Here is a 72,089-nt window from a genome sequence, read left to right on the forward strand (position 1 = left end):
TTAAATTATCCAGCTTTGGAAAGGTAACGTCTGCACTGGGAAAATAAATAATGTTAGAAAGGAGGTGCCATTATACACCATTTTCGGATCTAAAGAATATAGAGAATCTGTTCACATAGAAGAGATGTGAATCCTGAATGAAGTGTCAGATGCGGTCTGATTAGGACTGAAAAACATCCCCTCCCTGTAGTCTCTCTGCTGAACTTGGGATTTCCTGCAGTCAGAATGTGACCAACAGTTTTTCTACATAGGTAGTGACTAGGACTACAGGACTAGGTATTTAGAAAATGTAAAGATATTCTTATCAGATCAGAGCTACATGAAGGAGAATTTAATATTTGTAATGTTTATATAGAGATTTATCTCAGAGCCACTTCTCTCATATATATTATTTCCTGGTCTAATCTAATATTTGCTTGGAATCTTCCTTGTGTTCAATACTTTTTAGAACCGTAATAAATAATCCAATTCAATTTAGAAAATAATAATGTTTTCCTCCAAATTCTAATAATCCTGTGATACAATCTGTCCCAGTTATAGTAACATGTAGTAATTTCCTTTCCTTTTCAATTTCTTTCCCCAGTTCTTTTTTCTTTTCAATTATTTTTTTTTTCATAAGAGGTTTCTTTGTTCAAAGGGTTTGGAACGGGTTGGCAGGGCTTTTTTGAATTCATGGTTTCATCATATCTTTTTCAATTTCTTCCTTTAATGTACTAGATATTACTCCTGAAAAATTATGCATAATCACTAATGGATATTAAGTGCTGCCCAGCACAAACTTTTCATTCATACATTTAAAAATATATGTAATAGATGTCCTGGTTGTTTCTTCTGTTCAGTTATCTTGTGCAGTGCATACAAAAGAGGGCTGTGTGTCTTCCTGCACCCTCTCAGGTACCTAGAGTAGGAGTTGTGCACTTTTTATTAACACATGGACCATAGCAGACCCCCAGTAAAATGGACTCCTTTCATCTTTTTGTGTTTCTTTGCAAGACTAATGTTAGTACAAGATATTTCTCTATGATCCTCGGTTGTTCTTACTGTTGTACAGGTTACTTTTTGTCCTAGATACTTGTGAAACCCCTGGGGCTCAGGTTTAAAGGTGTTGGTCCAACCACCATGTGGTTGTTTTTAAGGTTGCATTTACTTTTCATGCAAGCTAAAAATCTTTATTTTTCAACATAAATTACCAGATTCATGAAGAATGAGTACTGATTTCTAGAAATAGCTTGGTATTTTTACAAGCTGTTGTTTAATGGCCTCAGGGTTGTGGAGAGAATGAAAGAAAATAAGTTGTGGTAGTTAACATGAAGATTCATAAAGTGTGCTGTACTAGCTGTGTTTTCATCTGGGGCAATGGTTAACCTCCCAAGCCATGGATGGGATGAGAACTGCCTTCTTGGACCTGAACATTGAGGAGAGGGATTTGTCTTTGGGACAGTATCAGCATAGTTGGTAGGGCCTAGAGCTTTCTCAGGATTAGGTCTTACTATGTTCCATCTTCAGAGAAGGTGTTAAATTACTTAACCAATGGGGAATGTCACTTAGATGTTTTTCCAAGCAAGGCAGGCTGTATTCTAGCAGTGATGGCTCATGCAAGTAGCTCTTTTACAGACATATGTTATAGTTATTTTAGCTATAAACAAACCTCCCTTTCTATGTGTTTGGCTTTCCAAAATTCCCTTGTAATGCTACACAGAATGCATGTTTGCTTCTCAGTTGGATTTGGACCTTGGCTGACTTTCTGGTGTTGCATATCAAGAATGCCAAGCCGCATGCTCCCAATTTAGCAGGTCTTCTGGAGGTGTTCTCCATTGGTACCTCGTCCACCCTGTCCTTCTTTATCTCCTGTGGGCATAGGTATCAAACTAGCTTTTTCACAGCATCCACACGTTAGGGATTTGATTTAGGCGTGTGTGGTGCTTAGAAATTTTAACCCAGTTTCTCCAGTTTAAATCTTCAGGTCCTGTTGAAAAAAATTGTTACTTCTGTAACACATATTCCCTTCTCAGCACAATGTGAGCATCAGGTAAACATTGACACAGTTTTAACTAAAGTTGCTTAAGGGAACCTTTTTACTGGAGTAATTATTATAAGAGTACTACAGATGCTTTAAAGAGAAAAAAAAGCAAAAATTTCAGCATAAATTGTAAAAAATGTAATACTACAGGTATGTGTAGACCTACACATTATGTGTGCAGATGGGATCGGATCTTTTCTGACATCATTTATGACTAGTTAACATGTTTGGACGCCAAATGATTTTCTGGAAAAAAACTGTCTTTGCTATGGCTCTGAAATTTACAAAGAGTAAGCTCAGAGAAACTGCTTCCTGGGATGGTCGGTCACAGCTTCACTCCTTGGCACGATCTTATTCTATAAAGTCAAATAACATTTTTCTTTTCTAAAATAAAGTCAATGTTACTTAATATTTCTTTTTGCTGTTGGGAGATAATTAGGAGATCAGCGAACCGTTCTGCTGAGAAGTTCTTATTCTGTTTTGCTAGAGTTTTATGTACTTCTGCTAGTAGGCTCAGTACTGAACTGTAAAATGGCTATTGTGCGAAGGACGCTATTGTTAATGAATCATTGGATTATTATTGCATCATTATTAAATCTGGTTTGCAAAAACAATCAAGTAGCAAGATGAGAAAGCACATCTGTTATAATGTCGTAGGAGTGTATCCATTTAGGCCATGTACCTCTGTCCATTAGGCTGGGGAATGGTTGATTGTCACCCTCAAATATTAAGTATGCTTATGTCACTCATCAGGGAACAAAGACAACATTCAGGATGTGGTCATGACACCTTGATAGTTAGTGCAATAATTAGATTAGACTTGCGATTTGTTTTGTATAGTATGGAAATATATATAGTATGGAAGTATTGGAAATTTCCAATATATATGGAAATATATGGAAATATGAGTGGTTGTGTCAGAACTGCTTGAAGTTTAAACATTTTTCCCAAATCTGTCCTCTTCCACTGTAATAATAACTAATAGTAACATATTCTTTGCTTATTATTCTTGGTGCATTAGTGATGCATTCATGTGTGCATCAAAGCTGAAGTGACAAAAAAGATAATAGACTAAATTTCCAAAGCACCTAAAAGCCTCAGACCTGTAGACTTTGAATGCAACGTCGTACTTGGAGTGCTTGTTGCTGCTTCTGTTGATGACGCTAAGAGCATGATTGCAGCACCCAGAAAACGCCAAAGAAAAAATCCCTGAGCTAGCAAAACTCTAAGTGAGGGAGTGAGGGATCCACATAGGTGAGGAACGCACACCTGCTTAGGTTTGGAACCAAGTGGGTGTATTTACATTGCCTTATGCCTAAGAAAAACAAAACAAAACAAAACAAAAACAAAACACAAAAAATGAAAAACCAACAAAAGAATCCACCCAAAAAGAAACCATGACAGAAGTCTCTAGCCTGTACATATTTAATGGTCTGTGAGTTATCCATTAAACTCATGTAAACATTTCCAGAATTGAGTTTGTGCTTTCAGGAGACTATTTGTAGAACTAATCTAAAAAAATATAAATGCATCTTTAACACAATTATGAAGAATTTGTCTAAAAACTAGTGAGTCAATCAGGCTTCTATTTGATAGCTCTAATGACAAGATAAGAAAGCATGGATCAAAAAACAGCTGTCAATAATTTATCTTCCTTTTCCCTGAAATATTCAAGTTATGATCCATATTCCTGTGGCGAAAAATTAAAAGGTCCACTCTTTTTAAGACTTCTCAGTCTTTTTGCTCCGCAATAATGAACTGCACAGTCTATGGAGGTTATTTGGGCCCACCCACATGAATATTGTCTTTAGAGGAACTTTACTACCACAACGCAGTAACACGAGTGTTGCTGCTTTCCTTTCCCTTCCTTCCACCCTTGCTTTCGAAACATAATTCTTAATTCTATCAGAATTATCCACTGCTGCGTATGGGCATTGTTGATGTTTCTACACTAGATGTGCATACACAGCAAAAAATGAGTCTCTTTATGCTTACTTTCATTGGCATATTTAGAGAAGATTGTAGGTTCACTTAGAGTGGCCAATACAACATTATCAAAGAATAAATGTAAGTAGACGTCTAGACATGAGGACAAGTTGCTGAAGAACATGTACTTAGAAGTAGCTGCTCTGCTTCTCAAAAGAGAAAAAATTATGGTCCAAAGACTGTCTTAATGTACTGTTGTCCTGAAAAGTTGTAGACTTTTTTACCGTAGCTTTTGCAGACCAGCCCAGGTGGTAGAAATCTCAGTGAGGAATATGGAGGCCTGCCCATGGCATAGATCTGTCATGTCACCCTACATTGTGCATGATATGAAGGCTGAGCAGGAAATCATGTCTGCAGATCCATATGGCCACAATCTGATAACTGTAAGGGTTGATGAAGCTAACTAGAGGTTGTTAAAAAGGTGACTGTCTCAAAAGTCTGTTGTTGACCGATCCTTCTGTGCAGTTTGAATTGTAACAAAAGCATACATGTACACCCACGGCATTAAAACTAGCATCCTTCATGGAAGGAGTGGGAGTAGGTCAGGCATAAGGTTTTCTTCTTACATAGACACTACTCTGGGTATACATTTGACATATTCATGAATACCATATGAATTAAAATCAGTAATTTTACACAGAACAAAACAGTAATTCATAATGATTGACAGGATACTTAAAATGAAGTGGTAACCTTTTCCTGAGGTGTCTAGCTAACCTGATATCCACTTCATTAGCAATATTCCCTGTACTGTATTTATGTAGATGAATAAAAAAACATTTGGATATTTCATGCTGTATTTTTATGCACAAGGCTAGACTTCGCTGGGTGCTATAGTATGAAAACAGAGCGCTGTTTTAATTTAGGATTCTATAATGCTCAATTTCAATATTGGAAAGATGTAGTATGCTAACCAGTCATGATAAAAAATATACCATCACTGAACACAAAAATATTTAAAGAAGGACTCCCTATGTTTCTTTTGTTGTCAGAAAAAGTTGTTGAATTTTGCTTTAGGACTCAGCTGTGGGCTTTGATGAAAAGATTCAGACAGAGCTGTAGTTACAAACAGAAGAACAAAACCCCAACACTTAACACACTGCAAATGGCCATTTAGAATAAGAGTGTCCTTTTCAAAGAACAGACCAAACTGAGTTATTTGAATATTTAGAAACTATGGAGAAGGAAAAAGGGACCTTCTACATTGTTACCTACTTGGTTATTTAAGCACGCAGAGTGTTTGACTTTTCTGCCACTCTTTCTTCTGAGCGCTGTTTTGAGACCACTGTTCTCAGTGGAATTCTGCCCAATGCTTTTCATATAAGCCTATACTGAGTGATAAAAAGTTTTGGATACATTCACCACACATCAAATTCTACTCTGATTCTTTCCATTCCTTTAAAAAATTCTTCTGGTTTCTGATTCCATTACAGTAGTCTTTCATACTATGTACAGACAGTCAAGTTTTGCTGGGAGTTCTCCTTTCGGCTTACACATGTCATGTTGCAGTGGAGATCTGATCTCATAGAAATGCAGAGAGCATGCTAACGATGAACCGTGGCATTATATAGCTATCTTAAACGGTGGGGCATGGGGACACATGACTTCCTGTTTTAGGTTCACGAAGATATTAGCTAGGGAAGGAGGAGGCTGGAGGAATGAAAGTTGTGTGCTGTTAACTAAGTACAAACATAATTTACATTTCGCGGGATACTGCATGACAGCAGACGATTTTGGAGATTTACATCAGAAGTATAGGAATTACATCAAACTTCTCTGGTCTGCAAACAGAGGTGAAAACTGAACACAACTGGCATGTGTATAAACACCGCTCTTACTTCCCGAGCTGAACTGACCTCAAATGACTTGAGAATTCCTTGTTTTCTGTTATTTTATTTTAGAATCTTCCTGAAAGAGGAAAAGCAGTATAACTTCTTTCATCTTTTAAGATGAAGAAGTTTTTTTGGTTTTTTTTTTTTTCCATTTTCCATTTTTTTCCATTTTGAAATGAAAAAATGGAAGAAGAGTCCTTCTGCTCTGACATATTTGCAGTCCACTGATGCCAACAAGACAAGTGGGGAAAACTATGTTCTGAAGCCAAGTTCCAAGATAACGAGCCCAAACAGTTTATTGGATTCTGCCTTGCTGGTATGACGGCTATCTGGATAGAAACTTGATAATATTTTGTAGGTGCATGGGTTTGTATAAAGTTGTTGTTCCTTAAATAAACTATTAGAAAAACATACAGATTTTCACTACAATATGATTACTATGGGCAGCAAAATACATTTTTTGTTGTTCGTTATGGAAAGCAAATTATTTAGGATTCAACTTTCTCAGGAAAGAAGGCCTAATGTGAGTAATTACTGCCTGGTCAACTTGAATACTAAGAAATGACTGAAACATCTATGATCCCTGATGCACTCATGTGGTTGAGTATTTCTCATTGTTTTATAGCTTGCAGCCCTGTACTGCCATTTCCCAGTTTCACTGAGCTACCGCTCTTTATACTCTTCACCATTCAAGAATCATCTTTGCAAAACCAACTGGAAATCTCTATTAATTAGAAAAAAAAGTAAGCAAATGCTTAACTAATCAGCTGTTAACAATCAGTACCAGATTACACTAACATGCTTTGAAAATCAAACTGGGGGAGGGGAAGGGAAAATCCTTAACAATTCATGAAGTAGGTAGTAAATCTAGCTGACAGAAGATAAACTTCTCCAGCATTGAGGCAATGAAAGTGGTGTTGATCTATAGAGCTGCAGATGTGGCTCCAGGGTGCAATCTGTCCAGCTGCTCAATATCAGTGCTGCCACATGGGCACTGCAACAGGGAAGATAAATAATAAACCTCTTAGTCAAAGAGATAAATACAATCGGCAGCTGCTAATTTTCACACCAAAAGCCTGCTGGTTTCTATTGTTAGGGAAAAAGAGTACTTCTGCGAGGTATCTGATGAACACAAATAGAGGAAGAATGAAGACTTCCCACATTAAGTCTCTTATGTTAGGCAAGCGAGGAAGGATTTTGGAATGTCATCTTCTAGCTTACAATTGGTTATGCCAAAGAATACCCTAAAAATTAATTTAGATAGGAGTCCAACATTTAACTCCACTGAACCCAAACTTAATGAAAGCAGTTTATCCTGCCAGTGAGGTTTCTGCTTTATGACTGTGGCAGAACCTCATCTGCTGGTCCACCAAATCCAGGATGCCAAAGGAGATGAGCCATCTGTCTGTCCTCCATGGTTAACCTAGAGGAAGTCAGTGCAGTGGTTTTGATTACAAACCTGAAGCATGTGAGAAAAGAATCAGGTGCAAGCAGTTCGTTTGGTAGATATGTACTTATTAAAGAATAAATGAGTAATTATGCAAGCCATGACAGGGTAACCATGGAGTGTCTTAAAAATATATATGGCTGAAATGGTTTCAAGACGTCATGTGCGTTTCTGCAGACTATAGCTCCACATAGCTTCTCTGCAGAAGCGTAAAAATCTTAAATCCAGTCATTAAATCCTGGATTCATTAACGTAAATTTTTTACCCCCAGAAACCAATTACTAAAATATTTTTTCATTTTTCCCATTATAGGTCTTAATGAAAAAAAAAAAAAGCTTTCATATTTTGAAAGAATTCCTTGTGTTTGAAAAATCTTTGCTTCCTGTGATCCATAACACATCACTGACATTCTTGCTTTGCTGGTTAATAGGAAATCGCATTTGATGGATTACTGAGGTTCAGCTAAATAATATTACAATGTTTCCCCCTTAATTTTGTCTTGGAGCAAGAGATTGAAAAGCTACCAGTGTAAACTTATCAAGAAGTCTGAGTGTGGGCTTTAAAAATCGAATAATAAAATGAAATCCTCTGGCAGGCAGGTGTAAGGATACTGCCTGCAGGACTGTGTTTTCTGATGCCATCCAGTGAGATAATGAATCTATGTCTATGGAAATTGATTCATTAATATTTCATTGAGTCGGCTTCAGTACAATTCATGAACTGCCCCTAGAAATTCAATAAGTGAATTCAATGAGTTGCAGAGCTTAACAAATCTGGAGCAAAAAGTAAAAATACTACGAGTTGGTAATTACCAGTGGAATTTGCTGTGTGAGGCGAGCCTTGGAAACACTATTTTGTGGGTGTATTTTATCTTCAGAAAAGCCTAAACAAAACAGCTGCAAACCTGCATACACATGTGGACCCAGAGAGTGACGCTAAAGTAAAGAAACTTTGAACTGGATAGGGTACTGAAACAAAAACTTACCTCTTAATGCTTTGGGTTGTTTGAAATTAGAGCCTGAGCTGGATTTGCATTTTTCAGTGGTAGTTATCTTTATAATGGGCTTTTGCTACATAATACCTAAGCCTTGGCAGGTGCAATTGCAGAACCCAAAGCACGCGTTGTGACACAAGCTTCACTATTCTATCTCCATTAGAGAGTCTGTGGGAAAGAAAAGTTTTACCCAGCAGCACACAATGCAGCTTGTTATTTTGCTACATTTTGTGCAATCAAAGGATGTTGGACAGATGTGAACATTTAAGCCACCTTGGAAGAAAGGATAACCGTTGAATATGCTACATAGCTGAGGTTTTGGGTCAGAAACGCATGCATGCCAGTAGCTCAATTCACCGTGCAGAATTGGCATCAAAGGGACTGATTAGGAAAAGAGATTCAAATTACCCTGTTGACTAAGTAATTGGTCTTTGAGTGTCCCTAAAAAGGAACCGATAAATAATTTTATTTTCATTCTGTATCAGTGTCTCCAAGACCATGTCTAACTAACCTGTATTGATGTCTTTTAATTAAACCATGCTTGATATGCTTATGCTGCAGTGGTGCATACTGAGTGTGCATGCTAGACATTCCAGATAAAGTAATTATGCTATTTGTCACTGTCATGATTAATGTGTGACAGCTGTTATGACAGCTGTGCCACTGTTTTGTCACAACAGTATGTTCATCCATAACAAAATTAGGTGTCTCACTCGAAGGTACACAGTTGCTGCTATTTTCCTAAGAAGTCAACAATGAAGAAAACTGAGAAGGAATATTACATGAACTCTGTGACAAATAAGAGAAATGACATCTTTATTTTTTCTTTAAATGATGATATGGCTTGCCTGCATTGGAAATGCAGATAGCTCACCTTTAGCAAACAAGCTGTCACACAGAGCCAATCCACCACTAATCTAACTAACAAGCTCTTTCTGTGTGAAGGGATTGCTTCATAATTTGAACTTACCTTGTCAGGCAAGGCTTTAGATGTTATCTAAATTAGCATTGGCTGTAACTTTCCCATCTGTCAGTGCGTAGGGGAGGGGGAAAATCAGGAGAAAAAGCAAAGGCTGTACATAACAGAGCTGGGGAGGTGCATCTTCCTCTCCCTTTGTAATCAGTCAAGCAAAGCAAAATAAATAACCTTCTCTGCATTTGCTCCCACCCTTCTCTCTGACACATGCATACTTCCACTTGTTTTAAGCTAATTGAAATCTAACTCCAAACTGGATCTTAGATCATCTAATTAAATAGTTATTAATGTTACCTAATATTATTTCTTATGAAGCCCTGAAACAGGATTGTAACTATAATTAAAAAAGTGATGTGAAGAGACAGATAGCTAAAAGAAAGCATTATTTCTTTATCTGATAAGTTTTGGTGGCATGCCTATTGTGCCTATTGTTTAAGTACAGAAGAATGCTTCTGCTCACTACCAAAAATAAGCCGTGAAACATGAACCTTAGAGTAGGAAAGAACATACCCTGACAAACATGCAGATTTATATGAAAAAGAACACATATATTTAAAAGTAGGAAAGACCACTTTTTTTCTCATAAACTCATTTGGAAATTGTATATATCTGTTTATTTGTATCGCATTTTCTCTATAATTTAGTTTAGGTGAGATATACGTGGTGTATTTTACTGCTGTAACCTGCTCTTCGATGCAGAGGAAGAGTATCCATGGTGCTAATTCTATTTTACCCCATATGTGGGATAAAAGAAACTAGCTCAATTACTGTTGCTACTAGACATTTTATGTCAAATAGCACTGTGTACTGCTTTTTGTAGCTTAGTACTTACATCTGAGCCAAAGTGGACTGTTTGGAATTACCTTTAAAAACGCATCTTTATTCCTCATTGGTGAAAGAAGATTCATCAGGGAATTTCAATTCAGTGAAAGAAAATAATCGGTACAGAGCCACTTATTTTCTTTCCAACAATCATTTCAAGACTATGAAAAGAATCAGGTTTTGTATTTGTTGGAAATAAATAGCATCATCAGTGGATGTGTATATTGATGCATTGAATGAACTGACTGATATAACTGCATAAATCTAAGTCAGATGAGAAAATGATCAAGTTAAAATCTCTGAATTTTTAAATACTATATTTGCATACATTATATCCTAGTCTTTTTTTAAGGCTACATCAAAACTCACATGAGGAAAAAAGTCCTAATTTTTAATACAGAGTCATTACAGCATTCGCATAAAAACTATCTAACAGGTGTGTGCAGTTTTTGTATGAAGACGAGACTCCGGATATTGCAGAGATAGGACTTGTCTTACAGTTTTTCCTCATATCACTCCAGCTCCAAGGGAAAATACAAAAATTCCTCTGTTCATCTTCTCAGCAGTAGTTTTGGTTATGGTAAGGAGAAAACTGTTCTGATGAGTGTCGGTCTGAAAAATCCAAAATTTTAGTTTAACATAATTTAAAACTAAAACTCACCCTTCTGTGCTTTTGCCTATAAATGCTGAACCTTTACAGTGGCAAAGAAAACTTTCAAAGCTGTTCAGTGACATTTAAAAATAAAGTAGAATCCTCCTTGCCAGAAAACATTTTTCTCAATGAAAAAGTCCAGCTTTAAGTAGAAACGTACTCTGAAGTGAAGCCAGGCCAAGCACCATTTTTATTGAGGGTATCAACTACTTTTTATTTTAATTTACTTAGTGAACAGATTATTTTTGAATTTTTCTTCCTGTAACTCTTTAAATACTTTTTCCTTTTATTTTCCTTTAACTCTTTTCCTTTTATTTCCCTCCAAGTCTGTCTTGGAAATTCATTTTTTACCTGAGAATTGTCAATTCTATTTTGATGGAAAAGAGTGTTTTTGCACCATTTGAAAAAAAGAATTCAAGAGTTTTCTGAATTATTCTCTATTGAAATCTCAGTGCTCTTGCATGACTGTGTCCCAATCTAGTTCAAAAGCGACATGGCAAACTGTCCTTTTTCTGAAACTTTCCGTATAATTCTGTCTTTTTCAGAGTTTATGTGAAGTCTACGTGCGAAGAAACTAGACTATATGTAAGAGACAGAAAATATTTTTGTGTGCGTAGTGTTGAGTGCCATAGAACTTCCTCTGATTCAGTAATGGTTTTTAGAGCGTACTTCAGTGGCAGTAAGATTTGCACATGGAACCTCTTTGTTAGTATTTCCCCATCTATTGGCTGCCTTTCCTTTATGAAGTATGTAGGCAGCATGCATGTAGCCTCTCCAGAAAGATCTACTGGAAAGATGATCTTGATCAACCTCTTCCAGAAATGCATTCAAATCATGCAGGTTGCATGTAGGAACATCTATAAAGATGTGCACAGGCACATATATAGGAACAAATAAACTGAATCTTAATTACTGACTGTTGTGGAGCTCTCTACTCATATGAAGTGACTTTGAAAGCTTCACTGCTAATTGCTGATTACATTCAACTTACCGGTGTGATCCTGTCACAAAGGCAGCAGGATAAACATGGATATAGTGTGTTTCAGGGAGGTAATGTATTTGCATAAGATGAGTTAACCTTTGAAGTACAGGGCCCATTTCTAGGGACATTTTAAAGTAATGTTTGTCTTTTATATTTAATCAACGATGTCAGAAGTATGTGCTACAAAAGGTTTGCAGATCCAGGCTTATGCTGACATTTGTGACTGATCCATTTCAAATGTTTGATTGTCTTCTGAATTATACTGTTATTATTATTATGTGTGTGGAATGCGTCCTACTTATTCTTTGGGTGAAACGAAGCAGAAGGTGCAGTGTTAGCAGACAGAGCTCTGCAAACACCCAGCCTGGCAGTGTCAGGATTGCTGTCTGGGTCTGACAAGGTGGAATCAGATTTTACGTGCTGGAGGACCAATGTATTGATTCCCGTGAGCATTGGTAAGACTGTATGACTGTTGAGGATGAGGTAAGGGGTGTGGTGCGATTATTTTCTAACTTTCAGTGTTGTCTGCATTCCCTGTATATTGTGTACCCCAAAAAGGAAATGAAAAGGTACCCCCTTCCTCAGAGGAGCCCAACTCTGTCACTCTTCACCCTTTTGCTTGTCATCTTCAGGCAGTGCAGAACAAGGGCACCTGAGCATATTAGAGTGAGTTGATTTTCTGAAGGATGGCATGCAGCAAATGTACCCGCCCTTTTGGGAGACAAAACTGGTCAAAAAAAAATATGGATGTGGTTTGCTTGGGAACACAGCACCAACTGTCAGAAAGCATTTTAGCAACAGCTGAGGTTACACAACATGGCAGAACTGACCCAAATTATCTTCTTGTATACTAAACCTCTAGTGCTGTGCTTGAAATCTCTACTAGCAGTTTGCATCTAATCTATGGAAGTGACTAGAGAAATTCTAAAAAATTACAAGCATGTGATAAAAATTAAGAGCTTATGCTTATGTCATGAGTACTGAATGAAGCATAGTATCAATCCCGAAAGTAAAAGCTTTTACTGGTACCGAACATCTACCAGTAAAACCGTGAGGTTTGATAATCACATGTCTGCTAATGACAGGGGAATTAGAGTCAACAAACTGAAAACATCAGGGACATTAAAAAATACTTGTGGCTGACTTTACAGATATTAAAAAAGCAATGATGCGTCCCATTTGGGGTCAGCTTTATGGCGCAAGAGAGTAGAATTTGAAGGCATTTTAAAGGAGAATGATATGAATAGACTATATTTAACTAGTGACATGCTAAGCCTAGAGAGGAAGTACATAGGAATGTGAAATTCAGACAATGATTGGAAACAGCTTCTAAACATCTCTGAGTTTAGCAATTTACAGTGCAATAAAGCAAACAAACAAAAAATCAGAAAACAACAGCCAAAAATACTTTGATCATTTAGTAAACCACAAATGGAGAAACACCAAACCAAAAGAATGAATTTTTTACTCTTCCTTGCTTCAGTTTGCAGATAGTCCTAGACAGCAGGAAGACCAATAACAAGCAGTGTCTGTCTGTTGATCAGGCAAACTTAGAAAAACATCCATAAATCAAACTAGAAAGACTCTGCATCTTGGGTGACCAGGTAGAGTAGTTTCTGTGAATTCATTTGCTCTGGGCTGCAAATGGATTTTAGCATGCAAACACCATCTCTGATTATTGGATGAAGACTACTAGCCTTTCTCAAATGTTATAGGTTACTCTGATCTCTGAGACTAGACTGTAACTGGTAAATTACATTTTACTGTCTGGTTAAATGTAAATAAAGTAATAAGATCTAGTTATTTACTGGTAGGTCAGGCAGCTAGCTTTCATACAAAAAACATCATCCAAAGCGAAAAATTGTCTTGTATATTTGCAGGCTATAACAAAGCCACTAATAAAAATACATTTTATTTCGTCAGGTGAGTCTATAGCTTAAGTATTACTTTTGTGAGTTCAGACGGGATAAATTTGTATCTCAGACTGCATGCCCTTCATGTTGCAGAACATCAGTGTTTTAGGTTGGCTGGAAGGGGAAATGAGACCATAAGTGGTTGGCACTTACTCAGTGCAACAAGTTCTAAACAGACCAAAGAGCTGGAGCAGGCACCACATATTGTTTTCCTGGAGGTCATGGGAAATGGCAGAAGCGGAGAGAGGCCCTTAGCAAGCATGTCACAGCACATTGATCATGCAGAGGAGGAAACACATCCTCATGGCTGGGGCTGTTAATGAGGAAATTACTGTTTGCTGACCTTGCACCTGCTTGAAGCGTTGCTATATGGAAGTACTGAAGATTCAAAATATCTCGTTAAGATCAGAGAAAGGGTGTGTGGGTGTGAGTGCATCTTCTTTTGCTTCTAATGGGAATATTTTTCCTTTGAACTTCAGCCAAACTTGGGTTAGTTTTCTAGACTATGATAAAGTCTGAGGATTCAAATACAGAGTGACCTTCGCCGTGATTGTATTGACTGCCTGTTCCTGATCTGGTGATTAAACGTAGAGACTTCTTGTCAATGTTGTCCTTGCCCGCGTATTACTGCAGACAGAAATGCTAATTCTCATCTAGTTCTCTTGTGAAGAGGCAGACTTACATTGTTACCTTGAGATTTTAACTCTAAGAAGCAAGGTCACAGATAATGCCGTTGAGTATGCCTAGTCCATTCCCAAGGTTGATGAACATGTACTAGAAGCAAATCTAAATATTTTCCAGTAGTAGATATGTCTCCTCTTTGAAGACTGCAAATCTACTGTTTTATTCTGTTCAAGCCTTTTGTCTCTCCTTTCACTTTTTAAAAAATATAGTAGCTGAAATCATGTTAACTTTGTATAATATGTTCACATTTTCTCACTTTCATCAGGGTGTTATATAAATTAGGCTCTGATCTTGTGAATAAGCATATGCTAGTCTTTTATGTTATACTTAATTCTGAAAAGCAAGGCATATTTTACCTAGACAAAATGCTTGCTTAATGCACCAGCTTTCTAGTACCTCATCTAGATCTACTTCCATGACGTGGTATTACGCTGTGTAAATGCACCCTGTGTGACTGGAAAAGAAAGTGAAAAGAAGGGGGTGAACCAGAAAAGGTAAGGAATTTGATTATTTTAATTAATTATTTTCCTATTTTCCAAAAAATTCTCAATATTTGAATAGGTCAGGATTCTGCCTCTGATTTTTTATTGCTTTCATCCTCTGCCCCTAATTTCACTTAAGTACAGGTGGAAATTATGTACCTGAAAAAATATTAGCCATCTTCTTTTTATTGCATTAGTAGAAAATGCGGCATGACCAATGTCTTTATCTTTTCTCATATTGAACAGACATTTGGTAAGCAATGTCTGTGAGATGACCTGACATATCTTAGCTGAAAAGAACACAAATAACTTTCTCCAAGGACAGAACACATGGCAGCCTTGCTGGCCTTTCCCTGGGAACCAGGTTTTGAAAGACAAAGCTAAGTGAAACTCAGAGCATGCATAGCAATATCTAGGATTTACTATTCCTGTAAAACCATGACAGTAAGTTCCTTTGAAGAATAGCTCTCTGCTTTGAAGAAATAGTGTGTATATACATATATACGTAAATGTATGTATATGTGTATATACATGCGCTTTTCTATGTATATACATATGCATCTTCATCTGTGTCTGTATCTACTTCTATCTATCCATCTTATACATATAAGGATAATACATTTACAGGATAATTTAAAATAATGTGGTTGCTAAATGAGTAGAGACTACAAAAGGACTGTTAATCCGGTAAGCAATATAACAATTTCTTTATTTCTTAGAGCCAGTCATATTTGTCTGTTCTGTACTCATTCCATGTTCTTTGTGCAAAGCCAAAGGAGCACAAGAGGCAGCTATTAAAGTGCGTCTGGAGTTCCACAAACCACAGATCTTGTCTTAGGGCAGGAGGTGGTAAAAGTGATAGAGTATCTTAGGTTGTTAACTCCTAATCTGTTTTATATATATTAAAGACTACAGAGAGTGCAAGATCAAACATACAGCCTCTGAATGGTTTGGAACACATATGCTAATATTTAAGCCCCTCTAAGTTTGCGTGTGATTCCCAAAATAATAACTGAAGCTTAAGTACCATTGCTATTAATTTTGTTCCAAATTCAAAAGCAGCTCTGTTACTGCTATTAATACATCAATCATTCTCTACTAGATTCCTGATTGTGATATGCTGTGATATCCCAATGAACAGGAATGAAGAACAAGTGTAACACTCTTACATGACCGTTGCTTTCACGTCCAATTTACGATACCCAAACATTTTCGTGCCTATTAATCTAACATTTTTTTTCCTAAACACCATGGTGTAATATATCCGGCTGTAAACATCCTCAATTTTTGTAAAAGTGAACAAAGAAAATTTTGTTACATTTTGCAATCCCTTTACCCTCTCCACCAAAACCGTGAAGAATATTACTTCCCGTGAAAAAACCTTTGTGCAACAGGAGTGGGTTTTGTCAAAATGGACTTTTTTTCTCTTCCTTCCAGTGGCCAAGCTCTGTGGTATCATCCCAGGCTTCTGGGGTGCTTTGTCAAAGGCTGCCAGTTAGAAACTAGTGTCAGTCAAACCTAAGGCAATGTCAGGACTGTTATGCAACAGTTGCTTCCAAGTTTTGCTTTAATACCTGGGGTTTGTGTTACTGATATTAAATAAAAATTCTTTGCAATGAATTTTAAATGAAGCAAAAGCTCTCACCAGAGATTTGTTAAAAGCAGGCTAACAGTTGTTCTCTTTTTTTCCCCCTCCTTTTTAGTAGAAGGCATTTAAATTATATATTAACCAAAAAGGTAAACAGAATAAAATGGGCAATTAAATATTAATGGAAGATGTAGTGGAATTGTCCTGTGCAGCACTTAAAATGGCCTGAATGATTGAGCTGTGAATTGCTCTCCCTTAGGTATTGAAAAATTCATCAGCACTATTTAATAAATGTTCGTATTCGTAGCCACTCATGTTTACACTACAGCACTTCCAGGAGAGTGCTTACTAAAGAAAACATTTTAATGGAAGGTGAACTTCCCTGTACAGTGAGTCACCTTAAATTATACAGGCTATGTGGCAGAGGAGACAGAGAAATCTCTGAACTGACAAATGAGAAGTCCGCATAAATTAAGAGCATCTTTCCTTAAAGAGAACTGCCCATGGATTGTAAAGAGCTTTCTGAATCCAAAGCTATTTTGAAGCTTTTAAAAATTCATTTTGTTTGCATTTTAAAAATATTTAACCTTCACTGCCCGTGTGAAATTGTCTTCTGTGATGACTCGGGCTAAGGATGTGATTATTACTGGAAAGCCGCCTGCCTGATCTAGAGGAAGGGAAAGAGTGGCAAAACAAAACTTGCATCACAAATCAATCAAACGTTGAAGTAGCTCTTCTCCAGGTGACACTCTGTAGACTCAATTTACATATGCAACACATTAAAACTATTAAAATATTCATTAGCAAATTTACTGGGTTAATTAATGAATTCACACCAAAACCTTAGAACATCAACAAAAAAAAAAATCCTGAGTGCTTAGTGTATTAATATGGAAACTACTGAGGTCATGAGAATGTCGGTACTTTATATGAGGATTTTTTGCCTAGGTGTGATTCAGTGGCTACCCCAGGCTGGAGGCCGCATGCTGCTGGTAGCAACTCCCTCGAATTCTCCCATTGCTCCTGCGTGCCAGGTACGGTGAAGAAGAAAGCAACATGCTTTCTGTTTTCTGGAGGGTCGTGTTGGATATGCTCTTCGCAATCCAGTGACTGCGGTGTAGCCTGCCTTTGTGTCCCTGTTCTGCTCCAGGGGGTGGGTTTTTGAACTTTTGTTGTACATGTTATTTCTCTCATTAGTGTGTTCGAGTCTGCAGCTTCTGGAATGGTAGGACTGCTCATAGCTAGTCTTCAGATGAAGCATTAGCTGCAGAGCAGTGTGATCTTTGTCTTTTAGGTTATTAATCCAGCAGAGGTCCCTTCTGACCTTCGTGACTCTACGATTCTGCTCATTAATTCTCCCCACAAAAAGCATGATATCCCACAACAGTTCAGTTTGGTGCACTCTAGCTGCACTAGAGAAGTTTTGACTGAAATATTTGGCTCTAAATGAAGTTTTCTTGGTTTGCTGTGCAGGTTCGCACAGTAATTAAGGACTTGTGTTGGCTTGGCAAATGGATGAAGTTTAGAATAAAGTAGTGGTTTCCTTTAGGAGAATTTAGATTGCTTCTACTGAACTCACTTGGTGGCAAGTTGACTATACTTCTAACAAAAGATGTATCGGACAACATGGGTCTGCTGAATATTTTCTGAAGACAGCTTCTTCACTGAAGGTTAGTATGGCTGGAGGCGAGATTTGACTCAATTGCTATGCTGTGAGGGAACTAAAGTAGATTTCAGAAAATAATTTTCTCCCACTTTCTCTAGTATGTGCTTCTCTCTGGAAGCTAAGTAAAATTCAGCCCTTTCAAAATTCAGATTTTGTTTCCATGAAGTGTTTCTCAGAGGCAAAGTCGCCATTTGTAAAGCTGCAGTAGCAACACTTGCCACAAGACAAGGATACGCTAATTACGTTGTAGTCCTGAAAGGATAAACTTCTCAGCTCAAAGAGCTACCCAGTGGAGCTGTGTCAGACAAACTGAGTCTAAGAAATCCCATCCCTCTCTGTCGCTGTCATAGGGATTGATGCATGCACAAGCAAAGACGCAGATGATGGTTTCCACCATAGCATGAAATGACAATAGAAGCTGAAAATGTTTCCAAACTCGAGCAAATCTTATTTGTTATTTGCCCTTCTCATAACTGACTTCCTAAAATGGAATGTTTAAAAACTGTACGCATAGAAACTTTTCAAATAATCAAGATTATTGTATAACTGCTTTAAAAAACTCTTCCACAAAACATCTTGTCAGAAAGGAGTAAGGTAAGCACATCATTAATACTATGGTCTGGAAAAAAATCAAAGCTAATTAGGCTTTATTCCTCAGTGATAGCTCAGAGCCCTACCTGGGAACAGATCACAATAAAATATTTCTCATGGGATTAAAACTCATGTTTTTATATTTCTTTTGGTGCGTTTGCGGAGCCGTTAAGGGAAGTGTAGATTCTGTTATTGTAGTGCAGCATGTAACCGTGATGTGGGAGACAGGGATGCTGTATTATGACACAGAAGCTCCCAGGCAGTGTGGCTGCATTACTGCTGACTGCCTTCACCAAAAGTAAAAGAAAAAAAAAATGCCCCTAACTTGGATCAGGTTAGTACAGGAGTGAAGAAAATACAAACTTGTCTTGGTAGCCCAGGCTTAAATTCATTCTTTGTTTCACAGTGATAAGGTTTAACATTATGGAATAAGCTGAGTTACGCTGTCTGCACTGCTGGCTGACATGATTTAGCTAATTTCAGTTAGACAACCCTGGTAAGGAGCATAGCTCATCTTGTGTTGAAGGCATGCACTCACTCAGAGAAGATTTAGGTGAAAAAGACTTTGTGCTCAAGCTTCAACAAAAACTACAGCACAGGTGATAAGAAGCTTTGCTTGCAGAGCAAAATGTTAAATTTCCAGATAAACAGAAAAATAAGGCTATGTACAGTACTGCTGTCTGGTTTCCCCGATCAGTGGCTATAAGTTGTAGTTAAGACATGTCTCTGATTTCTTTAATTACAAGGCAGGCTCAGTAAGTTTGGCATCTAGTTGTGTTGATAGAGAGGACAGGACTTCCCAGAGCTTTTTAGTTAGTAGAGGGTCCTCTCACAAATATAAACTATGGGACACAGGCTACCCAGCAGCTAGGTAAGTACCAAGTAATCGGAGAGTCTCGGTACCAAGCAATCTGAATGTCTTCAACTCTGGAGACACTCAAAACCCACCTGGACACGTTCCTGTGCAACCTGCTCTGGGTGACCCTGCTCTGGCAGGGGGGTTGGACTAGATGATCTCCAGAGGTCCCTTCCAACCCTGTGGTTCTATGATTCTATGAGAGCTGACCACAGTAAGAAAAACAGTGTGTGTGACCTGGGCTGATCCCTACCCCAGAAGCAAGGAGTAATGGAAGAATAAAGGTAGTGGTGGTTCTGACTCTTCATAGAACAAAGCTATAGATGAAGGATTTCAGGGCCCTTATCACTTCATGTATTTATTTAGTTGCATGAGTTTACTACACTTCAGAGTATAGCTTCTTCACAGAAGAACGAGTGTTCTTGACTCCCATTAGGTAATTTTTGCTATAGATATGCTAGGGTTTTCCTGCTTTCTTATTTTCATCAATACTCATTTCCTAACTGGTCATCATGTGTGTCTGTATAGATGTTTACAGATTGGTTTAAACTAGGCTTGGTTTAGGCAATGCCAATTCAATCCTTAACTGAAGTGATCTTGATTTAAAGTAAAATAAGAGTGCCTAAGCGTACAAAGTTAAACAATTTGGTTTTTACTTTAATGTAATTAGCCTGATACAACATATTTATATGAGATAGATATGTATCACCTATATAGTTATAGAGAAACATTAAAACTGCAAGTCGTTAAAAACTTCAGAATTAAACCTCCTCTTCAGCAGGAAACACAACATTCAAAATCTTGTAAATACTAGCAAGCACTTCCTTACCATTCCCTCTGCCTCACAAAACTATATAAAATGTTTGCTTTTTATGTAACTTGGTTAAGTTGAACTATCTGAGACAAAGCTTATTTTCCAAGCTAGCCAGCTGGCACATCAAGTAAGTAATTTCATGTCGTGTCATGACTTCACATGTGGCACGGTATGATCAATACCTTGGGTAATGAGGGAGAGAGGGTAAAAGGCCTAAATTTGAAACAAAAATTCCTACACAAAGAACCCTTGTTGAAGATATTTAGCATTTTTAGTTTTCTTCATGTGTGCATAGAAAAACAGAGATCTCTAATAAGGATGTATGGCAAATCATGTTATTGCTGCATACACTTTATTTTTAACTAACAAGAATGATACAGATTATCACTGGCTTTCATTTGCTGAGGCTGGGAATGATTCTTGTTCCTATTTTGTTTGGAGGTAGTTTAAACCAAACATTTGATAAACATCCTGCTTTTTTTTTTTTTAACCCACTTGCTGTACTAAAAAAATAAATGCTGCTATCTCTAGAAGGCTGAAAATTGTAAAGATTACCTCTTTTTTTTTAAGAGGCGTAGAGGAATTAATACCAGCCCTTGGCCAGAAAGTTAGAACTACTAAATTTTTAGTGGAAAGGGATTTTAAGTAAAATTACTATTCTGGGAGAACCAACCTGCTTGATTTTCTGGCTGGTCACCTGGAAAACTCTAATCAGTAGGTAGATGGGTATTGGCAGTAATTTTCCAGCCTTGTTGATGGTGAAAGACTAAATCAGTTTACTCAACCTTTTTGCCTTGTATCTTTTCAGGAGCAGGCTACTTGGTTGAGGCCCAGCAGTTTTTGTGGGAGGCTCTTATAAACTTCACTTTCACTTCCAGAGCTGTGGTTTCAATTTTTTTCTCATGGAAAAATCTCTTCAGTTTCCTTCCAGAAAAGTTTGTTTTTCCATAGAAAATATTGGTTTTGATCGAACTTTCTGGCAAGTACATGGGCAGTTCTGCTTTATGATCCCTGTGCTACCAAAACCAGTCTGTACCCATTTTGTATGTCATTAGCCGCTCTCAGAAGCAGAATCTGAGCAGAATCATACACAGCTTTTGAATACTTGAATTACTACTGGAAACATTGCATTTTAAATCAAGCTGCTTTGATTTGTATTGATGAAACAACAGACTACTTTTGCTGTCAATTCAAGTGTGTGTGGTATCTGAGAGAAGTATTGACTTTAAAAATAGGAAGCACTCAAAGTGCATAATGATCTCTGGCTGCCTGTCTTATCCTAAGTACTATGAAAGAATAACCCCTTCTTGAGCCTGCTAGTCACTCTTCATTCATTTCATTTCAAGCTCTAGTAAAGAAAAGTCCACTTGGTTTTGTTTAGGATCTTCCTCTGTAACTTTATCGTGATCCATTTTATGAACCTTTTCCCACTTCTCAGTCCTTCATTTATTGAGCATCAGACTTCATCTTGCTTCCCTTTATACATCACTCTTGGAATACGAGTCTTTTTCTCTGGGGAGCAGATAATAAGGAAAAGTGTATTTGTATCTCTCAATCTTGTTGTGGTTCTCTGCTGAAAAGTTCTCTTTTCCTGTATCTCTTAATTCCTCTCCTCCTTTCCTGTGCATTATTAACGTTGCCCCTAAATTATTTACTCTAGCTCTGTAAAATGTCATTAGTGAGAGCCGTTTCACTGGTGAGGAGAGCTAAAAACTAGCTTGCAGAGGATTGAAGGAGAGTGATAGAAGGAGAAACAGAGAGGCTAAAAAAATATCACTGTTTTGAAGAGGGGTAGAGGGTAGGAGCTTGAGGCAGAGGGAAGATCATTGGGAGAAAGGGCTGGAGTGCTGACAATAGTGCTAAAGAGAGGCTGAGGATGAAAGAGGGATCTAGTAGCGACATTAGGGAATAAAATAAAGAACTTAGATTCATTTGAAAGCAGGAGCACTGACATAAAAGGACATTACAATGCATCCATCGAGTGGATGGCACAGGGTAAGGCAGGAGATGGGCTTGTTCGGCAAAGCAGAAAAATCATGAAGGTAACCTGAGAAAGAGAGAGATGGTGCAAATGAATAGCATTGGTTTAGTTGCAATATGTAGAGAGCTAGGTCTTGGGTAGAGGAATGATGACGTAGTTTAAAAATACTAACAGTTGTCCCATGGAGGAAGGAGAAATGAAGATTTTGGTAGAGAAAAGCTTTGTAAAAGAATACTGCAAAAAAAGTTCATAAAAGAAAGATTAACAACCGGTTGTGAAAACTTCTTCAGTGAAACCCTAAGACACAGTTCTGACACTGCAGACAGAAACTACAGGAAAGCAAAAATGCATACTCATGAAGGAGAGAAACAGGAGATGATGCTGAGACAATGGAACATATAATAAGCTTAAAATTACAAATGCAAGAAGTGAAAGCAATGGAAAGGGATGAAAATAGGTGAGGAAAAGAAAGTCTGTCAGGGATATATAAATGTCTGAACAACAGGGAAACTTCATTTCTTTCCCTCCAGTAACCTGTTTTCTACTAGGATTTTCAGGCACCTTTAGCTTCATGCTCTTCTAACATTATTTGTGCCTTAGTTGTATCTTCTACATGGTCTTTAGCTAAAAAAGATTTGGTGCATTCTCGGTTTTGGGATTTTTTACCGTATACATAGTTTTCCTGTAGACGTTGGACCATATTGTACAGGCAGTATGGATATTTAGCATCTTTTCCAGGTACTAGCAGACAGCAGCTCTAAAGAAGCCCTTGGATCTTCAGGCTAAGACATGAAAAGTACGTTTTCCAAGCTGTATGCAAGTATAAAATGTGCAAATCCATTTATTCACTAATGGGGTTTATCCTTAGCTCCCTGTGCATAGCTTTGCAAATTTACTTACAAATGACCATACTGTAAAATTCAGGCTACTCCTGTGGGATAACTCTTTTTTTTTTTTTTTTTTTTTTTCCCCTCAGTAGGTAATTAATACTTAGATAAGTAATACATTTAGATTGCAAGTAACTATTCATGTCAAAACCTGGCAGACTTTAAAGTGACACATTCACTGAATCTTTGTTAAACTGCAGCAGCCTAATCCTTTTTGCCCTCCTCTGGCAGGTTTACCATGGAATTTAATATGTACTTGTATGGGATTATGCCTCAGAACTGCAGATTGAGAGACTGCATATGGATGCTGCATAGGGAATGGAGGATTAAAGACTGAGAATGTAAATGTGTAGCATGGTTTCTTATGATTAAAATAGACTGAGTTTAACAGATCATTTTTGATCTGTATTTTTTTAAAAACAAAGAACCATAAACAGTTTTATCAAAATTACTTTGAACATAGCCATAAAAACCAGAGATGCCATGTATTTGCTCTAACACCCAATTTGGCCCCCAGGGTGGAATCCTTCACGGGGATATCTGCATGCGTGTTTGAAAAGATTTAGTGGGAAATACTGAATTATTTGAAAATGTTGTGGGCACTTTATTTCAAATAATGCTATATCCCAGACCTTCCTACACATAGTTTATACGTCATGTTCCCCTCCCTTGAATGTTATACATAAGCAAAACCTGAAACATTTTTAGGCAAATAAGTCTGTTTGAAAGCCTGCCTGTAAGCTAGTGCGACAGTCAGTTCTTTGGGGAATTAAGTGTCAAAGGAGTTGCACGAGAAGTATTTTCTGCATCTTTGTTTCATGGCCAAACTTGGCTGACAAGATTCTTCCAGTAACACACACATTCTGCTAAGGTATCCAGCTTCCGTCGCATAGAAGCTGAATGTCAATAGGCTTCACATTACGCTGTTCAGAACATCCAGAAAACACTCATTTGAAATATTTATCATTAGAGGTTTGGTTTGTCATATGGGGGGAGCAGTAAACTTTTTAAGTGTAAATTGGAGGGGCACCCTTGGAGGCAATATTTTGAATATGAGTGGCCCGTCATTGTAGCAATATTCTGCGATCCCATCAGGTGGGCAGACAAGCAGACCGAAGACTGAGCCATTTGCCAGAAGGGAGTGACAGTTTGTTTGCTATGACAGATGACATTTTAGTTTCATGACAGGTTTATTTCATGAAAGGAACAAGTTCCTGCAAATGTTTCAAGATAACTATTTTCTTTTTTGTATGTGGTTTTGTGGCTAACCAAACAAAACAAAGGAGTAAAAAAGCAAATCTAGAATGTTTAAATTATTTTTTTTTCACTTGATTATACGTTATAGCAGGCACTGAATGTTTCTGGAGTTCTATTCACAGTACAGCATTCCACAAATGTTGCTTTTGAAACTCTCTCTTTTGTTGCTGGGTTGATGTGTAATTAAACTATAAACTCCAGAGATTTAACAGAACCCAGCTACGACTTTCATGGGTAAAAACTCAAAAAACTGAAGCTTTGAGAAGAAAATCAGCCTAATAAAATATTTTCAGTACAGTTCTCTCCACATGTCTAGGTATTTCAGAAGCTCCATGGGAGAATGCTACCACACATTCGGTAAGCGCTATAGATCAAGGAACTGAGAATTAAGTTTAATGTTGGTCCTTGTTGTGAACATACTTGCGTCCCTGCTTTGTGTCTTTCTTTCAGCATACTTTAAGAAAGTGGAGGTGGATTCTTTAAATGTTCATTTAAAATAATGGGCGGGTATGGTAGCTTTGTCTCTGAAATTATTGACTTAGAACACAAAAGCACCTTCAGGATGATTTATGGTAAAAACCCATTGGACAATCTCCAGACATTATCTCTAGCATGTTGAAATGCTGAAATCTTGGTGTTGATAATGGATCTATAATATTAAGGAATCATTAACTTCATGTATTAAAAAATATTTTTTTTTTGGTTGGGTAAGTTATATAGTAACTTACAAAGGCTTAAAGGTGTTTTCATGCTTCAGAAAACATCGAACATTTTGATTTGAAACTCTAAGAAAAATCTTATAAAACCGGCTTAATGTAAAGGATTTTGTGGGCCTCTAGGTGCTCAGAATTTCTAAGTAGTGGGATATTATTCATTAGGTGTATTTTTCTTTTGCCCCTAAGTTTGAAAGTTGTGGCTAAAAATATTTGGCTGCTTATGCTGTTATGAATATGTATTTTTTCCTTTATTTATCTTGTTTACTTGTCACTCAGTGCTTAGGAGATGATCATAGAGATAGACCAAAGTGAAGTGTTTCTTTACTCTTACTCTTACTCAAGCAGAGTTACTACAAACCCCAGCAACACGGATGCTGTGTGCCCAGAGACTTTTAGACAGAATAATTATGAATTGAAAAGTAAGCAGAGGTCTGCCATAAGAAGAGGCTAGCAATACAAGTATCACTATAGCCTTAAGAACAAAATATGTTCATGACCAGTGTTAAAAACCTTTGAGACATGTGGAAATGTGTCATCCTGCAATTCTAACACAAACTAACTCACTTTTAACTCTGATTGATTTAAATATGATAAAGAATATACTTAAGTTATATTTGTTTCTGAACACAGTTAGGAGATTTGAAACAGCAAATAGCCTGGGAGAAAGGTCCATGTTTTGCTTGAAAAGTAATTTCTGTTCTCCAAATAATAATAATGCCACTTTCCAAATATTTTTTTTCTGACAATCTACACGAAAAAAGAGATGTCACTTCCTCTTCTCTCCCTATCTTGTCCTGTGAGATTTTTTATTAAGGTGAAGATCTGCCATCAAGGAGGAAGTATAATTTTGACAATTAACATCACTGCTTTGTGTGTTCTTTTGAGGATGAAGGAAAATGTGGAGAGGCTGTTTATCCCTTCATGAAGGCAAACACCATAACATTGTAATTGAAAACAGAATCATGCAGATGCTCCTGAGAGGTTAAGACTTTTAAAATCATATTATACCTACATTCATAACATTTATGTGTGTGTCAATTCAGTCTTTACATTAAAAAACGAAATGCAATCAAATGTGATAGAGGTGGAGTAACACAATAGGATAAACAATGTTGGCTGGTGGGAAAACAAGTAAACGCAAACTGAACAGCAAAATCTCCAAGATTTTCATCAGCTCTTCCCTACAGAAAGTGCAAGTGTCTTCAGAGCTTATGACAGGCACAGTGTGGAATTGCCCTTACATGGTGCTCCGCCTTATTTTAAAGTTGTTTGTTAAAATCACCATGACAGTTCTGTACAGAGAAATGAGTGCAAGTGCCTTTTTGAAGGTTTGACCCTGAAATGAATGGGAAAGACTTGGCAAATGCTGCTGTGAACTGAAAAACATGAAAAGTAAGAAAATCCGTAGGTCTCCAGTTGTGACAGCTCAACAGTACTATATTTGTCTAGGTGGGAGAAGAATGCTAAGAACAGCAGGCTGTGCTGGATGCTGAATGGCATAAGGCAGCTGGATAGGTAGATATCCCCGAGTCCCACAGCGGTGGGATTTTTCTGGGAGAAAACAGAATGACATGTCTATCACAGCTTCACTGAAATGAGAACAATTCAATGCTTTCTTTAAATATCCCGTTCTCTATTCCACAAAGCATGTTTTTAATGCAAGACTGACAGAGGAGAGCCTGTCCCATTGAAACAGACCTTGTGTCATCCCTGCATAAGCTCCTCTATTTTTTTGCGATTTTTCACTGTTGTTTGAAACTTCCAGTCTGAGGGAGGAAGGGGTATTCTACTGGTGAGAACTGAGCGAATTCACTGAGCTCAATGCCTGCTTGCTGCATTAATAAAAATCAAATGAAAAAAGCAATCTGATTAAATTACATGTGCCTTTTCCTATGCCGGTGGAGCTTAACTAAGCAAACAGAAGCAGTGGAGTAAATCAGTGTTGGTTTATTAAAGATCAGAATTCAATATCTCAATAGTTGAAGGGCTTATGCACCAGTGTTCTCACTGTTTAGCTTTTCTATGCAAAGAAAGTAAACACAATGGCGCTGTGGGAACTCTTGTTAGGAAAGTGACACTTAGAGAAGCCTAGATTTCTTGCAAGGAAGATGCTGCTCTATCTCTTACTTGTCATCTCTTGCCAAAAGATTATCATGAAAACAAAAATCTTAATATCGTTTGCTGATGGTGATGTCACTCTCTGTTACAGAGGCATTCTCCTTGAGATAGGGCTTGCAGTTAGAAATGTCCCTTACTTCGGATACTTTTCTTTTTAATACTCTTATCTGCACAAATACAGATTCCCCCTCACATTGATCTTAGTACACCATCAAGATAGCAGCTTTTTTTTGGGGGTGGTGCCGGGGGAGGGAGGGGGGACGACACAGAAGTTGAGGATGCTTAATCTGGTCTTTAGGACTCTCAAAGTTTATACATTGCAAGATTGCACTCTCAGTATTAGGGGGCTCATAGGAGATGTCCAGAGTCTTGGATTGCAGTCTGCAGGGTGGAAAAGCTGTCAGTTAACTCCGTCTTAGTGGCGTAAGAAAGACTAGGCTTCTGCAAATTCAAAAGCCAAAATATCTGCTCCTCGTGACTGGGGTTGGTTGATGGCTTTGTTATGATCAGACCAAGTACAGACTGTAGAATTTCAAATGTGCCTTTTACATCTGTATCATACTAATGATGATCAGTCTCCATACCTAACAAAGGGCATCACACTCTGCAGAACTGTGCTTGCTGGTGCACTTGTAGGAGCTACTCAGCTCTCCCTCAGAAAGCACTTTTATAGGCAGGCAGTTGTCCAAGTATCACTAGGTGTTAAGTAATATATTTCGTCTGTAGATACAAACTTAGATACTGGAACATAAAGGTAGAGTTCTGTAAAAGAATTGCACATTTAATGCCCAAGACAGTTATATAGGAATCAGTTAAAAATCAGTGCTTTGGTGCTAGTATTCAATATAATATTAATATGCAGTGAACTGCTTCGTCCTCTCTCCTCTTTTTGCTGGCAGTCACAAACTGAGTAAAGCCTTGTAATTGTACTTAGCTGCTGCTTTTATCTGTTGTCTCAAAAAGACTGAGATAAGAGACACCCAGTCAGAGAGATAAGCAATCAAGAACATATACGTAATGGTCTTTAGAAGCACAGCTCCTTCTGCTTCTGTACTGGGAACCCCTCGGCATGTATGATGCTTTGTGTAAACTAAAGTGCCCTCATGCGCTGCTTTTGCATGCTGCCCTGATGTAGACCCGTTCCAGATAGGCACAAAATTTCCAGTTGCGAATAACTAGAAAATTTCATTTTCTTTGCTGCTTGGATGCTTTGTGCTTCAAAACTTGATGAGATCAATGAGAACCATGTGGGTGGAGACAGGCAGCCATGAAGTTATTTTCTCGGATAAGAGCTAGGTCCAAGCCACAAGTAAGCTTGGCAAGAACTATCTCTTTCTTTAAATAAGTGGTTTCCAAAAAGCTAGGATTAGTGCCACGTTGTGTAATATGTGTGATAGAAATAAGGGTCATCATCAGAGCTACTTGGAAATTTTCTAATAAAGAATTTGAGAAGCCAAGTGGTCTAGTGAAACAGCAGCACCTGCAACTTCTGGCCAGGCAAGTCATATGACAGACCTGCCCTCAAAGTGTAAGCTGCTGCTGAGAAAAAAAATTATGCTCTTCTATTAGCAATGATAAAATGAGAAGAAATGTCATTGTCATTGAGCAGATACAAGGATATAAGCAAATATGAAATTATTCCTCTTTCCTGGCTCATGCGAAAAATTGAGAGTTTTGGTTTCAGCCCATTTAATAGTAAAATTAAATAGCAAAGATTATGTGTTTCCTTTAAAAGAATGTATGAATTTGTGTGGACTGAAAAACTTTAATGTGGGGTGGTGACTTTCCAGACAGATGAAGTCAAAGAATGAATTCTCTCATCTATGACTTTGGCATGTGGTGAGAAATGACACTCTTGAAGTTTCTTCTTGCAGACCATGAAGAATTTGGAAATGATTTTGAAAGATGAGATTACTATTAATTTTGCAAGTGCTGGATAACAAGGGAATCTATCTAAGAAGCAAGGACTGTCTAAATGTGCGGAGCCCAGAAGGGAGCAGAGGCAAGGAAAACGCAACGGTGGTGAAGGGGAGCACTTTGCACCTCAGCCTACAAAGGGACATGCATTTAATTGTGCGCAACATTGATGAGACCTTCTGTCTACTGAAATTCATTTGCAGAAAAGTCTTGCTATTGTTTGTTGTTCTCAGTGGTGGCCAAGTTTACAGAGAGCAGGGTATGAGTATTTCTATTGAAATATAAGAAAACAAGTTAATATCTACTTACGTGTTCTCTCCTAAAAGGTAAAGTGTGTCTCCATTACATTCAATGTCAGTTTTTAGCCTTAAATTAAAGATGATCCCAGACCTCACCTTGCTCATTCAGACCCTTTCTTGGCACTTATAAAGTCAGCAATCAAATCTCAATAGTTGTTTCATGGCAGTATGTGAAGAAAGCTAAGTGAAAATCTCTTTTCAACACTAAGAAGCAATAAATATAGCAGACAAAAATTAAATTGGCAGTTATTTTCTGAATCACCTTAAAAAGAAGATAAGCTTTTTTCCTTGGATGCTAGAAGATACCCGAGCTACCTGACCTGCTGTGGTTTTTGATCAGGGTTTGAGTTTCTCACCATCTGTAAAAAGGGAAGGGAGAGGAGAAGCTAACTTTGCTAACCAAGTCTATGTACAGAGCTCATGACAAAGTGTCAATATATAAATTCTACTAGTTTGATGTTGAAACATTAACACTACTCAGGAAGAAAAAGAAAAAAAGCTACAAAAACTAGCTTGGTCAGATGAGGTCATGGACATCCTCTATAACTATTTTAAGCTGTCTCCTAAATACTAGGACGGTTCCTTTGATAGCACCAGCTCTCATTCAGAGGGCTGTATATTCGGTTCCCTTAGCAGAAGCTGGACTCCAACCCAGGGCTGACTATACAATCCATTACTAAATAAATGCCGGCTGGTTGGTAGCCATATTGACCTTTAGCTGAGTTACTGAAGTCCTCTTGCCAACATTCCCACCTCCTGCTTAATTGGCACTGTATAAAATGTGTTTCCTAGGGAGTGTACAACAGCAGTCATGGTCGCCTGCAATATTAACACAGCAAAAGAAGCGTGTAATTTATTCCTCTGAAAAATGGATGCATAATAAAATCCAGCATAATAAATCTCTTTCTGCAAGGATTATGATGCCTGCAAGTAGGCAGACCATGGTCTGTTTGCACAGTATTTGTTTCATCCAAGAAACTATTCTTGTTTTGTACCAAAGCCTTAGTGGTGCACTTGGGTGGCACCACAGCCCACCTTTTATTACCACTCAAGTTTATCTTTTTTTTGAGGCAAATTAGTCCTGTTATTAAAATTCATTGTAAATAGGAAGCTGTTAAATATGGTGAAAGATATATTTCACCACAACACGTGACAGAGAGCTTGATTACTAATGATTTCCATCCAGCAAGACTTCAGTAATTTGCAGAAACTATTGAAAATACTTTAACTTTCTTAATAAATATGAAGTAATGTCATTAAAGAAAAGACAAATCACTTCAATGGACCATTGTGGAAAGGGTTATGTTTGGGTTCTGCAGTGGCAGAACACTAATCACGAAGTGAATTAGGTCAGTGAATTTTAGTGTGTGTTTTAGGGTTATTGTTTAGGATGAAACTCTGCATGTACTCTTTTTACATCATAGGAAAAATTAGTGCTTTGTGTTGGTGCAACAGCTTCTATAGAAATCATCCCTACTATTCTGAAGCAACCTAACAGGTTTTCTTTGAAAGATTCTTTTATTATACATACAGCTGTCTTTACACTGAAATTAAGAAAGGCCACGTCCTCTCCCTCTGCCTATAAAAAAGCCCTCCAACAAATGTGGTAATTGATTATATGCAAAAGTTACCTTTGAAACATATCTTGTGTATTTATAGGCATCTTTCAGTGTAGCAGGTGGAAACAGAAGCAGCATCACACGAATACTCAGCTCCCTGGAGGCCGCTAGCAAATGTTTCAAAGGTCTCCCTAGAGGGGAAAAATAACATTTTACTGCAGAAGTCACAAATTTGCAAGTCTTCTGGGCAAATAATAAAATTCAATGATTCAGCCCCACTAGAAAACTCACCATGTTTACCAAGATGTGTCACCATTATAAAATGTCATTTTTTCTGCCTGTGAAGTTTTAAAAACAGAATATTCAGTGTGTTCCTGAAGAGCTGTAAAAAAGCTCAAGTGATATTTTGTGTGAGTTTTTCCCCCTCCTATGCATGCCCTTTTGTCTCAACATCCATGTAAATATTTTTGATAACTCTATGGATCTGATATGATAAACATAATTTCATTTACAATGGAAAACAGTGAAGAGATTAAGTCAAAGTACTTACCCACTGCAGCACATCCATCAGGCCCACGATTGCTTCCTGCTCACAACTAAGCAGATATTGATGTACCTCTTTTACTGGATGAGAATAATCTCCTTAAAGACAGAAACGCTTACCTTTTGCTATTTCCCCTCGTAAGTAGAAATGAATGCCCTTGGATCTTTAACCTCCACTTGGACATAAAACAGAGAAGAGAGGGCCCTGCTTGACCAGGCAGCTCACTGGATGAAACCCTGAAATGCTGCAGCTAGCTCCATATCCTTCTTCCCTGTCTCCCTTGGCACTGAAAACCTCCCATTGCCTTCATTGCAGCAAGAATTCCCCCACACACAGAACTTGACCCTAATGCCTTTAGCTTCAGCATGAGTATGTTGCCTCTTGAAGCCATGAGGGAACTGGATTACTCCTTTATTGATCAATTGTTGAGTTAGCAATCAATGGGTAATTGACTGTTAACCTCCGTGAGATGACTCATGCGCTTAAGTCAGGCACACAGTTAAATATCTTGCTGAACAAGTGCCTACATACTGTCTGTGGCTTCTGTACACAAATTTGTCAGCCTTACATTATTCAAAGCCACGTAAAAAAAATCTTCCATAAATGAGCCACACAGAAAAGAATAAACCCGTTAAAGGGACAGATTTACAGAGCACTACCATTCCATATTTAAGAGCTCCCCCCCCGCTCTGTTATTACTGAGGCAATCAAAGGTGCCTTGAAAGATTGCTAAAAATGATTAAGGGTGCTTTATTTTAGATTGATAACTGCAGTAGCAAGCGTGAGAAGGAGAGCGAGCAATTGAAGTGGATGGGATCATTGTGTGCCTGCCTAACATCGCTGGCTTAACATTTGTATTTTAGACTGTCTCTTGCCTAATAACAGCATGTAGTGAAATAAAGGGTTCGTTCTGGAGGTAATTGTTATGTGGTTGAATATAAACAAGACCCGTTCTGCAGTATATTTACCACAGTGCATATTTATGAGTTGGGTTTAATTAAAAGTCAGGAACACTAGAGCTATTTTTTAACTAGATGCCTATTATCTAGTGTCAAATGCTTGGTTTTAATCACGCATTTTATACCATCGTGACCTAGATCACTGCCTGTGACATACGAGATAGTGTGTTGTCTTTCCTGAGAAGATGTAGCCAAGCTTGATGGATGTTTTCTCATTCCTAACCTCATTACTACTGGCTTCCCATCCATCTAATAAAATGCTATGATAGAGAGTGGGAAGGTGCTATAAATCATAATATTCCAGCCGCTCCAAGCAGATTCATTAGAAATGCTGACTATATATCTCACACACAGAAAGTCAACACACAAAGTAGGTTGCTGCTTCTGCCCGTGCTGGAGACATCCCCTCACTCCCTCCAGTCAAGTTAGGATTTGTTTTTAATGGCAAAGATGACATTTAATGAAGTTCTGGGTGGCAGGCTGCTTTGACCTGATTAACCCAATAAATATTCCAGCTGTTATTAGTTTTAAACTGTGCTGTAGCCTGTTAGCTCACTCGCATCGTTACTCCACCACTGAGAATACATAATTGCTAACTAATGAACTATTATTTTTTTTGAGTGAAGTAAGAGACTGAGATGTCCTACTTTGCTGTTGCTTTTCCAGTGTTTTCCTTAAGAAAGGATATTCTCTTTCTCATGTAGTCTGTGCTAGGCCACTGAAGGGAGTATATAGGGGGAGGGGAAGAGTCTGCCCTGTCTGTCTGTCTTTCAGTCTATGAAAGAAAATGGGGCTATGAAAATCCAGATATCCCAGACTTGTTCCTGGGGAAGTGGAACTGAACTGGCTGCATCATCTGAAAGTCTAGGCCATGAATTTGCACTTCAGACTTGTACGGCATTTCATTTAGGCTTTGCTTTTTGGTGGAATCTACCCTTTGGACAGAGTTTGTTGGCATGGTCATAGTATCGAACTTTCCTTTCTTTCAAATATATTGCAATTAGTAATATAAAAACATCAGTGGCCTTTCTGTTGGAATTGAAACACGGTATATGTTGGTCCTTGGAATTATTTTCTTTCATTGTGTGTGACATGGGATGTCAGGCAAGCATACGGGCATAAGTGGACTGATGGGAGGCAGTGGTGCATACAGCTTGCAGGAATTCATCGGGGAACACCAGTGGGCTCGTCTGTCTGCTCAAAGGCTGTTTCACTCCATTTTGGGGAATCGAGATAGTGTGTAAGCTGGTAGTATTCTTTATTAAATCCTTGAGGGGGAAATGCAATTGTGTTTGTATGCTCTCTGCAAGCAGCATTTTCATTATAAGTCTCTGTGATCTCTAGTACTTAGTGTCAAACTGTTTCAGGGAAAATGATTGATAGCTGTTATTAGTAATCCATGGCTTTATGAATGTACAAATTAAAAGTAATCAGAGAGAGAGAGGAATTGTACATCAGTTAATATAATCCATTTATTTTGAAACATGCACTAAAGAGTGGCATTCATCTTTATTGCAAGGGCAAGTCTCAGCTTTGTGGTGATATTCTTAAGCAGATGATGATAAAACATATAAAAGATTCACTTTAACAACATAGTGGCCACTTGCTGGTCCCTGAAGCATTCCCAAAGTTACACCTAGGAAACAGCAATCCCTCCTTGAATTGCAATGAACAATTTAAAAGTGTCTGTTGAATGTGACTCCCATTGGGGAGGCATAAGGTCCTCTGTCACCTATAGACACCTCACCTGACACCACACTGGAGTGCAGATCTGAAAGGGCTACTGCCTCCCTCGGCCCCTTTCTGCCCCTATAAATCTAAATCCAAATCGATTTCTGATTGGATGTGACTGGAATAATTGTATGAAGAATTGTCATGTTTGGGCTTTGTTTTTTTAGATTTGCAGGTTTGTGTGAATTTATTTATTTATTTAAACACATTAATTAAATGTAAGGGTTATATGTCAATGTGCAAAACTCATGGCAAATCCCCAAAATTAATATCATAGGAGAGGTGCCTGTTAGACGTAAAAGTACAGTAAGATGGGATTGGGATAGGATGACTGCAGTTGAATTGTCTGGCAATTATTCTAAATTCCTTTAGACTTAAACAGGAAACACCACATTTTTATGCTTCGTTTTTATTTTTGTGGGTTTTTTTAAAGACATTGCATTCACCTATCACTGTCGGTGGTGTCAACAAAAGGAATATTAATACAAAGAAAGTCTTCTACAAAGATAATTATTTTTGTTTAAGGCCTACAGAATTAATTCAGAAAGATAAACATACAGAACACAAGCTATTTAATAGTATCTGTTGCAAGCCATGCTTATATTGTGTCCATTTATTCTGTAGAGTTTCCTCTTGAAGAGACCCATGGTTAGGAAACGCTCTGTGTCCTGTAGAAAAGCCGAGTCTTGGAGGAAGAGACATAGAACTACCACATGATTGAAGGAAAAAGGTATGATGCCAGAGCCATCCCTGCTTAGTGATATTGTTGTTCACAGATTGCTAATATGCTTAGTGCAAACGAGCAAAGATACGCCTTACAATGTGTTACTCTGTGCCCTAAAATGTGAAAAAAACTGTCACTGGCAGGAATTTAATGGAATTTAGTTGATATTTGAAGGATTTGGTCTTATGCACCCTGCTCTATTGTGTTCAGGTTTTGCTGGTTATGGGACAAAAGAAAAGCATTTCATGTTTATGTACTCCCAATCTTCCTAGAATAGTGCAAATCTAAATTTGTATTTACCTCAGGATATAATTGGAAACTGAAGGCTATCATACTTTGTTTATTATGTCACTTTGTCTAACGGTGGATCTTATAAAGTTTTCATGATTTTCATACCAAACAGTAGCAATATAGAGGCAGCAAAAGCCAAACCATTAATGTTTTTTTGGGGGAAAAGAGAAAAGCAGTCAACTTTTAGTGATATGGGCAATGATTATGTATAATAGGGAAACGTGAATTCAGAATCTCCTGGTTTTTTAGGATTAAACACGAATTCCAATGTTTATTTTAATATGGGAACTGCTTTTAGCATAACTGCTTTACACTTTAGATATCTTTGCAGATCATAGAATATAGGTAGCATGGCACTTGTCTACATGGTGTTATCATGGACTGTATCAATACAGCATATCATCACACAAGAAGCTCTAGAGCCTTAAAATTAGATTTATGGGGTGAGTAGTTGTGATAATTCAGAAGAAATAAAAAAAATCAAACAACAACAACAAAAACTTTTGCAGATACAAACTTATTTAATCAAAGAAAAAAAGAAATAGGGTAAAGGCCAAGTAAACACATAAAGATATTAAAGGAACACTTACCTAAAATTATATAGAGATTCAGTCTTATTATCTTTGTTAAATCTTCATGTCCTGGCTTCAAAACTGATATGTAAAAGTTACTGATTATTATAAAACTATGTAATTAATCTTTGTACACAAGCATTTGTGTACTACATTTGGCAGTGTGTCAAGTTTATTTATAGCAAGACAAATCTGGGGGATAGTATGTTTCTTTCCCTCATTTTCCCTGTTGCATCAGAAGCATAGAGCTCTCTCACCACGTTATACAGCTGTACCTGCTCAGCCTCCTACCAAACTGTATCTGTCTATTTACTGACCTTGGGTTTTAGTAACGCGTAGTAGAATATTGTAACAAACGTTGAACTTGAAGTATAAAGAACATTTTTAGGTTAGGGATTCTAGGGGTAGTACTCAGTCTATCCCAGCTGAGAGAGAGAAGAGCAAATTTCACTGTCTAAAATTAAGGGGAAATCATGGTTTGGTTTCTGTAGTAGAGATGGAAATTATTGGAACAGAAATACTTCCTCAGTCCTAAGCAATCCAGGAGTGACATAGTATGCCATTTCCTTTCCTAGAAAGATGTTTTAATTCTCTCCCATCTTGCATTTCCTTTCCTCCACTTTTTTCTGTGCCCTCACAATCCATTGCACTTTCTTATCTTTAACTCATTCTCTCCAACTATGATCCTTCTTCACCTGGGAGATGGATTGGTCTGAGTGTCTCCCTGAGCTGATGATGGGTTCTTACATAATTTTGATATCTGCTTTTCCTCGTCAGTGATGAATAAATCAGTGTCTCTCTCATTTTTCCCCTCTTGCTCCTTTTTCATGGTAAAGTGAAGCAGCACTGTCTCAAGTTAGGAGCAAACCTGACACACCTTCTTGGTCAGAATTTAGGTTAAGGCTTTCTACACGCTGATGCATACCTACTTGTACTAGTGGTACGGAGGTGTGCAGGATGTATGACATTAAATTGACTTTGACTTGTAATTATTTCCCATGTGTTAGCTAAGTTTTCTGCAAACTTCACTGACACACAAAGTGGACATTTTGTTTTAACCCCACTCTTATTTCCAGCTCTCCTCCTACATGAGTTTCACGGACCACTCACTGTATCTTCATATTATTGTCATGCAACTAGAAGCAACAATTTAAGTGGTTTTCGTCTTGCTTTATTACTAAATATCTGTATCTTCAGCTAAATTGCTGGGCCTCCCCTACTAGAAACAGAAGCAAAATCTGAACTACTTGTAATCTTCCCTTTCTCTTCACTGTAACCCACACACCTGCTCTGTAGCTACATGATATATAATCAAAAGAGTGCAGGTGCTCAGTATGATTGAATTGAACCCTTCCATTTAGTCTATTGCTTTTCTAATTCAGGAGTGATGCTCAGTGGGTGTGATTGAAGAGATCTATCTCTAATTATGGAGATTTCTCTGTGCAGTGTTGGAGGAAATTTTTTTTATTATTTACACTGTTCAGTCTGCCAGTAATATTTCTGTCTGCCAATGTCAATTACATTGCTCTTGACTGGTGCAGATCAGCAGTCTGTGATATCTCTGAAAAGCCAGTGTGTATCACATGTCACTAGCAGACATATTAATGTTTGAGTTGAGGAGTGCAAGTGATGTAACAAGATTAGATGGCACTGATATAAAGGACTAACTCTAAGCCCATGAATAACCAAGAAACTGCTAGATGACAACTGTCAATTATTTACTGCCCCTGTCCAATGTCATATTAATAGCTGGGAGTCTGCTTTTTTCCCTTCTTTCTCTCTCTCTTTTACTAGCTTAGTGTTCAATTTCTCAATTTTACAGAAGTAACATTATTTACAAGGCATTTGCCCTGAGCTGTTATTAAGTGATTAGCAAAAGAACTGAACAAGCCGTGTTGAACTATATCCTCTGACATGCCAGAGGACTTCATTAACCAGAGAGGATTAACTAGTTTCAAAGGTATTTTCCCTTATCTTAGTTGTTAACACATCACATCTACTTTAGATTATTTTTTTTCTTTTCAAATACTAAACAATGCAGTAGGAAACAATTCTGTCATGGAAAGGAAACTAAGTGGTATGTTTTTTTTCATTTACCTCTGAGGAGAACAACTCCATACTTCTAAATAACTCACCTATAATTGCAAGAAAATATGATATGTCTGAAACTCTAGTTGGATGAAGTTGCATGAAGGTGCATAGCCCAGGTATCTGCCATGAACTTAACCCCTCCAACAATAATAGGCAAAAAGAAACCCCTGATTTTCATATGTTGTTTCTCTTTTTTTAAATAATTCTTTTTTGCATTCTGTTTTTACTTCATGTTTTCAGGCAAGTTTTTATTGTCTTCTGCCCCATGGGTTCAATTATTTCTTGCAGGTGGGGAGGTAGAGCTAACTAGAATAAATGATATTTTAGGTAAGGGGATCTGGATAGACAGGGGAGAAGAGAAGCTAGAGAAGACATTAACTGATGTTATACAATATTCACCTCAACAGGAGAAATGTAACGAACATGTTATGTATCCCAGACTACGCCTAGTCCAGGCTTTAGTTCATGCAACTAAATTTATCCTAACCAAAATGTCCCCTGTAGCTTCAAATGGGCAAGACATATTTCTTCTAAACAGATTGTGCAGTGACTGGCTTAATAAAGGTTTATTGAAAAAGAGCACTAGTTTGCAAATATAAAATAAATAATTATGGTTCTTGAACTAGACTTATCACTGCCCTCTTCCAGTGTATAAGGCCAGATAGTATTATGAACTGAACATTACAAATACTGGATTATGGTTGTTGTACCTTTTTAAACTTCCACAGCAATTCCACCGGGAGATCAAATGTCACCAAACAGCCATGAAATTCAAAAATGGAACTGAAAACTTTTAAGTTTAAATATAGTAGCCCAGTTACTATTTTTAAAACCAAATTTGAGAAATTAGGATTAACCATGTGTATTTCATAAGCAACTTTAACTGGCTTCCAGACTTTCAACAGAGCCCACATCTGAGTGCATGTCTCCTGTTGGGAGTGATAATCTTATGCACTAGGTGATACTGATAACTATAGCATAAAGGTAGTAAAAAGTAGCCCTCTGCTTCTGCACGCCTCACAGTTTTCTGGCGCTTGCATTAGTACCTTTTTGTCAATAAATATTTGTATATTTATTTTTATGGGATTATTTCTGAACATATACTAACACTTTTGAGCAGATATAGTAAGTCTGTTGATTGCATACTCACTAATGCAAATTTTGTACTTTTTCATAGATTAAATATTTTTTTCTTATGATTGAGAGGTTTTGCAGCTCTAAGAAATGATTTAGTGCTTGAATTCTAAAGGATATAAAGAGTTACAGAGGATACTCAAAGGACTTCAGCTGGATATACTTTATATTACCATCTACCCTTGTTTTATGTCAGAGGAAAGCACATTTGCTTGTGTTTGTGAGGTACAGATAAGAAAGAACAGAGATCTTCTGGCACATATCAATAAAGCAGAAAAAAAGTTGCATAACAGCAACAGCAGTCTGCTGGGATAACAGATTGTTGCCCACTAGTAAGGGGGCAAGACTCATAATTCACAAGCAATGAAGCCACAAGTGAATTATAAAGGTCTTGTCCTCCTTCAATGGAGATAAATGAGTCCGTCTAGTACAACCAATCATACGATCTGTTTGGATAGGTATTCTTTGCCCATAATCCTTTCTCATATAAAATATTTTGGGTGGGTATCACAATAAATAGAAAATAAAAGATTTTCCACTTATTTCTTTACTCTGTTGCTGAGGATTCTCTGGTACTGAAGTGTTGAAGATATTGGCTGGTTTTCTTCCTTATTTTCATCTAAAGCTTCATTAAACTCATCATATTTAGTAACAGGCATATGTGACAGGACTATCTTTGGTTGTTTGTTTTTTTTTTCTATAACTGATGTATACATTCACTTTTTTTTTGCTGTTCTTACTATTACTTACTTACTAGCACCACACTTGCACCCTCCCACCCCATGCCTCCTAAGTATGATTGCTTCTCTGGTGGTCACATTTTCCAGTGCTCCCTGGAGAGAGGAGGGTGAAAGCCTGTTTTTAAAGCAGTACACTGCTGCTGTCTTACCACTGGTGGTGTTTGTCATGAAAGCCTGGAGTCTTGTTACTGAGACCTCATTATGCCATGGGCTGAATCCCCGTTCAGGTAAAGAAATTTAAATGTGACCAGTCTTTTAAAAGTCATAATAACTATGGGTCTTTACATAAGATAACCTCTTAGTAAGGGTATAGGTGTTTTGTCAGACAGTCTAGTATTTGCATAAGATAAAGCAAAATAACACCTCCAAACTTTTGTGACAATTTTATTTGGTATGTTTTAAATTATTTGTTTGATCATTCATTTGTATTCCTTACGACAAGTAGGTCATATAAACTGAAGCATTGGAGCTAAATGGTGGGAGGGCAATCTCAGAGACAGAGTGAGACCAAAATGCTGATTCTAAGAAGTAATTAAGATTACAGGCAATACAAGCAGAGATGGCAGCAACTGAGATTTCATACTGATTTTTCATTGTAGGGTCTTCTTTCAGTTACTTGTTAATTTGACAGTTTTGCCAGCTGCAACTGAAATTTTTGATTCTAAGTGTCTTTCTAAACAGATTTAAACAAAATATAAAAGTTTTGAGACTCTTTCAGCTAAAATGTTCCAGTTATTTCTGAGAATCAGCTAAAGTTAAATTACAGTATATCATGTTTCAATATTTTTTGCAAGTACTTTGGTGACAGCACTCTGTCTACACTTAGTACTCTATGCATGTAGTACATGAATTTTTGTGGAGATGTTTTGTTTCAGGTATGTCCTTTTGCTGTTCTTATAGAATGTTGCTGAAATTTAGATGAGACACACATCTTAGTTTTCATGTGCTTGATAGAGTTATATCAAAATTTGCCAGCTAAATTCTCTAGAATCTCTGGCTACAAAATGAGTATGCTCTTCCTCCTCAGAGGTCTTTCATGGTGGCTGGTGGTGCATGTACCAGTGATGGTCTCCTTGATGGGACTTGAAGACTCAGTGAGATCTTCTGTGCAGTTACTGCTCCGGGGTGTTCTGTTGCCAGGCACAAAAATGGATTAGAAGGGCTATTTTTCTTGTACTTCATTGCTCCCATACTGGTGTTCAGGTAGTGTGAAAGAGAAAGAGGAAAGTCTCTTCCATGGCTTGAAAATAGTGTTGGCAACAGAGAGAGAGTTGAAGAGAAAGAAGAAATTAATAGGGAGAGAGAAAGAGAGAAAGAAAGAGGGTGAAAAAGCAAAGACAAATGAGAAAGAAGAATAGAATAGGGCAGAAATGGAGGAGGCAGGACCTAGGAAAGGGACATGAAGAACTGGCGAGAGGAAGTTTAGGGTCATGCAGGGACAGGAAAGGACAGGAGGATGTATACACTATGAGAACTGCTTCAGTAAGTTACAGCATTTATTTCCTGAAGTACAATGTCAAGCTAAGGGTTTCCATCTCTGTTGCAAGGCCATACAAAAATCGGGAGAAATTGACTTCTTTGTTGAAAAGCTGTTTCCTTAACCATTTATTTATTATCAACCAAATTGTGACCATGGATAATGTCACTGACTATGAACTGGTTGACAGTGGCACTAGGCTTTTAGGAAAAAACAACCTAAATGACACAATGGCCAATAGCTGGAATTAAACAACTTTAGTTTTAGATTCAGTTTCCTTTTCAAAAGGATTGTTTTTTCCCATGAAGGATTATTTATTTATTCTCATTATGTAAGACCTTCTTTGAGAATAGGAGTCATTGAGAAGCTGTATGTTGTCTTAAACTTCGAGTTTACGTATTAAAATGCCCTAGCTTCCTGTGAGTGGCAATATCTGCTGTTACCCTTCTTATTTGTTTATCTAGGGTCTGAGGACTTATTTATATTATGTTACACTAGTCTAACACTTTCCTTAACATTGCTTGTAAAACCTGAACTAAACACTGCTATTTGTATAAAATATGTGTTTAAAAATGAGAATTAGTACTCAGTCTGAGTGTAAATATTTATTGAGTCACATACCATTTAAATATGTTTCATTTTACTTGGAGTGATTTCTGAAAGCCTCAAGAGCAACAAAAATCTTATGTAGTAAAAGTATCTCCCAAATGAACTCCCTTAGGTTTTTCTGTAGGTTTCAGGGAGAACTCAGAACATAGTAGTATGAAATGGAGACGTATAACTAAAGAGGTATTGGTATTTCACCTGAAAGTACACTGTGTTTTCGACTGGTAACTGAAGTTAACAGAACCTGTCTTATATGTTCATGGGAGGCAGGCTCTGGCATTTCTACAGGTACTTAGATTTCAAATATTGGTAGCCTGCAACTCCTTTCTTTTTCTCCCTCTTCCCATAGACCCAGTATAAAAATTGGACATTTTCGAGTAAGCTCATTGACATTCTGGACTACGGCTATCAAAAAGCATTTTATTTTTGAGATGTGCTCAATGTCACAGGAAAACATTCTGGAATCTTTATGCCCTTACAAAGCTGCTGTGGGCCAAAAAAAAATACCATCAGCGAGCACGAGATATTACCTGGCCTGTGTTCCAGTGGGAGGAGCTCAGGAGGACCATGCTGCTACAGGGTCTAATAGTTTAGGTCTTTCCAGGTAGCTGCAGTGAATTTTATCGATTGTCTTCTGAGCTTGTTTTACTTGCTGGATTTTCACCTAGAGGAAATCTTTCTACACAGATTCTGAATCCCTGCTTCAAAATCACAGCTGAGAAATTACAAGGTAATTAATAGGAAACCTCTCTAAAAGAATAAATTATGACGATAGTGATAATGGTCCAGACACTAGCCACACCCCTCTGATTTGCCAGTATTTTGTAGGTCAATGCAAAATATGTGGAGCTAAACTGTACTTGACTTCTGGTTGCTTCAGAGTAGTTGCCCTTCTGAGAGCTAGAAAAGGATGTTCCTGTCTTTGGATTTACTTTTTCCTGGTTAAGTTGGAGGATCAGGGAAATGCACTGGCATCTTCTAAATGTCACTGTCTCATCATACTGAAAAGAGATGACCATCACAGCCAATTGCACAACTTTTTGATGCCTGCTTTTATTCCTGACAGTAACAACAGAACAGTTAATGGTATGACTTTTCCTATGAAAATAACACTACTATATATTCCTACAGGAATAACTATCAATTTGCAAATGACCATCAGTGAGCATCCATAGTGACCCTTCTCAGGTAAATAGAGCAAATGAGCAGTGGTACTCTTCCTTTCTAAGACACTGGCAATTTAGGAACTAATATTCTACTTGCACGAAGGAATTAGTCATGAAAGCGTTTTTTCCTGCCTCTTACTGATCAGGACTCCAGTGTGGAAAGAATGCTTCATTCCATGTACAGTAACTTTCATTTCAAGTAACCCATACAGAGTATTTTTCTAAAATGGGGCAGTAAAATAACTTTATAAAGTTAAATAAAAACTATATAAAGTATATATATAAAATATATAAAGTTATAATTTTCTAATAGGAAACCTGAAACTTCCAAGAACAATCCCATAATTCCATAATGATGTTACCATGAAAATATGCAATATTCAATAGTTTTGAGCCCTATTGTCTGCTTTCTAAAGTTCTCTTAAAAAGGTAGGTATGAGCTGGAGCAATCAGAAGAAAGATATGGTTAAAAAAAGTGTACTTTCTCTGTCTATCTGCCCGTGTCTCACGTTCCCCCCACTTCCTGGTGGAAAAATATTTTTTTCCTGACACTATTATTTTTCCTGAAAATTTTCATGGGGAGGAAATTTATGAGCTTAGAGGTCATTTTAATTTTGGACCACCGGTACTTATTTCTCTCCTGCTGCTGTGTTCTATTTCTAGCAATGAGTTTTAATGATTCTTTCTTGAACATACCAATCTTGTCATCGACTTTGAAACTTTCCTTGTTTTGCCTAAAACAATTTTCAGTCATTATAGTACTTGTCCTTTTGAACTAAGGAGATTTGAAATAGCCAGTGTCAGTGTCAATTGATTAGTGCCATAGAAAAACTTAGCCTGTAAAGAGGAAGGAAACATCAGGAGTGTTTGAATATAGGAAGAGGAAAGGCATAATGAATGATAAATCAGGACTTTTAGATAACCAACATTAAAGCACGAGAATGAAATGGGTTAAAAATAGCAAATTTAAATGTGATAATTATTTAACATATGCTTAGCTTCGTGGAACTGTTTGCTGCATTTGGCATTTAGGACAATGACTTGAAAATAGTGTTGGCAACAGGGAGAGAGTTGAAGAGAAAGATGAAATGAACAGGGAGAGAGAGAGAGAGAAAGGAAGAGGGGGAAAAAGCAAACACAAATGAGAAAGAAGAATAGAATGGGGCGGTAATGGAGGAGGCAGGACCTGGGAAAGGGACATGAAGAACTGGCGAGAGGAAGTTCAGGATCATGCAGGGACAGGAAAGCACGAGAATGAAATGGGGAAAAAATAGCAAATTTAAATGTGATAATTATTTAACATACACTTAGCTTCGTGGAACTGTTTGCTGTATATGGCATTTAGGACAAAGGTTTAGGCAGTTTAGACACAGAAAGGACTTACAGGCACATCCAAGTATACAATCTGGCAGTGACGATGAAAAAAAAAAAAAAAACAAAAAAACCCCCAAGAGAAACATATTTACACTGGAGAATGTGTAGCTTCTAAATAAATATTAATCTGATCTCTTTAGATTTTAATAGCTTTCATCGGCAATGATGTTTTCTAAACGTCAGAGTAGGATTTTTGAAAGACCTAATACTGGGAAAAAAAACATATTTAAAGCACATTAAAATTGACTCTGAGGTTGAAAATGGATGAGAACTACAGGAAACTTAAGGTCATGAAACTTGTTTAGCTGAATGACACAACAGAGTATCTAATTCAATCTTTGTGTGCATAAGACAGAAACTTAAAGTGTAGAAGGTACCTAGAGAATAAAAAACCACAAAATTCTTGTTATTTGCTATTAGCATGTATTTACTCTAAAATAAAAATTCAGATTGTTAATATACTCTGTGGATTTTGGTACGCAGGAAAAATATTTTTCCAGTTTTATTTAATTGCTTCTTATTTTTGTTACTGACTTAATTCTCTAGGTACTACATTTCAACAGCGAAGCAGGAGTACACATGGAACTATGAAGCATATATAAGGCTGCCTGACTTAAAAGAGAAATTGAATTAGATGAAATGCAAGGTGTGTGGGAACAGAAGTTTTTCAATTCTGTGATTCTACTAAAAATCTTGCCATCCTGGATCTTACTCTTTCCATAACATTACCATTTTGTCAGATCATCATGGACACTCTGAGGGCTTGTATGTTAAAAACAACAGTGCAAATGCAAATGGCTATCTTACTAAATAAGAGTCTTTGGCTCTTGAGAATTTATCAATATTGGCTTCTTTTCACAAGTGCCTGGATATCCAACAGTTAAGTAAAAATGGTGGTAGTTCCATTGCAGTTGATTGCTTCATCTCTGAATTTAACAGGAATGATATGGCTGAAGTGTAGCAGAGGTCTAGGAACTTGGTGCTTCCAAACTACTCTTCTTGCATCTTGCCAGCTTGATGGGGATGGCATCACACACCATTTTCATTTGATTGAAACAATATGGAAACGAAAGAAAAACCTACTCTCTACTTATTCATTTTGTTTCAGGGATAATATGCCAGCTTCCTATTTTTTAAATTATGTTGTCCTTCATCAGGAGAGAGTGTTGCTTGGAAGAAGACTGCCATTCTACCACCCTGGTATCCAGTGTCTACTTATTGGCCAGTCAGATGAAGTGAGGTAATTATTCCAAAAGATTGGGCTGAATAAAATGATTGCCACAGAGTAACTCACAGCTTTGTCATGTAACAGTCCAAGAAGTTACTGGTTTATTTCCTCAATTCCTGCCTAATCTAAGTGTATATTTTAGCTTTAGAATTTGACGCTTGGAACAGATGCCATAGCAAATCCAGGAATCACTGAAGTCACTCCCAGGAACAGCAGTGGGGAAAGGAGCACAACCTTTATACTTAGTAGCTCATTTGAGTGGCTGTCAAGTTAGACTGCTCTATTAATTGCTTTGGATATAAAATCAGTAGTTCTCTTGGAAATTAATTAATTCAAAGTTTAAGAAATTGTGGGCTAAGTATTTACACATAGCAAAAATGAACCAGGTGTTCAAGAGCAATTGCCATAACATAAACACTTCACAAATAATTAAATGCAAGGCAATCTGAATAAGGGTAGTAAATCTTTATCACTTTTATCAAGAACTAAGGATCATTTCCTAGCTGTCTTTTTGTGAAGAGATATGTTCTTGCCTCAGACTGTATTAAACTACTTGGTCTTATTCTGCCAAAAGACTATTTTTTCTGAAAGAAAAGGTTTTTCAAATGTCTGATCTGACTTCAGTCTTTATCTCGTGAGCTGACTACCTTCTGGTATACAGCCTCAGAAGTCTCCCCACCCAAGAGGAACCTCAACTCTACATTTATTCCAGGAATCCAGGCTTAAAAATACCTTTTACTGGTAATCACTTAGTCGTAACTGTAAACAGAGAAAGTAAGTTCTACAGATTTTTGGTTACACAATTGGTGTATAAGCTAGAGAACAATTTTTACGAACTTCTGTTCAGAAGTTATGAATCTCATTTCCTATATTCTGCTCAATGCTGGCTGACAGTGCAAGGAATGATTATATGCAGCAGCCAGCTTGACAAGCAATAATCTTTCAGATTGTAATTTTATAAAGCAGCAAAATCTAGAAAGGATTAATGTGGCTCAGTATTATTGCTTCCCTTTTTAATTTGGGGATAGTATATTTAAAATTTTTATTCTAGGGACTCTTGACCTACCATGCTAAAAGTCTCATTCTGACTTTGCCTCCCAGGCTGGATAACCTTAGAGACAAGATATTTCTCTTATGTTTCCATTTCCATAAATCCCTGATTCTTTAATTTTGTACAGAAATGCAATAATTTTTCATTCACCTTTTGGTTGTTATTTGCACCCAATGTAAGTCTGGTCAGCACCACTGTGGGAAGAGAATTATTTTTGAATTGCATCAAAACCAGAGCAAAGCAAAATCTGAAATATATGAAGGCTCATTGGGTGTCCCCACTTTAATTTGATCTTTAAATGGTTTGACAAAAGTGTGATATAAGGGTATTATTTCACTCATGAATTCAGTCCTTTTCCCTGTATTCCCAGCATTACTTGAGGAATGGGTAGATAAGCACTGTGTTCTTCCTCCTTCGTATTTAACATTTTGCTTTGGTGAACAGGATCATGAATTGGTCTGCTTTTTTCTCTCTGCTGATTACAAAAACACTTTAATGGCTAAAATTAGGAAATTCAAGATATAAAAGTCCTCTGAATGCCAGTGACTCAAGCAAATATCCAGTCTGCTCTTTTCTTTTCTAGGTAGATACTTTAATGTGGCCCTCATAGTTATGGAACTATTCATGAAAGAGGAGTCAAATAAAAATAATATGTCCAGCTCTTCTTGTCCTTGTGAAAGCTTGGTGATGAACTGCTATTTGTTTATCTTCAAAAGTCTCCTAGATAATCTTCACTTATGCCATGGATATATTTAATTTTAACATCTATTTTTCACACAGATTAATACATGAGAAATGGTGGGGAATGGAATTTTCAAATCTTTTTGACCTTCACTAAGATTTTTCTTGAGTTTTTATTGACGGTTTGGGTCACATGTTGCTTTATTCCAGTGCCCTCTTTCACTTCTGTTAATCATTTTACGCTGTTGTGGTCTTGTGGGTTGCTCAAATAAAACTGCTGAAAGTCCATTTCTAAATGTCAGTTAGCCACATAATTCCCAGAAGAAAATTTAAGACTATTAGTTTTAATGCTGCCCTTTCTGAAGAGTGTATAAAAAGACTCAAAAATCACTGAAATGCTTAAAGGAAATTAACATGTAACTGAGCTGTTCCTGTTACTGCATATCATGCTTCTGCTCAGATATCACAGTGACAGGTGCCCTAAAACTGAACCAGATAGATGTCACTCAGGCATGACAGAATATGCATGTAGTAAATTATCATGGCCTTGACCAGCATCACCTGTGAGGAGGTGAATTAAACATGTGGTGGATGTGACCTGTAAGACAAAGGACTTTGTGTACTAAAACTGTCATTTTTTAAGACATGATATGAAGGTTGCTGTACTTGCCATTTCCAAGTTTAGACATTGCACAAAATCAATTCACTGTTTGGCAACAGAAAATGCCTCCTAGTATTTCTTGATATTTCTCTGTGTCGTTGTATTTTCATAATAGCGCCTTCCATTCTAGGCATTATTTATCCCAAATGAACTTGAATTATACACTCTAGTGTTCACTTGTCCTTTGTAAATATTCTGCAAGGAGCCATTTTTATATTTGCGATTTGTGTTGCTATCCAAGGGAAACATTCTTCATTGTGCAAACGATGTGCTTGGCTTTCTCTTCTTTCCTTCCATCTCTACTACTTCTGGAGTACAAGGTCAGGTGAAAAGGGGATTTGAGAGCATTCTAGGGTAAGAGAGTATCTGCAAGGTAAATGTCACAAATTTTCAGATTTCTATTTTTATTTTCCTGGATGAAGACAGGCTGACATGTTACTGCAAACCCAGTCTGCCTTCGACTTTATCCCTCTTTCCCTGTTTTAATATTTACACACTATTTTTACTGGCTTTTTTAATACAAGCACATAAAATCCAAGGAGTAGTAAAGGAGATAGACAAGCATGTTTGTAATTATATAGATATGGACCTAGCCAAGCAACTTTACAGCAATAGAAATAAACTTACTCAGCTTCTATTTCTAAGGCTAGATATATAAGGTACTGAAAATCATACATGAATAAGTGCATATAAGTTATGGTGAGGTAACCACATAAGAGATGGAACAAGTGATCCATCAGACAACGAATGTTAGGATACAGAAAGTGTCTGTGGTCCTTTTCCTGTTACAGTCCACTAATCATTGCAATTCCATGTATAAACTAGGAACATTTGAACACCTTTTCAAATACTAATTTATATTACTTTGCAGATGATCTGTAAGCTTGGCCACATTTCTCTGAGGCTCTCCTGTGTTCACTTAAATAGCAAAGCTCTATCAACATTTTGAGCATAAAGATGCAAATACACATAAAGGTGTACTGCTGCATATGCACGTGCAGAGACGTGCACATATTTTCATGGAAGTATGTACGTCTGGGTGTATGTGTTTGTTCTCTCTTTCTCTTGCTCGCTGTGTTAAGCAGCCATTCCATTAACAAAAGAGGAGAAGCTTGGTTTACACTAACAAATAAAAGTAAAACCTTGAGAAAACAGAAACATTGTTCTGCTTTTTGTGGCTTTAAGAGGGCAAATAATATGTTACTTGTGCTAATTGCATTGAAAGAAAAAGCTTCCAGAGCTGATTGCCTCCAAAACTTTAGGTTTCCAGTGAGCTGTGATGCGCAGGCCTAGCTTTAATAAGAACATAATGTCAATGCCACAACATAGATACCACATATTTAATATTAGTGAAGTAACATGAATTTTGTTCCTGCCTTTAAACTGAGGAATTTTATTTCCTTGGTAAGCTACTATGTAATGTTCCTAACTGTCGTATTTCCAGTGCAAAAATAATTTGATCTACAAAAATGAATAAAATTGAAATATTTAGATGGGTTTTTATCACACTTCTGTTTCCTAGTTCTGTGTGTATATGTACAATACAGATCCCCACCTAATATTTTTTTTCTTACAGATGATTAAAGAGGGGCTGGGCAATATTGGCAGTTTCAGAAGAGTCTGCCACTACTGAATTATAAACAGCTTTAATTATTCTGTCACAAAAAGCTAGGAGAGCAAAATAAATACACTTACTGCAGACAGAATCTCTGCCACTCTAATTGCCAGAGCACTGTAAGAGCTTTCAAATAATAAGTCCTTAAATAATAAATTGATATGGGAGAGAATAATGACACCCAGGTGTGAAACCTTAACCTGAGAGTAGTGCTGCATACTCAATGACATAATTGCTTCTATTACCATATTTTAGTCTAGCATGGGGTTTTGAGTCATAGAAACTGGATTGAAATGAAAGACAAAACACGTTCAAATCACAGGTGAGATTTGAAGCAGAAATATATAATAAAGTCCAGGTAACTAAATTGCTACTTAAGTTTTGAAAGCAGGCTTCGATATTATGTGAAAAATTGTATTTAAATACTAGTCACAGTCTAACTTGCTCCCATAAAAACAAGGGTTAAGAAAATTCACACTGGAAGCTAAAAGAGCCTTTGTTAAAAGGTCCTCAAAAATGCAGTAGATTTTTCTTATTTTCCTGTGAAAATCCTTTTGGTTCCTAGTTATTTTTTTCCATGCAATAGATGAGACTGTGGAAGGTTCCTTTAGTAAAGGAGTTTGTTTCCTGATATCCTTGCTGTTCAGATCCTAATTCTGTTCAACACTCTAACAAATATGAGCCAATGTAAAACATGAGTACCGCATTTTCATTTGTTTTTTATATTTATTTCTGTGTTGTGTTCAGTGTAACACAACATGGGAAGGACCTACTTCATTTAGTAGAGCTCATCACATCACAGCTCTGTTGCCGATGTTGCCTTACCAGCTGCCATTCTGAAACATATTGTGCCACCACAGAGCAGAACAACAAGACTATGGACATGAGTGATACCAGTGCTTTTTTTAAGGCCATCTTCAGGAAGGACTACACCCAGTAGAAGCAGGAAAAGGGAAAGATGTAATCAATTACATCACCTCACACCTGCACTGTTGTTGAGGCAACTTCTACCCAAATAAAGTATAATAGTAGTAAGCAGAGCTGATTCTGACTTTTCTGTGGACATGATCAGCACCAGGTGTTTGTTATCAGTTCTCCAGGTCAGGCCTCTAAAAGCAGTACATGCAAATTTTGGTGAATAAGAGTTGACATTTACAGAGCAGCAGAATTTTGATCCAAGAGTTATGACAGTTTTCACATTCTGCTGGAGGGTCAAAACTGCAGAAATAATGCAAATTCCCCCACTCCCCAGAAGACGTCTTTTTAGGCTGCTAAAAATATCTATTGCTGACTACTGAAAACCTGACAGTTACTGTCAGCATTCCATTTGTATTGCGGAAACTCCTATTGGTACTATATACAGCTTAAATGCAGAACCAAGAGGTGACTCTCATCTTCAGAACTGTTAATATACATATAAATAAATAGTATAAATATAAATAATAGAAATATAAATTAAGAGTCAATGAAGAGAACCTCTTCATCCGTTCTATCTAATGCAACCGACAATTATCAAAATTGACGTGATACTGTACACTTCTCCCCCATCCCCATAATGAATTCTCAAAAAGTTTCAGGACTTAGGATATGGATTCTTGGAGCAAAAGATGTGGCATTCCTGTGCCCATGGGACTCCCCTCACTGATGTAAGAGGTCTAAAATGCTTCTTTTTGCCTCTATCACTACAGGGCCACTCCTGATTGCAAATTCTGATGTTGCTACTCTTTGTGAAGATTCATGTGTTTTAAGACACAGTTACTCTACAGGAGGAGACAGAGGGTTTAAGAACATCCCTGCACATCACTGACTGAAGATTGTGACTTGGAGCTTCTCTAAAAAGGAAGACATTACTGAGACCACTGAATGAATCTAGTTGTTCACTGGACTCTGAAGGAAATGGCAGCTGTATCTTTTACGTGTCCTGCTCTGGCAATCTCTGGTTTCTCATCTTCCTTGGTAGCACAGCTCTGAATACCCACAGGTTCCTTTTGTTATCTTAATGCATTGCTGTCATGCCAAGGGTTCCTGCAGGTGAAGGTGCTGGGGAAGAGATGATGGTACCCTTGTAAGGATCAGAGAGCGTGAAAGAATACGTATGCCCAAATACTACTTCTCTACACATGGCATGCCCATGTCCTCCCTGCAGACCTTTTTACACGTTAGGTAAGGACTGGTCCTAGAAGGCATGTAGAGCGGATGCAAAGGCGACATTATGCCCTTTTTTAAAGTGGTCACCTGGACTTTGCCCCATTCTTAGGAATTCATAGCAATTCCTCATTCATAGGAATTATTGAGCAAGGGTAACAACTTAAATGCACAGCAATACAGTCATTTGAGATTTGCATTTAAAAACTGGGGAAGAGATTCTTTATACTTAAACATAAGTAAAATGCACTTCCATTAATAAATACTTTGCACAAGCACAAATTGGTATTTATTACGGGTTTATATAAACAGTAATTTAACAAGACAGTGCAATTCTTTATTACACAAATACTAGGATTTAAGAAACATTTCTTAATAAGAAAGGACCAATTCTCTTTATATGCTTGTTGTTAAAGATGACCATTTAAATTGCACAAATTCTATACTGGGTTTACATAAATACTGATAACAGATATATATTTGTACACACAAAATTTTAATTATTTTAAGGCACCACAATGTGAAGCTACTTCTTTACAGAACAGCTGAACAGTTGGACATTAGCACTGTCTGTGAAACTCCTTGACAACTTGTCTGAGATAACAGCTTAGAATTTTCTGTTTTAAAAAATCCTTTTGTATCCCATGTGATCACACAAATTTCCCCTGTGGAGAAACTCACTATTTTGCTGTAGTCTAAATCTTGTGCACAAAGGACTAGGCTCTCATTGTAGTTCCTTCTTTTAGGGTTTTTAGTAAAACTGGAGAGAAAGGTAAGCAACCTACATTCTACTTCTCTGCTTATGATTGGTGCTTAGCATGTGCTATAACCTCTCCGTGCCTTGTGTCTTCTTTCTGTAGAGTGGTAGCAATAATATCCATTTATGTAAAGAATTCTGAGGCCTGTGGCTGAAAAGCACTCCATAAGTGGCTCCTATATTAATACTATTATCATATATAGTTAAACCCCACTGAGTTTAGCCATCTTTTACCTTCCATGGTTTGACTTTCTTAATCTGTTCAGCTGTGTCCTGAATATAAAAGTCCAGTCTTCCTCTGCAGACTTTTCTTCCGATTTCCTGTCTTCTTTTCTGCTCCGTACTAGACCATCAAAGGTTATTTGCTCTATTATTTGAGTATCACTCCCCTTCATCCCTTAATTGATCCTGTGCTTTTTCTCGTTTTTATCTTTACCTTCTAGGGTTTTTTTTTCAGATTCTTGCTATCCTCCTCCGTTTGTTCCTATCGATGAATATGAAGCACAGACCAAGAAAGGACCCTTGGAATACAAGAGTGTTTTATCGTTCATTGTATTGTGGTGCTGAGTTCTCAGCATTAGTTAAGTATGTCTTGGCATTTCAATTTGTAAACTCCACTTCAAGGAGTTGATAAATAGCTTGTCTGTTTCAATGCAGGTTGTATAAGTGATGCAGTAAAAGGATTTCATTATTTAAAGACAAACTTCTGGGTTTGGGCTGGATTTTCAATATAAGAAAAAATTAATTATAAAAGGTGAGTGCTGTGAGAACATATGGAAGCACATTCCGCTCTTGGTTACCCTTTTAATGGGACAGTGGGAGTCCTGTGTGTTCAGTGGGAGTTCTGTGCATTCAAGAGAGGAATGCAGCCTTCAGGGTCTGATTTTTCCAAATATTAGAAGCTCAGGGCCATGTGCAAAAATGCATGCATAATTACACACTTAATCAGAATGTACATTTACTGTGATTGCAAATGCAAATCAGGTTGTGTGCATGAAAATGGTCAGTTGAGTTTCAATACCTGAGCGTCACATGAAGTCACAGTAATTGTGCATGCAGATTAAGCATGTAATTGGGCATATATTTTTGCAAGTGGCCTTGTGCTTCAGTGCTTTGAAAATGAGACCCTTTGAGCTCATTGTTAACGGGTGTCTCTTGTTATTTTCTTTTTTAAATGGCATTGCCAAAATTAGTGTATTATACATTGAGTTGATCTTGCACTCATTATTCTATAATTTGGACTTCATCAGAGATGCTTCCCAATGTCTTTGTTGGGAGGAATGGCCTTTTATGCCTGGGGCAGATTTCTAAGCAGAGTACCTGGGATTAAAAAAAACAAAACAGTAATACTGGGTTCTTTCCCAACAATATCAACATTTTTTATTTTGCTGTTCTTCTGTAGCTTTCTAGTTATGTCTTTATAGTACTGAAAGTTTAAAAATAACTGTCTATATAGCAGACCCAGAAATAGTTCTTTTATGTACACAATAATAGAAAATGTTCCCCATTTCATGTGACAGCAACCTGATCTGGAACAAAGGTCTGGAAGTCTGTGCAGCTAAACCAAATGAGGTTTATTGTTAAGGAAACAAAACAATAGCAAAACAGAATGAAAAAAAAATATAAATGATGCTCTGATTTCTGTTTTCAGGTGTTTTTTAAAAATAAACAAGAAAGCAATGCTGTAATTTCTTCTCACTAGTCTATGCTCCTTTTCTCCATTCTGATTATTAATTGACCTTAATCCTACAGAAATAATTGAATTCAAGGTGAGCTGGCTGATTCTTACCCATCTTCAAAAGAAGTCTCCTGACTCTTAACTCTGAACTGGAGGATAAGAAAGAAAAATTTAAAAGAACCAGAGTAGAACCCAACCCTTCCCTTCCCTTCCCTCCCCTTCCCTTCCCTTCCCTTCCCCTCCCCTTTTTAAGAATATGACTTTCAAAGGAGACTGAAGAAAGAATGTTCTTAAAATGAAGTTCTAGGCAAGAACCAGACCAGTGTAACTTGGAACAAATAATCAAACTGTTAATAAGCATCTGAAAAATAAGCTGGAGGTGACTTAGAGACCCAGACATTTGATATATTGATCAGAAACAAATTCAAACAAACAAATCAGGAGTCAAATCATTCCTGCAAGATGGTAACAGTACTTATAAATGGGAAAGGTTATAATAGTTGGATACTAAGGTATCCCATAATATCCAAAAATGAAGCTAACAATAATTAGATACAGAATCATGTGATCAACTGATAAGCTAAATTGGGAAGTACTGTTCTGTTGATGCATTATAAAATGGTGCAAAGATGGGAAATAACTGTTACTCAGAGAGAATTTGCCATTGTTCACAGTCAAATGGAAGGATTTTTCTGACTGTGGCATTGTAGAAAGTGACACTGATGTAGCTGAACATGTTTAAGGGACTAGATCTTTCCAGTCCTGTCTTTTATGGTTCCCCCAAAATAATAAAGTCAAACTAAAACATTTCACTTCATCAAAATCAAATAACAAACTTGAAATTATTCATTTTGACATATCTCCATATAAAACTTAATAGAAATTGGCATGTTACACTAGAAAAAAAAATCAATTTGATGAAGCTTCATCTTCTGATGTAAAACTGTTCCATCAAAGGTGTTTTGACTGGTTCTTATTTTTATCAGATAAATCATAAAACCATGACCACTCGAAATGCTTATAAAAATCTTGCTGATAGCCTCTGAAGACAGGCTGAAAAAAATGGCTGTAGAGGTTAATTAGTCTTTCAGGTTACTGATTACCCCTGCAGCTTGGTCTTCAAGCACATGAACATGAATTCAGGACTGTGGAATAGAAATCAGGATGTGGCCCATTATGTGCCCAGACAGAGGTCTTTCGTCTTTCAGAGACTGCTAATCTGTCATCTTTTGCTAGTATCAACTACCAGTATAATGCACAAAAGGAAAAAAATTATATAGCTTAGAGAAAGCATGAGTGGGAGAAACTAAACTTTGGATCTTCCAGTTAGAATTTAAGATAATAGCTTAAAGGAACTATGTGGAAAGGACGTGACAGTGTTTTGCCCTGAAGTGATGCTATCTCAAGGCTTTTGATCAGAGTAATCATTGTAGAATGTGCATACTCTGCTTTGTCATACATCAATCTGTGCTTGTTGAATGGACTTTGGAGAGGTCTGAAAATACTGTCTTGATAGCTTATGAATAATACTAAACAAAGTACTCATTTACTGTTCAAAGGAAAATATTTTCTATTATTTCTTCCGAGGAACATTCACCTTCTAATAGGAGTCCTTTGCTGTATCCCCTGTGTTGGATGCCAAGAATATCCACTCTGTGAGGGGATTTAGGCCTTCAGCAAATGTTTGATCCTACATGCAGGACACAGTTAACTATGCTCTGTTCTCACCTGAACAGTGCAGAGGAAGGCTCTTAGTGATTGCAAGGATTCTGGATGTCCACTTGATTGGCATATATATATATATGACTGTATATGTACATATGTGTATATGAGTGTGTGTATATATATATATATACACACATGCATGCACACACACACATAAATCCACTGTGACCTGTGCCGGGAGTACCAGGTATTCCGCTGTGTGCTTTGAACTATGAGGTGTATCAGTAAAGTATCAGGAAATGTTGGCAAAGGATTGTATGTTTCTTCGTGTGTACTAATTGAAACCTTATTCAAGAATAGCAAGACCTAGGGTGAGAAGCTGAATTTTTTGTGCTGAAGAGGAAGAAAAATGCCAGTTAAAATATCTTATTAAGATGGGAAGTAAAAGGAAATTGGCAGAAGCTATGTTTACAGTTTGTAATGTATCAGTCGCTTGTTGGAAATAGTTAACTTGGATTAGCAAGAGTAATATCTCCTTACTAGAAGAGTGATCTTGTCTTAAATTACTAAAAGTAATTTGTATGTACTTCATTCCAAAGAGTGATATATGGCACATGTAAAACTACTGAGCTTCTCTTTATGCATAATGAGAAAATAATTTTATAAAACCACTGCTGAGAGATCTGTGGCATGGTTCCGACCAGGCTGACCCATGTTGCAATGTTGCGAAGATTTGTGTCATAAGGTTGTAGTTTTCTCAAAAATTACTAAGTTATTTTGATTTCCTGTGACATCATTTTTCACATAATTTTCTCCTACCTTTAAAGCCCTTTTCAGGAACAAAAGTCTTGTACGTTATGTTCCTTTTTCTCATTCTAACAAGTTGGCTTTTGAAAGTCCTGCTTGCCTAGTTACTTAGGCATTACATCGTTATGTAAAATACAAATATTTTCATTGGACTGGTGATTATTGGAGAGGAAGGAAAGAAAAGTAGTTTGGCAAGTTAATATTTATAAAAACTTTGTAAGGCTCTGTCAATGTTCTTTATCCTATGGGGCATATACTGCAATCTCCATATGCCTGAGAGTTGGAAGATGTAGCTCAAAGGAAAAGGAAGCTCCAAGAACAGGTGAGAGAAGGATGAGGTTATAAGAGTTCTCCAAGTGTCCTGTTGGGAGCAGCTGGAGGCTCCATGTCCTGGACAATCCTTTCATATCATGCTCAGCATGTTGGACTCATCCTCACACGGTCAGAAATTGATTGAAGCTGGTGAGGGACTTTTTAGGATGTCGGGTAATGGTAGGACTAGAGGGAATGGATTAAAACTAGAGATGGGACAATTCAGACTGGACGTTAGGAAGAAGTTCTTCACCATGAGGGTGGTGAGACACTGGAACAGGTTGCCCTGGAATAGGTGGTGGAAGCTCCATCCCTGGAAGTGTTCAAGGCCAGGCTGGATGAGGCTTTGAGCAACCTGATCTAGTGGGAGATGTCCCTGCCCATGGCAGGGAGGTTGGAATTAGGTGATCTTTAAGGTCCCTTCCAACCCTAACAATTCTATGATTCTATGATTTCTCATCATCCCTAAGCCAGTGCAGCCTAAAGTATGATATAGCTCCCATAGAGAAACTGTCCTTGAATTGCTAGACAGTCATATCTTCATGTTTACTCTAATAATGTCTTTTACTAGGTCCTAGGAGACAACCTTACCTCAGAGGTGATTTCTTTGCCTCTTCTCTTCTGTGTTTTCTTTCATTTCTCTTCTGTATTTTCTCTCTTTTTTTGTTTTTGGTTTTTTTTTTTGGCTTCTAGTTTTGTTTTCACTGCTGAGTCTTTCAGATGCTTCAGGGAGAAAATTAACCCACACTTAAATACCTTCTAGTGACCTAAAGTGGGCATAAAATGCAAAGACTTTTTGGTCAGATATCTAGTTGCCACTTTGACTTTTTCATGGTTCTAGGAGGCCACAAGAAATTAGGGGAGGGCTATTCCAGCTCAGGGTTTTTCCTCCATCCTTGATTATATTTTCTATCAGGGTCTAGAAAACTGATAAAAAAAATTGTCTTTTTGATGAAAAACCTAAAGATAGAAGTTTTGGCTGTAATTCAAGTCTTTTGAGACAGTGTTGTGGTTTAACCCCAGCTGGCAACTAAGCACCACAGCACCTTGCTCACCCCTCCCCCATGGGATGGGGAAGAGAACTGGAAGTGCAAAAGTGAGAAAATTCATGGGTTGGGGTAAGGACATTTTACTAGGTAAAGCAAAAGCTGCGCACGCAAGCAAAGCAAAATAAGGAATTCCTTCGATGCTTCCCATATTCAGGCAGGTGTTCAGACATCTCCAGGAAAGCAGGGCTCCATCCTATGTATTGCTTAGTTGGGAAGACAAATACCATAACTCCAACCATCATCCATTCCTTTCTCTTCCCCCAGCTTTTATTGCTAAGTGTGATGTCATATGGTATGGGATATCCCTTTGGTCAGTTGGGGTCAGCTGTCCCAGCTGTGTCCTCTCCCAGCTTCTTGTGCACCCTCAGCCTGTTTACTGTCAGGCAGTCTGAGAAGCAGAAAAGGCCTTGACGCTGTGAAATCACAGCTCAGCAACAACTAAAACAGGTAGGAAAAAAGTGTTCCCCAAATGAAAATTGTCTACTGGAAAAATTGCATTTTAATAATAATAAAAAATTTTCATGGGGAAAATCAAGGTGAATTTCTTTTTGCCCAAAATGTACAACACGTAACCTGTTCTGACAAGCCCACAAGGAAGTAGAAGCCACAAGAAACTGGAAATAAAACTCCCATGACACCCCAAAGCAGTTTGGAAACATGTTAAAGTTATTACAATAAAACATTCTGAGTTTTGAATGTCAAAATATTCTGGTTTGATCTCAAACCTTGAAATGAAATGCTTGAACTTTCATTATGATTTAAAACAAATTCAAATGTTTTCTTGAGACCAAGAGAAACTACATGACACCAGGGAAGGGCTGATGGATAGCAAATCACAACTGTGACGGAACTAGGAGACAGAGTTGGTACTAATTTTTGTTGCTAGCTGCATTAAAAGGCCTATAATACCAGGTTGGGAAGCCTGAAGAAATGTTTTAAAAACTAATGGTCGTAATCCAATCATCTGGTGGTGCTTTTGAGGCATTTAATTCTCTGGGGGGAAACACACAGAACAGAAAAAAAAAAAATTAAATCGGCATAAAAAGCAAACCAATTAAAGAGAGTTTATAAAATACTTTTACAAGAACAAGCCTTTGAACAATGTCAGATGAATGTTGCCTGTAAGCATTAGGAAGTGAGGCTGTGCCTCCATCTCCAGCATCCTCTTTTTGCCTCTGGCTGAGGAACTGGTACACCATATGTGAGCAATCTGACTCCACCCTCCTCATTACACCTGCAGATAGGAAGGCATTTTAAACTTGCAGTTAATTACCCCTTCAAATAGAATGTGTAAAAGGTACAGGAAACCCCTGTGGAATCCATGAATTATCAATCATAATATGAAAAGAATTAATCCCCAAGGATAAACGACTTGGCAGGGTAGGGCTGGTATTTTATTAAAGGCTTTATTTCCCCCCAGTAAGAAAGGGTCTATTAACTTCAAACACATGGAACCACATGAATTAAATTAGGTCACTCCTCATGTTACAGTTTCAGATTTCATAAAGTGCAGCTTGTGGTTATGTCATGTGTTTCACATCTAAAGCACTGGTAGATAACTTCCCAAACTCTTCAATATTGTGCTACCAGTGATATTTACCATAGCTTCACCACAACACTTTCAAAGCTGATGTTAATAATACATAGGCCAGTTTTGTAGGTCTGACCATCTTTTCCTTCTCAATAAACAAATATTTGTGGTGTGATTGTGGGTGGCTTAACTGTCTGAGTGCCTTGCTGCTCACAGCTCTTCAGGAAGAAAAAGGCAACAATATGGTCCTGGCTTAATTATGGGTAGTGATAATGGCTCGTTGAAAGCACCCTTTTAGAAAGGATCTAACTGCAAAAGCTTACTTAGACATGAAGAACGAACAACTACTAGAGAGAAAAATACAAATAAAGTGACTAGTTTAAATCTTCCTCCCTCCTCTAATAGATTTAATTTCATTTTCTTATCTAGGGCATTGGATGCAGAGGGTGTGTACGGCACAGAGAATTTGTTAATCAGAGTAGAGCTATTTGGGCATCATTTGTTATGCAACCCCGTGGATCACAAGTCATAGCTCATCAAATAAATAGCTAAACATAACAAGAAACTTTTGTTATTTATCTTAGTATGTTACTATTCCCAGAATGAGGCTCAGTTGAAAACAGAAACATCAGCATGTCCATTCAGCCTGCCTTGTTTCACTTAATTCATTTTGTTTGCAGACATAACAAGCATGTTATTTATTTAGTTTATTCAGTTGTAAGTAAATACCAAAACTAGGATGCATTCGTTTTAATCCTTTAATTTAACAGTCACACACTTCAGGAAGGCAAAGGCATTTCATCAAGACTGGAGCAAAGAGCTGTGCTTCCTCTTAGGTTAAAACTTATTGAATATATAATTTATAGTATTTCATTATACCTGATATTTGGGCTTTCTCTCATTTGAGTTTACATTGGTGTAACATCCTCTGAAAGTGCTGTTTTACCATCTACTGCGTGTGCCCTTCCAAAGCATCTTTAAAACAACGCAATCAGAAAAACTTCTAGCATCAAATAGTAGATGTGAGAAACCAGCTAACCTGCTGCCTGTAAAGTACCTGGGCTGAGTCCTAGTTCCCACCCTGCCCCTGCACTGCCGTTAGCATCTGCTTTGGTTTTTTGTGCCTGTCTCTTGCAGAGCTCTTTCTATCAAGCTGCAAACTAAATAACGCGGCTTTCAGCGTGTCTTTTCAGTGTCTTAAATTTTCTTTGCCTTCTCAGTGCACCTTTAAAAAGTCAATTAGCATTTGGATTTCCAGGACGGTTTTTGAAAGTCAAGCCTTCAGTGGAGTTGCAGCCTTGTGAATAAAGGGTCGTTTACTTAGTGGTTAATGCCAACAGATACATACTGACTTTGAAAGGTAGATTTAAGGTAAATATTAGAACACTTCATTGTACTCCACCAGTGCCTCCCAATTACATCGATCCATGTGCATAATTTTTTCAGTGCTAAAACGGACAAATACTTTCCAAATCACTGCGTGTTGCTGTTTGCATCTCTCTCTCTCCAGGTTTTTTGATCTTCTTGAGCTCTCCCTTCCCACCTTAGCTGTCCCTGTGGGTCCATGTCTTTATGAAAAAATGCTGTCAAAATTGTCTTGTGTATCTCTAGCCACACTATTGTCCCATTATCCCCTTTGGTGTTCCTCTTTCCCTTCTGGTTTATGTCCCTCTATGGGTTCTGCTGATGCAGAGAGCTGTTGACAGATCTCCTTCATCTTCACAAGACATGTGGAGAGGTTCACCACAGTGGAGAATGAAATAGCAAACCTTCAGCTTTTGAAAGGTGGACAGGTGTTGTCATGGTTACATAGCATTAAAAAGGTCAAGGCACAGACATGGAAGGGTCTGAATGAGGCCTTGGAAATTTTAATACATTGTGCCTTGGCAATGGCATGTCCTGAGAAGCTTATATACTTTCATGTATGCTAAGAAGTTAGAGCTGTTGGTCAGGGGATTCAGCAATATGTATTCTTTCTTAAGTTTTGCTTATCGTCTGAAAAATGATTTTTAAGGACTGTTTTTTAACAACTGACTTTGGGCAAGCTCATAAAATATTATCTAGATGTGTAAATCAGAAGGCCAGCTTAATCCAAATTCTGTAACTCAAGCTCAAAACTGCTATGTGAAAAACTGTCATTCTGTGGTGGCCTAACTTTGGAACACCCTAAATGCAGCACTGCCTCGTTGTCTGATCTTTCTGTGTCTGAAGTCCTGCTTCTGCAGCTGTCTTGTCTCGTGCTCCAAGATAAGCCTCAGTAGCAGAGACCCAGCTCTCCTATACTTTCACTATATGTAGTTGTGGCTACTTTAAAATGAGTCTGTTGAAGGAAAAGAAGGAATTACTAGAGTAGATTCACATGTTTTGATTAATTAATGAACGATTATAACACTGATGCGGAGCCTCTCCCACCTCCACTTTTCCAGGGGCTCAAATCAACATTTGCATACCCTGGAAAAGTGGTCAAACCAGAAAGCTATGGCCGAGGTTGGAACTGGAGGTATATTCCACTCCCCAGTCCTCCCCTCGTAGGGAAATAAAATACCAAATAAGTGGGTTATTATAAAATACTAAAATAATGTCTTATTTTTATTTTCCTCATAAGTTGCGGATGCTATAGAACAACGACAATATAAAGGTTTCAAAAATAAATATCCAAGGTCTTAAAGGTAAAGAGTATAAATACTTACCTAGTGGAGTGTGTTTCTATTGCAAAGTAGCAAAAATGAATAAAAAAAATCATGCTCCCAAGAACAGAATAAGAATAATTATGATACATAAAGTATTATGTACAATGGTGACAAGGAAGTAAGTTTCAACATAGACTTTGATGTACATGAGAAATGTGTTTATAATATGTATAATATTCCTAGAGGAAGCTAACATAAATGGGGAAATTTAGCATTATTACAATACAAAATGTAATATGCAGATGGGATTGCTTGTGATCCATAGCTATTCTAAGAAAATCATATAGATGTAAGTAGTGGTAAAGTCCTTCCTGCCTAAACTAGACTTCTAAAGGCAAGATATTCCTTTTAAAATTCTATAGAATGTTGAAGGCTATACAGAAACGTTATCATTCTCTAATACAGCATTTTCAGTCCACTTGACTCTTATTGCTATTACCTTCTATAGTCTTTTAAACCAGAAAGAAACATAGGAAATTATGAGATGAAGGACATAACTTTCCTTAAGAATTCTGATCCTTTTGTAATTGCAGAAGTGACATGTAAAAGGAAATAATGGGCCCTTAATATATCTACAGAAAGAAAAGAGATTGAATGGAACTCTGACTAAGGGATGGCAAAAATGTCCTGTCCAGGTAATTTGGTCAGAGAAAGAAAGTGTTTGTAAAATATGACCTCTTTCACATGAAAAAAAAAAAAAAAAAAAAGAGATATTCTTTATTAGGCATTCTGCAACTCCAGTCTGCAAAGGAGGAGGGAAAGAACAAGTCTGAAAATAAGATTTCAGTTATGCTACCATATGAGTCTGCATAAAAGAGAAAGGGGTTGTACAGGGAACATAAGGTAACTTTATAGTTACTATGAAATAAAAGCATTTCACGGTAATAATGTTGCAACTACGTGGTTGTTCTATTGGATATAATAAATGTGTGGCAAATTGCATTATTATGCCATCACTTTTTCCATGAAGTATTTTTTCACAAATGTTACTTAGAAACTGGACTACAGGGAAAACTAACTCAGTACAAATGGGGCCTATTCCAGCTCCCACTGAACTCGCTGTAAAGAGTCCCATCAGCTTCAATGAGCCTCATAGAAAACAAATGAACTATGTTTTTATTTACAGTTGGGACTCATATAGTTCAGAGACACAACTTGAAACCTGTAAGAGTCAATAAAGGAGTTCAATGACAAGGGCTACAAACTCGACTAGGAAAAAAGAAAAAAGTAAAGAGAAAGCTTCATATTGTGCAGATAAGCAGAGCAGCAGTATCAGAAGGGAAAAAAACCCAAATGTATCAGCATCTAAGTTCTCTTTTTCTTGGGGAAAATGTGACGCAAAAAGCCATGCTGCCCCTCCACCTATAACTGCTGCTTGGTGGTGTTTTATCCCTGCATACCTTTTCCCATATAAGGGTGTGAATGAACAAGCTGATATTGGTTCTAGGAATAAAAAATCTAATTTAATATAGTGAATACATACACACACACATATATGTATGTATGTGTATATACATATCTTCCTGTGATGATGCTAGTACAAAAACTACTTACACCAGGCACTGGAGTGAAAGACTGAAAGTGGATGCATCTCGTCATGTTGCTGGGGAAATTCCAGTGCCTTGCAGTGATGACTAACTTGAGGTTTTATCAGCATCAAACATTTTAAGAGAACATCTCTCCAATTTCACTGCACTAACAGAACAAGATCCTGCTGGAACCTCAGTTTACATCCTGCCAAATGACAGGATTTCTCCTGCTGGTATCACAAAGTCACAGAACCATACAATTTCCGGAGTTGGAGGAGACCCACATGGATCATCAAGTCCAACTCCTGACTCCGCTAAGGGAAGTTAAACCATGTATCCAAGAGCGTTATCCAAGCACTTCTTGAACACCGACAGGCTTGGGGCCATGACCACTTCCGCAGGGAAGTGGTCCAGGGCTTGACGACCCTCTCAGTGAAAAGCCTGTTCTTAGTATCCAATCTGAACTTCCCCGATGCAGCTTTAAGCCATTCCCCTGTGCGCTATCACCAAACAACAGAGAGGATATCAGCAGTATTGAGGTTACCATTAACCAAAGCCCTTAGATCCTTTTATGTGGGGCTGCACTCCAGCCTCTTGTCTCCAGTCTATACAAACATCCAGGATTACACTGTTCCAGGTACAGAATCCAGCATTTGTCCTTGTTAAATTTCACATGGTTGGTGACTGCCCAGTACTCTAATCTATCAAGATCTCTCTGTAAGGCCTCTCTAGAATGAACGGCTCCTAATTCAGTATTGTCAGTAAACTTACTTTGTGTGCACTCCTGTGTCCCAGTCAGTGACAAAAACCTTGACGAGAACTGGCCCTAAAATGGAACCCTGGGGAACACCATGAATGTGTTACCAGATGTTACCCCATTTACTACAACTCTTTGATCCTGACCCTTCAGCCAACTTTTTACCCATCTTATTTTACCACAGCCCTAAGACAACGCTCTCAAGCTGTTCAGGCTCTAGAACCCAAAGGTGCCCTGGAAGACCTGAGCCCTGCAGGACTGCCAAGGCGGTGTGTAGGCTACTTCATCTGCAGCTAAAAGCAACCAGTCTGCATGATGCCTGTTCCATGATGAAAGGGGAAGAAAGCATGTAGAGGAAGGAGGGATTTCTCTTGCGCCTTGCCAAATGCTACTTCCTTGCTCCCCAGGCAAAACTCACTGGGTGCTGTGGGAATGGGGCAGCTCAGGGGATCAGAGGGAGCTGGCTGGGTGCTCTCTTCCCCTGCATTTGGGGAAATTGAAAGCAAAATAGTTTTATTTCTGTGAGTTCTTTTCTTAATATTTCTCTGAAGGAATCACTTGTTGTAGTTCTGAGTGTTCCTACAGTACACAAATCCAGTTTCTGCCAGCTCATTTTAGGTACTTTATTTTTTGTAATGAATATTAATCTGCTTCAACAAAAGACAGAAAAACCTAAGAAAAGGCAAGAGAAATCTTACCACCTACACCTCTCTGGAGATGGAAAGAAAGTTGACAGGAAATATTACACGAGAAACTAAACTGATCATTATGAAAACAGCTGAAATAACAGACAATACTGGAAAGTAATGTATTTTTTAAAATGACATTGGTGTAAGGCCTATAGATGTAGTCTCATGAGGATGTCAAGCATGGAGAGCAGTTGACAGAATGACAGCAACAGATTTGATACGTTTTAATGCAGATTTGTCTTTCCTCTATCTGCACGAAGGAAGTAGCCACCAAACATGCAGCGCTCTTTTCTGATGACTGGAAAGGATCATGAGAAAACCTGGCAGGATTTTTTTTACTTATTTCAAATTATAGCTTTTGGAAGTGACTGATTGATTTACTTGTACCATTTTCAGGACTCTAATTGGTGGTCTAGGAGACTCCTCTGCTTATTATGTTTTTGCCTAAGAAAGCCAATATATTAACATTTGAAATTAATAGTTTTGTTTTGATTCTGTAAATGTATTACAATTCAGAAAAGAAAAAGGTGAAAACAGAAGGGACAGCTATTTTGCAGTAATTAAATATTATTTTCTTATGAACACGGATTTTAGAGAGTTACCACTGCTTTCAGAAAGATTAGACATAATCTGGCTTCAAAGAGCAGTAACAGCACACAGACTATTTTTGTCTTCTCTCATTTCAAACGCCACTGGTTAGTAATGACACCATCTGATGAACTACATGGGAAAGATTTCCAGTTAACAATGACCAAAAAACCGACGTGTTTGCAAGAACCCTGAGGGAAATGCTGAAACTCAAGGCTTCCCCTCTGCAAGCTATGTGCCACATCCTCCATGCTAGAGTCAGTTGACTTTGGTGATAACTCAGCCTAAGTATCTCTGGAGTTTGCACACATTGGGATAGTTTCAACTGGTAGGATGAACACCACCATTGAGACAGTCTGTGGCTTTCCAGATAGTACAAGGTAATGTCCCCTGAGAATCAAAGGAGACAACTGTCTGCCTCTGGGGCAACTGGTCTAATCATGAGGCCTGGTCTAGCCATGATCAAAGAAATGGTGCCATCACCCCTCCCTATGTTTTAGGAGAAAAAGCTGGCTGCTGTTGGGTTTTTTTGGCCAAGCATGAGATAGGCCTTGCTCGGAATATTTTCTTGAAACTTTAGCCCCAGGTGTAAAAAGAGGATGACCCTATTCCTTTGTCTCATATGATATGATCTGTACTGTAGTATACGTACAGCAAACTGAACACAATTGTGCTGATGACAATTGGTACTGATAGTACTATAATATCGCTTCTTCTGTGTGCATGGTAAAAATAATGCTTAATTTTTATTTAACATTTTGTTATCTTTAGCCTCAGAGTATTTTACATAGAGAATTATGACCTCCATTTCACAGATGAGGAAACCAAGGGGCAAGTAAAAAGCAAGTGAAGGCAAGTAAATCAAGGAAACCAAGTAGGGGAAGACACAGAGTCCGTTATTTTGTCTGTTCGACCACATTAAATAAAATGACCTATAAAAATAAGATATTTTTGGCTGCTTCTTCCTAGGTGGAAGGGAATTCAGTTGAACAGAAAAGCTAGAAGGTGCTTCTAAGTGATATATTTACAATGTATTTAGTAAAGATAAAAATGTTTTTGAGAGATGTGATATGTGTAGATATCTGCTAATGCTCCATAAATCTGTTTGAATAATTAACTTCAACTTAATTAATGTGCAATATCTAGTTTAATCTAAATGATGTATTAATTATATTTAAGACAAGCTAACAACTTATTATTCATATTGTTTTGGGAGCAAATTTTACTAAAAGTATTTTAATTATTTTACTGTTGCTCTAGGAGAACAAATTAATTAAACAATGAGTTAAAAATTATCAAGGTGTTTCTGTTTTTTGTTGTTTTTAAGCTGTGAATATGTAGTGTGAATGAATACTGAATGATGGCAGTGTTACTAGGACCAAGGGAGTGCAGAGACTTAGGAATTGCAAGTCTCACAGAGTCAAACTGACTTTGCCAGCATGAGTCTAACAGCCACACCAGCCAAACCAAGCAAAATCAAACCATTATCATTGAGGGAGACCTTGGAGAGAACAGCAAAATAGCACCACATTCATTCCACCTCTCAGAAGATTATCACAGCAGTTGCTGTAACTACAGTGTGGTTTTGTGGTTATACTTGCGCTGCACTGTGGTTCACAATGGGGGGTTCAAACAACTTATGGCCACTACAGCTTTATATACCATTTACTACTGCCTCTCTAACACCTGGACAACGTTACGCTGAGTTTAATGAAGGAGCCCTTATGAATGAATGTTCACGGTCATGCAGGCAACAGCTATGTAGATAGTGAGAAAAAAACTGAATGCACTGGGTCTCCTGGTTCATTGTGACTTGGTCTCTTTCCAAAATGCTTTGGTCTCAACCGCTAGCAGTGATTTTTTAGTAGAAGCTGTAATTTTCCACCTCTGACTTTCTCCAAGATCACACAGTGGCCAAAACGTTATCAAGCCATTAGTAAAAAATCAATATGCAGCTTATCTCCCTGAATCCTGTTCTGTAGTCATAATTACAGTAACAATGAAGCCAGTGTTGCAAGAGCCATCTGAGATGGCCTATTCACAGGATCAGTATGTTTGCACTCATTATAAACCTGCTGGGATGAAATTTTCTTTCAAAAGCATTAAATGTCTTTTTGTGCAGGCTTTGGGCAGTTGTACACATTTTAAACATTCTGTGTAAACACTCCATTTGAGATCTGTTGGAACAGGGAAATAAATACGTACCTACATGTAGCCTTTACCAAGTGCCAGCTTGAACTTCCAGTTTTCACTCTGAAAATCTGAGATAAGTTCAAAGATCCTGTGTGAACACAGACAGAGATTTCCAAGCTAGGTGAAAAACACTGAAGAAAAGCCATTGCACAAGCTGTGGGCAACAGAAACATTTAGTATATTTTTTCCAGACTTCACTGCCTTAAGAAGACAGTATCTCATCAGTGAAAATCAGTTCTCTTCTGACACTGAAATAATACTTCACAAGTGTCCCTTGTAAGTACGCTGAAAACCGTGAGATTACACATTTATTTCTGGAGGTATGGGAAGAGAGGCTAGCAGAGTACGTGGAAAGAATACGGAACCAATCCTTTACAAGAGTACTCTATATGCTGTAACTCTCTTTGAGTGGTGATGATGCCTATAGGGACTGCTGTCTGTGAAGAAAATCCCATTTTCCTCATTCCAGTGCATTGTATGCATCCAATCAGCTTCAGCTCATACAGTCTTCTCCTCTGGTTTTTGAACAATACCTCCACAGGGCAACATGCCCTGTAAAATTCTGCTAGTGTGCAAATCCGAGATCTTGGGAAAGTGAGGCCTGATTCTACTGCCATGAAATCAGTGGGCACATTGACAAGATCCAGCTCTTAGATTTGTAATCAAGAGATTAGGCAGAACCAACAGTTCTAGTTCCATCTCATTTTAGCTGAGCTACTGTTTTTCATTAGTGTTCACTTCTTTTGTCTTGGACAACTTATTTGTGTCATTCTTTCATCACTAAAGTCCAGTATAATAAATACTAGACTAGCAGGGCGAGTTTCTCTCTCGATGAGGTGGTCTCATTAAATGTCAGACAAAGCTCTAGCCACATGTAAAGGCTCCCACACATACTAATATCAGGAAGTTTTCACTATGCTTTGACTAATTTTACAAGTAGTTCAGTTGCCCTCCTAGTGTGCTGTGCAGAATTAATTTTCAGTGCAGCTGCAACCTTTTTAAGCGACTGAGAAACAAGTGTGAATGCTGAGAATATATTGTGATACTTTAACTTCATCCATGAGAAAGTGCAACTGCCACAGATGGTGTTGCAACTTCAAACCCTGCTGGTGCTGAACAGTGCTGTAATGTTAATTTAAAACAAGAATGTAGAAGTCAAATCAGGATGCTGCAGAACGGCATTGGAAGACCTTGACTGTCCTGAATGAAAGGGCTTGGCTAAATTGTGATGCAAATTTTGGCTTTATGGGCAATCCGTTTTTAATAAAAGGATTTGGTGATTTCTCTTCTTCTAATTAGGTTAATTTCTTTTTTCACAGTGTAATAACTAGAATAAAAAGAGACTTGAGGGTAGCATGTATCTAAACATGTTTGATTGCAGTAGTAAGTTGTTAACTGTTTACCAACTAATTGTTGGGACATTACAGACATTTCTGTAACATGTATGTGTCTCTCACTGTGTCTTTTGTAAATTCTTTGCGTGTTTTACTATTTTACTAGCTTTTGACATACAAAAAGAATCTATTGAAAACTAGATTGGAACCATATTTTAAACGTTAAAGAGATGTAGAGAATAAGTTACACAATTTTCCATTTCACAACAAGCAGGACACTTCAGTGAAGCTTTTCCTTATAAAAGAGGAGAGGCACCTGTGATGTCTTTTTACGTGTTTTAAAAAATGTGTTACAAAAAATTATTGTACCTTAACAGATGGTGTGAAGTGATGCCTCCTTATTAAGAAAAAAAAAAGTTCCTTTTCATGGGCTGAGTTGAGTGGTTTTGGTACTTACTGGTGCTGTCATCTGTTAGGGACTTAAAAAAATGGAAAGCATGTGATTTTCCGTAAGGCAAGAACATCAGCATAGAAACAGACTTAATTTACTGTGCAATAATATGCAGTAGAATGCACTGACTGACTCTCATACTGATTTCTGAACAACGTGTCTCCATTCTGTGCTGAAATGGTTGTCTTTCTTCAGCTTGCTTTTTGAAAAACATTCAGCTGGGGTTTATCAAAAGTAGCTACAGGAAGAACTCCAACCATGGGACAAGACACAGGGGAAGTAATGAAGAGGTTGTGCCAGACCTATCTTAAGGATTGAAAGGTTTCAGTCAGATTTTATTTGGGAAGAAGGTGTATTTGGCTCCTACTGGTGCTCGTAGGTTCTCTTAATTTATCTTGCTTATCTCAAGTTTGATAAGAAGCCTCTGGTTTTTTGCCTTTAAGACCCCGTTCAAACTCTCTTGGCTCATTTAAGGTGCTAGCCAGCCTTCACTTGAGGAAATGGTTAACCACATACTTGTGATCTATAAAATTTTCAGCTAAAGAATACATCAGTACATAACAGAAAACAGCTGTTGGAAAGTCTGCTTTTGCTGATTGGAACTATTCTTAATACAGAATTTTTATTTTGTCTCTTAGATGATAATATCCTATTAGCCATAACCAAAACCATAACTGCAAAATGACTGAATAAAATTCTGGTTTTTATGTTCAGACAAAGCAGATATTATTATGTCCAATTATACCTTTTGCAGAAAGATATCACTGTTCTTGGGCAGGACTGCATTACACCAGTATTTGTAATGCCGCCTTGCTCATTGATAGAAAATGCTATTTACAGAAAACATAAGAAAGGCTGGATTGTTCACCATGTGGAGACGATAATTTATTTTCTAAAATAACCCAAATCTTTTTAGAGTGGATTTTACATAAAAACAACAAAACATATTTTTACTGATTTTGCCAACAAGGCATTTGCCTCTTAAAATTCAATTTTAATAGGCATAGCTGGGAAAAGAATGCAAAAGAGGCACTATTATGGCTTTTTTTTTTTCTAGGAAAGAGGAGTAAGTAGTTAAATATGTTCATCATGTAACAGGGTTTTGTAAGTGTGACTCCACCTACCTAAAGTCCATTCATACTGGATTACTGAATTCAGCCTTAATGCTTGCATAAGCATTGTAAGTTAATGAGATAATGGAAATCTAAAAGTGGAAATAAATTTCAAGCATTTCCAAAATCCTAGCTCAGATTTCTTATTAAACATATTTTGCATTTGACAAAGAAAGACAACAAAGACATATATAATTCTGCTGATAATATCCCAAAAACACAGTATGATGCAAGTTGTGCATACCATGCAAATCAGAGTAAGATATAAAAAAGTGTGATCACAATTACAAAAATGGTATTATCCTAGGTGATTTACAGTGCCAATTTAGGCCTCAGTATTTTAGGAAATCTGCCTTAGAATACAGTAACATTGTGTTTGGGTAAGAAGAACATATGAGACAATGGAGAAAAATATCTTTTCAGGGTCAAGAATGTTTCTAAGCAGAGTCCTTTCAGGCTTTAAAGCAGCGATGCTGAAAATCCGGGCTGTGAGTTTAGGGTTGGGAGGGAGGGAGCAAACGGGTGGAGCAGAAGGGAAGAGAAAGCTTAATACCTAGTTAGAGAATTGGCAGCTTTCCCTTTCTTCACCACTACATAGACGTGCACAAAAGAAGTGTGTTACAGAGTGACCTTATGACTCTAGTTAAGCAGCAGGCAGTAGCATAAAATGGAACCTTTATATTTTCTTTTTGTTAGATATGTCAAAAGTTTAAAAAGCTGTTATTTTAAGAGTCCTTTTTTTTTCCCAGCCTCAAAAGATTCCAGTTGCAGGGGGGAAAAAAGTTTCTTACCACCAGAAATACTATACTTGTTCTTCCTCCTTATTAAACTTGAAAAATGTTGCACATAAAGAGTGAGCACCAATTTCTACTGTCTGTATTTTAAGTATGTACCCAGCAGTGCTTCAGTAGGGTCACTTTTCAGTCATATGGACATCTCTCAGGAGATGCCCTGGCAACAAAATTCAGTATATTTGTATTTTTTTAGAGGGGAGCATATAACATTTTAGAGGCACCTGAGGAGCTGCATCCATTTGACTTAAGGCTTTTCCAAGAAATGTAGAATACTATCATGGTATAAGCCTATAAGGGAACATCCTCAGCTGATCTGATGATATT

Source organism: Rissa tridactyla, chromosome Z (genome assembly GCF_028500815.1).
Source record: "Rissa tridactyla isolate bRisTri1 chromosome Z, bRisTri1.patW.cur.20221130, whole genome shotgun sequence".
In the NCBI taxonomy this organism is placed as follows: Eukaryota; Metazoa; Chordata; class Aves; order Charadriiformes; family Laridae; genus Rissa; species Rissa tridactyla.